This window comes from Brassica oleracea, chromosome C3, assembly GCF_000695525.1.
Source record: "Brassica oleracea var. oleracea cultivar TO1000 chromosome C3, BOL, whole genome shotgun sequence".
NCBI lineage: Eukaryota > Viridiplantae > Streptophyta > Magnoliopsida > Brassicales > Brassicaceae > Brassica > Brassica oleracea.
In genome coordinates, this window is record NC_027750.1 from 16,605,381 (window position 1) to 16,664,380 (window position 59,000).

The 59,000-nt window shown below is 32.0% G+C and overlaps 8 protein-coding genes across 9 annotated transcripts; 5 read left to right on the plus strand and 3 right to left on the minus strand.

Moving 5' to 3' along the window:
* Positions 1-46: 46 nt before the first annotated feature.
* Positions 47-829, minus strand: LOC106329995 (glutathione S-transferase T3-like). The gene is made up of 2 exons (XM_013768572.1): positions 614-829; positions 47-520 (listed from the first exon to the last, which is right to left on the minus strand). The coding sequence occupies exons 1-2, from the start codon at positions 827-829 to the stop codon at positions 47-49; spliced, it is 690 nt and encodes a 229-aa protein (XP_013624026.1).
* Positions 830-16,474: 15,645 nt separating this feature from the next.
* Positions 16,475-17,480, plus strand: LOC106331622 (zinc finger A20 and AN1 domain-containing stress-associated protein 3). Its single transcript, XM_013770012.1, has 2 exons — positions 16,475-16,694; positions 16,815-17,480. The coding sequence occupies exon 2, from the start codon at positions 16,826-16,828 to the stop codon at positions 17,333-17,335; it is 510 nt and encodes a 169-aa protein (XP_013625466.1). The 5' UTR covers positions 16,475-16,694; positions 16,815-16,825; the 3' UTR covers positions 17,336-17,480.
* A 2,257-nt stretch (positions 17,481-19,737) lies between these two features.
* LOC106333365 (protein CENTRORADIALIS-like) lies at positions 19,738-23,812 on the minus strand. Its single transcript, XM_013771820.1, has 4 exons — positions 23,482-23,812; positions 20,629-20,690; positions 20,507-20,547; positions 19,738-20,182 (listed from the first exon to the last, which is right to left on the minus strand). The coding sequence occupies exons 1-4, from the start codon at positions 23,683-23,685 to the stop codon at positions 19,962-19,964; spliced, it is 528 nt and encodes a 175-aa protein (XP_013627274.1). The 5' UTR covers positions 23,686-23,812; the 3' UTR covers positions 19,738-19,961.
* Positions 23,813-33,030: 9,218 nt separating this feature from the next.
* LOC106329261 (ferredoxin, root R-B1-like) lies at positions 33,031-34,425 on the plus strand. Its single transcript, XM_013767888.1, has 2 exons — positions 33,031-33,164; positions 33,768-34,425. The coding sequence occupies exon 2, from the start codon at positions 33,790-33,792 to the stop codon at positions 34,252-34,254; it is 465 nt and encodes a 154-aa protein (XP_013623342.1). The 5' UTR covers positions 33,031-33,164; positions 33,768-33,789; the 3' UTR covers positions 34,255-34,425.
* Positions 34,426-43,901: 9,476 nt separating this feature from the next.
* Positions 43,902-46,410, plus strand: LOC106335816 (glucan endo-1,3-beta-glucosidase 14). The gene is made up of 3 exons (XM_013774434.1): positions 43,902-44,160; positions 44,255-45,285; positions 46,043-46,410. The coding sequence occupies exons 1-3, from the start codon at positions 44,103-44,105 to the stop codon at positions 46,124-46,126; spliced, it is 1,173 nt and encodes a 390-aa protein (XP_013629888.1). The 5' UTR covers positions 43,902-44,102; the 3' UTR covers positions 46,127-46,410.
* A 4,256-nt stretch (positions 46,411-50,666) lies between these two features.
* On the plus strand, positions 50,667-52,164 carry LOC106328532 (dephospho-CoA kinase). 2 transcript variants are annotated; one of them, XM_013766992.1, is made up of 4 exons: positions 50,667-50,900; positions 51,158-51,275; positions 51,379-51,524; positions 51,620-52,164. In XM_013766992.1, the coding sequence occupies exons 2-4, from the start codon at positions 51,168-51,170 to the stop codon at positions 52,053-52,055; spliced, it is 690 nt and encodes a 229-aa protein (XP_013622446.1). In that variant the 5' UTR covers positions 50,667-50,900; positions 51,158-51,167; the 3' UTR covers positions 52,056-52,164. The 2 variants fall into 2 exon arrangements, with proteins under 2 accessions (XP_013622446.1, XP_013622447.1); XM_013766993.1 differs by having other exon boundaries at positions 50,689-50,905.
* On the minus strand, positions 52,071-53,401 carry LOC106328533 (probable calcium-binding protein CML48). Its single transcript, XM_013766994.1, has 5 exons — positions 52,980-53,401; positions 52,816-52,862; positions 52,558-52,736; positions 52,456-52,474; positions 52,071-52,356 (listed from the first exon to the last, which is right to left on the minus strand). Exons 1-5 carry the CDS (start codon positions 53,293-53,295, stop codon positions 52,246-52,248), a joined length of 672 nt encoding a protein of 223 aa, XP_013622448.1. The 5' UTR covers positions 53,296-53,401; the 3' UTR covers positions 52,071-52,245.
* Positions 53,402-54,620: 1,219 nt separating this feature from the next.
* Positions 54,621-55,717, plus strand: LOC106332033 (DNA polymerase epsilon subunit 3-like). Its single transcript, XM_013770488.1, has 3 exons — positions 54,621-54,809; positions 54,971-55,089; positions 55,296-55,717. The coding sequence occupies exons 1-3, from the start codon at positions 54,637-54,639 to the stop codon at positions 55,586-55,588; spliced, it is 585 nt and encodes a 194-aa protein (XP_013625942.1). The 5' UTR covers positions 54,621-54,636; the 3' UTR covers positions 55,589-55,717.
* The last annotated feature ends 3,283 nt before the right edge of the window (positions 55,718-59,000 follow it).

The following is a 59,000-nucleotide window of genomic DNA, read 5'->3' on the forward strand; positions in this document are numbered from 1 at the left end:
TCAAGCTTTACTTAAAAATTTAGTCAAGTTAAACACACTTACCAAATCAAAGCATTTCACCAATTAGTTTAGTCTTAAGTTCCTTCTCTTGAGAAGAAAGTGTCTCCTCATTTTTGGCAAGGAGACGATCAAGAATCTTTTGTTTGGAATACATATTTTTCATAGCTAGCAAGCTCTCAACTCGATCAAAAGCAGCTTCATTCCTGTGCTTCCTGCGCTTCCCTACTTTGCTGGCCTTCACACCCGGAGGCCTAACATCTCCATCGTCAAGTACGACCTCCGGAGCTGGTTCCTTCCTCTTCTCCTTTGCACCATCTTTGACGTGTGACCTCCATTTCTGATCAAACCTCAGCTCCCTCCAGCAATGTTCAAGTGTGAATTTGACGTTGTAGTCATTGAAGAAGATGTCATGTGCTGCTTTCATGACATCATTCTCATTTTGCCCGCTCGACTGCTCCTTCAAAGCTGCTTCATGGCAACCAACGAACCTGCTCACCTCCGCATTCACCCTTCCCCACCTCTGCTTACATTGGCTCCATTCTCAAGGAACGGAGCCAATCATCTGAGGGCTTGCGTTGAAATACAGCTCTATTCTCTTCCAAAAGGCCACTACCTTCTGCTCATTAGCGACTATGGGATCCTTGCTCGTGTTCAACCAAGCGCTAATGAGCACAAGGTCTTCTTTCACACCCCACTTTCTCCTTTCCAAAGGTTTAACTAACCCGGGCGAGTTACCTAATGCCTCAGCAGAGTCAACGTCTATAGATGGACTGCTCTGCGAAGCTAAAAGGTTCACAAACCCGGGAGAGTGTGAGGGGAACGGTTCCATGTTTGGTTTCTCGTTTAGGTTTGGTTTGGTGATTAAATGTTTGAGAGTTTTTAGTTGTCGATTTGCTAGGTTTTATAAACTAGGTTTTGCTTTCAATTAACTACAGCAGAAGATGGAGTAAACGAAGTCTACCTAACACAACTTGTTCTCATATAGCAGTGAATACACATCAAATCACTAGAAGATATTAACTACGCTAAGTACCATTTAACACAGCAACCAACAACCAAAATTTATTATAGATTTTTATAAGTTGTAGTTAGAGTTCTAGGTTCTAGTTCTATTTATTGTTTAGTTCCACAAAAGCTAAACATTTTCGATATAAATGTATAACAATCAACAATTGCTAACAGTCATTATGGAACTACATCTAAAGTTTGGTTGACTCTTACCTTCTGTTTTCAGTCGAAGCAGACCTTCTCCAGCGTTGCAACCTGCACGGTGAGCACATCTACGTGCTCACAGAGGAGTTGATAACCTGCTCCTGGACATGTAAAAAAAAAAGTATTAGTCAAGCAAGAAACAAACGAGTAAATAACAGAAAATTTTTTTATAAACAAACCTCCAGTCTATCGAGCTGTCTACCGAGATTCGACGCCCCCAACATCACTTCTTCAGCCTCCTCCACCCGCTTAGTCAACCTTTCAATCTCCTCCTGCACACCTATCACCCAAGGCTGACGATAATGTAACCCGTCAGCCTTGGTTACAACATAATCAAATCATCACACAGTATTCAAATGATAAACCCATAAGTAAACTGTGTAACGGAACACTTACTTCGTAGTTCTTGCAGGTGAAGAACCGTTTCCCCGGAAGAGTGTCGTAGTCGTCCTTCCGGCGAACCTCATCGATGATTCTCCCACCACATGGACACCTTCTAGGAATCCCGTACTTCGAATCGCTCAAGTATGATTGCATGTTTATGTGGTCCTTCTGGCTCTTTGAATTCCTTCTCTCCTCTGCCGGATCCATCTGCGAATAATACAAGTATTAGATGATAATAAAGGAAAAATATGAGTTACGGAACCATCAATCAAACTCCCAAAACGATTTAAATCCCTAAATCAAAAAAGCCCCAAATCGATTTAAAACCCTAAAACAAAAATCCCCAAATCGATTAGAACCGTAAAAGATAAAACCCCCAAATCAATTTAAAACCGTAAAACTAAAAGCCCCAAATCGATTTGAAACCCTCAAACAAAAAATCCCCAAATCGATTTAAAACCGTAACACAAAAAGATGGAGAGGAGGTGGGGAATTCTACCGTCGATCAACTCAATACTCACCTAAGAGGTGGAGAAGAGAAACTGGAGTGGATTTGCTGGAGAATACCGCCGGAGATGGAGGTCGCACAGAGAATCGCCTCAGGGAGAAAAAACCCTAGCTTTTACGGAGATGAGAGAAATTAATCAATAGACGCCGAGACCCTTCTTTCTCTCTCGCCAACGCGGAAAGGAGAAGCCACTGAGAGGAGGACGCGTGGCTTGAACCCGCCCCTTACGAGTTCAACCGTAAGGCCCGGTTCGGCGAAACAAACCCATTGTTTATTACATTTTAATCAATTGGGCTTATGTACTCGAGCCCGTAAACCTCGCATGATACCTCAATGCGCATGCCCTAAGACCATGATTATTGCTGCACGGTTTCTTAGGCTCAATTTTTTTTTATCTGATTAAAAAATAATAATAATAATTAAAAAACGCATTAATCGCGGACCGCCACGTGTCAGTGGAACCCGCGAACAATGCAAAAAACAGACCGAAGTCGATCTTTATTTCATCTCTTCTATCACCGGTTTTTACTCAAAAGGTGGAACCCACCACTTAAAAACCCCTCTTATAACTCCCGATAATTGTGCTCTAAGGCCCTGAGGCTAGTTAATATTGTTCATTATTTTGGATTTTTATCACACTGAAAACAATCAAATATTTAAAAGAAATACAATTGAACATCAAGGCTTGCAGTAGCTGTCAAAATACTACACGTGCAAGATAATTACTAAGGCGAATTCATCAATGAACCGGTTAACCAAAACCGAAGAGCATCGCTGAAACCCCTTTTTGGGTTTCTAATTTTTTTTTTTTTTTTCGGCTGATTTAAAAAAAAAAAATTAAAAAATGAACAAATCGCGGGCCGCTACGTGTCGGTGGAGCCCGCAAACAGTTGACAAAACCCACCACGATCGTTTCTTCATTCACGCTTTTTGCAACCGGTTTTCAACTTTTGTGAGACCCAAAACCTTTAAAAACCCTTTTGGAACCTGCAGTAATGCTGCTCTGACAATAATTCTTGGCAAATTTATCCTACTATATATTAACCAAAAAATTATTATAATTTGATCGGTAGATTAGATGATTTTTAATTTTTATATTCAAAAAAGGAAACTATAAAGTAATTAATGTTAGTTACCAATAGCCCAATAATATACATATTAATTTATATTAACTAATTAAAAGGTTGATAAGAAATCATGATAATCAATTATTGCCTTAAAAAATTATTATAATTTGATTGGTTGATCATCAAATTAATATAAAATAAGGAATAAAATTTATATTCTGAAATTTATTATTAAACACATCCAACAATATGATACAATTTTGGTAATAAAAAGGTAAATCTGAAAAAAAATATTTAAAACAGAAGAAATTTAAAGAAAAGTAATTAAACATTTTACATCTTTCAACATTAAAAAAAAAATCATTTTATCATTTTTACGAAACAAAGTAAAAATTTGATATAATAAAAATAAAAGAATATTAATGTATTTTAAGAATTTACTCTTATAAAAATTCATATCAAAGATACAATATCAGTTATACAATTTTAGATTGTAAATATTACTATAATATATTAAAATTTGGTGGTAGGATTTCATGGCAATTATATAGGTGTTTTCCGTTAAAGTCTATTGATTTTGAAAATAAATTTATAATATTTTTTAAAAAAAATAATTGATCTTTGGATTATATAAAATTTAAACCCAAAATTATTTTTTATAAAATTTAACGTTACTCAAAAACTTCATAATATTTATACTTACAATAATGATACTTAAAGAGTTGATGTATACAATTAATGGAAAAACAAATTGATGGTTTGAAATTCATGGAAAAATCTATATAAAATATATACATCAACTATTAGTGTTGTATTTTTTTTTAATAAAAATTGATACACAAACAAGAAAGAATCGATACAAAGATGCTAAACAAATATTGTATACTTCCTATAAAAGTTGAGTTCTTACCATATCAACTTCCTACGGGATATATAGAAATAATACATATATCATCACTATGATGGTAAATTAAACTATATTTGTTTAGGATGCTTACAGTTTTTTTCTTTTATATGTGTAATATATGTTTTTGAGAAAATATGTATAATATATGTTTGATGTAAAAAATATGAGTTTTTAATCTTTGATCTATAACAAATAAATAAAATTTCAGTTTCTTGGTTATTTTAATGTTGATGATTTTTCTCATTTGCGAAGTGACTGGATTATTTAGATGGAACTCATTTATTAAGTCAAAATAATCTAAAACAATTAATTATTAGTATTATTAGATCTGAAAGGAGTTTGAGAAATATTGTGACTATAAAATAGTTGTTTTAAGAGTTGGTAAGGTTTATGATGGGAGATATATTTATTTGTAATGATAATCGTTTATATATTTTACATCTAAATGAAAATTATATAATGGATTTTTAAAATAAGTTTTTCTGCAGGTAAGGCTTTTATAATGACTGGATCTAAAATTAAAAAGTTTCTAAGTTATGTTGACCTCAAATATATTTATTGTATTACTAATTAAATTGGTGGTTATATTACCTGAAGGGTCTCTGACTTTTTAATAAGATTGTTGTGATGCATGACCGTTGTGTCAGGGAAATACTAAACTAATCAAAACTTATTTATGCATCCTTCATTTACAAATATCCACCACCTTAAAAAGTAATGCAATATTGAATTTAAAATTTTAAAATTTTAAACGAATCTAAATGTTGAAAACATATTTAATCTTTTAAATTTAGACACAAAATATAAGTTCACATCTAAATTTTTTAAAATGTATTTATACTCGCGAATTTGCGGACATCTACCTAGTTTGAATTTAAATGTAAATTCAATCATATGCAAAAGTAATTTAAAAAGGTAGTAAAATACAATTATCATTTTATTTGGTCATAAAATGATAATTTCTTTACTATCCTTTTTAATTACTTTTGCATATCATTTTTTATTACTTTTGCATATGATTGAATTTACATTTAAATTCAAAATTTCATATTTTCCTCTTAAAAATATAGATCTATAAATTTTAGATCGTGTTTTTGTTTGTGTTTATGTGTTAGATTCAAATAAAACTATAGATTCAAACTAAAGTGACTGTTTTAAAAAATATATTTAAGTATAAAAAATTATGTTTTTGAGTTTTTTTTTTAATTTTGAAGTCATTTTAATATTTTTTGGATATGCATGTTTTTCAGATCCGAAGAAAATATATAGGACCTAAGACTTCGTTAGAAGATTTCATTAGCAGACTACTTGATGTAATCCTTACCAGCATCAAACACATGTATGATTATATGGTTTGGATCAATAGCTGTTGTACGGCCTATTAGAATTTTTTATTAATTTTATTGGTCACATACACGAAGTTCTAGACTGAGAAAAATATATGGGCATGTCTATGGATTAATTTGTTTTATCCCCTATATATTATTTGAAAAACATTACAACTTCTTTTTGTACTCACATGTCATCACTAGGATGATTCTTAGAATCATTAGAGAAATATGTTGGTCCATCTAATTATATAATAAGCTTTTTATTAAACTAATAATAAATTCATCATTAATGTACTTTATTATTTCCTTAAATAAAATTTACGGAATTGCCTAATGTGGCTAAAGTATATATGTCAATTAATGATTTTGAATAATAAAGATTAGATAAAAAAATAGTGTATCTTCTATCATATTTGTTTAATTTTAAACTATTAAATAAATTAAACAACCACAACAACCATATAATAAAAATTTAGATTTTTATATATATGTTATATTTTGAATTTTTACAAGCGGCTATAAATTACTAAAACTGTTAAGAGTCTCACATTCAAATTTTATGATCCATGGTTTAAAAATTTTGCTATAACAAAATACAAATGATTAAAAAAATTATATAAGTAAAAAATCTAATTTAATTAATTATTAAGATTAATATAGATATATATATCGTTTTATATTAAACTATAAACCATATAAAATACAATATTTTAGTTTCAAAATTTACTTTGAACAATTTTTTTGATAAAAGTTTTGAACGATCATTGACAACTTATTTTTTTCTAAATTATAAATTACTAAAACTATTAATCCCACAATGAAAATTTTGTTATCAGTAATTTAGATTTTTTTCTATAAAAGATATAAATGATCGAAAAAACTATATGAGTATAAATCATCATTTAATAGACATTAATATTAAAAATATACTAAAATATATTATCTATGTTAGTATCATTTAAATTTAATTACATATCCTATCAAATATAAAAAAATATTTTTTGGATTAATAAAATTAATTTATATGTTCGCACCAATTTAATTATATATTTAATAGTTACTGAACTTTAATTATTTAATATATATTAATTATTTCATAATATGTAAAAATATTTAATACATAAAATAATTTTTATATATAATGTTGATTCTGCGCAAAGCGCGGATTTTAACCTAGTGCTTTGGTATTTGGGTGAGTTTGGATCAAGAAAAAGGTCCAGGAAGTTAGATATCAAAACCAGTCCATTTTTGTAAAGCTACAAGTCCAAAAAGAATTTAATACAAATGATTTATTTCCTTGCCAAAAGATTGACAAAAATCAGAAACGAAATTGCAATGAATGCTTCCCTCTCTTGCATGCAAGGAGTCATTTATGTATTTTATTTTTTCTAAATTATTTCAACAATTTTCTATGTTGTTCATGCAAGTGCTGTTGTTTTTCTATTTAAATTCTTTGTTTGTTTTATTTTAATTCAAACAACTTTTAAATCAGAAACATTTTTCTTTACTTGTTGACTTCCTTGTGTTCTGATGAAAATTGCATTTGAATAGAACTGAGCTTTCTATTTGATGGGCCGTATTGTCTTAGGCCGAGTTGTTACTGATTTACCTATTCGAATAGAACTGAGCTTTGTATTTGATGAATTTTGTCGAGGGATGTAATTACTCTCCAACAATGTTGGTGCTCACATATGTTGGTGGCAGATTAGGCGTTTCTTCAACACCATTCCTCTTGTTTGGAGAGTGTTGTGTCGAAGATTCCATTGTATTTTATTATCTCGGTTTTTGGAATTGTCTACTTTTTAGTTTTCAAATCCAAATTGTTGTTACAAAGCCCACCAGAGATGAAACAAAGGAAATTAAAATATTAAAACCCAATTTTGTGGCGGTGGTTGATGTTTCAAGCAGGGTCAAGATGGTTTGCTTATGACACGTGTATTACGTGTGATCTTCGTGCGAGCACAATCCTCTCCGGTCACCGAGAAAACTTCACCACCGTAGATTCTTTCGCCTCATGTCCCTTTCTTTTCTGTCGTTAACATCTGAGCCCTAACTTGTACTTACTCTTCCGTCGTCGCATGTGACTTAGTATCAGACCTCTCTAGATATTAACTCAAGGATTGCTCGATCAAATCCAAAAAAAGACCCTTTTATTGGAACGCTCGATGAACGCCAATCTCTACTGAATCTCCGTTGAATCGATCAGACTTATTCCATCTTCTTTTCATCTTTTCCTTAAAGAAAGCTTCATCCATAAGCCAATCTATGGCAAAGCTTTTAGGCAGACGAAATATGATTTATGCAGAAAAGAAATCAAAGCTTTCCTTTAATGAAGATAATCCATTACAAGCAAACATAATTAGGGTTCGATTGCGAAATATTAGAAAACGAAACCAGAAACAAGATTCAGATTTTTTTTTTCAAACGGTTATTATTTTATTTTTTTGTCGTCTACCCATCTAAGCTAAGATCAAGTGGAAGACAGATGAACCGATTCTCCTAAGAGCATCTCCATCTGTCTAGGTCAGATCTATATGGGGAAAAAAATAGCTTCTGGTCCTTGCATCCTTTGCTAAAGTGTTTGCCCATTCGGCTCCGTGAATATGAGGTATACTCACATCTTTGAAGTCCTCTTGTAATCTCTGTAAAGCCTCGATCTCTGTCGCGAACGCTGGCCAATCCATCGGGTTTGTAGTCATTTCCACTAAGTCCGAACAATCCGTCTCAAACCGTACCGAAGTTATCCTTGTATCTCTCATACAAGAGGTTGCCCAAAGTAAACATTGCATCTCAGCATGCAAAGCTGAAAGGCTCTTGTGACACACCCTTAATCCAAAGTATTTTGAGCCCATTTAATCCTTGAGACTCCACCCTAAGCTGCTGACGCTGCCATTATTGATCCATGATGCATCAATTTGACAGGTAGGAATTCGGAGCATTCAAGGGGACACTGTTTCAATCTCTGTAGTGGGGGATCGTCATGATCCTCCTTTGCGTCCTCCTTCTCGTTAGCTTTTCTCCAATATTCTGCCTCAAGAGAGACGTGTTAAAGAGTGTCGATTGGGGATACATCTTTCCCATTAAAGAGTTTGTCGTTCCTCGCCTTCCAAATGTACCAACAAATCCATGGAAAGGTATCGAATTGTGGTTTCAAAGGGGCCACCTCTTTTCTCTTCCAAAACAGAAAGTTCATGTTTTGATAAATGGATGTACTCGGAAAATAACCCGAAAGGGACATATAGTCCGATAAATCCCAAACCTGAAGGGCTGGGGGCATTCAAAAAGAAGATGATTAATCGATTCCACTGGGCCAGCACATCTAGGACAACTCCTATCGGTGCCCAGGTGTCTATACATGAGTCTCTCTGCCGTCGCCACACAGCCCGAGATAGCCTGCCACAAAAAATGCTTCATCTTGCTTGGAACCTTTATCTTCCATTTTAATCGGCTTAGACAATAAGCTTTTAGTTTACTTAGAATCGATTGAAATCATAACACCAAAATATTACCATTGCGAAGGAAGATTTCACTAACCTGAAAAACTAGAATCGATCATAAGATCTAACACAAACGCAAAACTTTGATCTCATCCCATGTAAAAGATATGAGTCGGTGAACATGGGTTTGAAAAAAAAAATTCTCTCTCTAGAGTAAGAGAGAGATCTTCGTATGTGGTCGGGGTTCAGTCATGAAAAAAGCTGTTTAATAGTTATAAAATTAATTTTCCAATAGAATAAGCTTTTAAAGGAAAAGAACCAAATTAAAAGGAAATGATCGGACAAACTAATGACACTTGAATTTTTAAAAGTTATTACTAAAAAATATCCTACTATATTTAATCGATAAGTCACTTTAGTGATTTTTACTTACTTGTCGATGTGAACTTTTACAAAATTGTTATAATTTAATTGGTCGATTATTTGTAATTTTTATTTATTTTAATTAGATCTAAAAAAAAAAAGTAAGTCTATAACCAATTAATATCACTTGCCTAATAATTTACATAATAATATTACAAATAATGATTTATAGTAACTAATTGTTGCAATTATAGAAAAAGAATTAAATTGATCATTTTTTATATTTTAAAATACATAAAATAATAAATGACAAGCCGTTTATATATATAATGATTTTATATTCTTATTTAAAAGCAATATATTTTATATAAATTATCATAATAACTATTAAGATCTCCTAAAGTTCATATTATATACTTTATAAATCATCTATAAAAACATTTATCAAATTATTTATCTTGGCTTATTGTATATTTTAATTATTATAAGATTTTGTAAGTCATCTATAAAAACTTAAAATCAAAGCTATATATCATACTATATATTAATTGAGAAGTCATTTAAAAGATTTTTGGTTATGTGTTGATCATTTATGAAATATTAAAAAATTGTCATAAATTCATTGTCGATAATTTATAATTTTTATTTATTTTAATTAGATTTAAAATAAAAAAAGAAGTCTATAAACAGTTAATATCACTTGCTAAACGATCTACATAATATTACAAATAATTATTTATGGTAACTAACTGTTGAAACTATTGAAAGAGTAATAATGTTTGGTCAATTTTTATATATTTATAAACTATATAAGATAGTAAACAAAATTTTTTATTATAATCGATATAATGATTTTGTATTCTTATAATATGGCCTTATATTTGTGTATAAAGTATTATAAGAACTATTAATATCTAATAAAATTCGTACATGCTTTATAAATCATTTATAAAAATTATATTAAATGATAAATCACTCAATTGAATTTTTCTTAGGTGTCGATCATATAGAGAGTTTGAGAAAAAAATATTATAATTTGATTTTTAATGAATTTTCAATTTTTATTTATTTTATGAGTATGAAAATTAGTTCTAGAAAAAGTTTTATCAGTATCCAAACGACCTAAATACATTGCAAAAAATAATTTATGGTAATTAAATATGTGATTTATATAATATATATAATGCTTCATAAAATCATTTTTAGCAATCAAGTAAGTCTAAACTATATAAAATATTTCAAGAGTTTCAGTATTATATACCTTCAAAAATTAAGTAATTTTATTAAAAACTAAATCATGAATATTATACGTAACTAATTTTAGTACAATTATCAATTCAAAATATCAAAAAAATATTTAAAATAGTTATATTTATCCCTTTTTAAACATTTTTTCTTGTTCTAAATAGTTAGAAAAAACACATAATGATAAAAACATATTTTATTTTGAAAAATTATAATAAATCTTATATATTAAAATAGAAGTCACAACCTCAATTTATGTGTGATTTTTTTTAAGAATTGGACATATTCTGGAAAGTCATGTTACATTTATTCTCTAACTATATCTTCGTTATAACTTACTAAATACTCCCTATATTGGTAACTATAATGACACATAAGCCTAAAAATCCGGTTTGGTTAACCAGCATACATTTTCTTCATCGTTAACACATTACAATGTCAATCTCATTAGAACTATCGAACCTAACATTATAAAAATATTCAGCCGGTTTGTTCAAAACATTTGATAAAAAAATATATCATATTTTCACAATTCTGACCATGAATTTTACATACATTATAAATTCATTCATCTATCTAAAACTAGATTAATCATAAACCGGTTCTGACCAACATTTTATATATATATATGATAAATTTATATGTTTATAATACATTTGTAGTGGGAATATACTTCCGGTTAACAAGTTTTGACCAACATTATACATATAAATTATAAAACCATACATACATATATCTAAAACCTTACTAATCATTCTTAGTGTGCTCTGTTTCAAAACCGGCTGTTTTTTTTTGCAAAGCAAGTATAATCAAAATTAAAAATATGTTTCAACAGAAGTATCTTACTTTCCGAATATTCACTTTTTATTCCCTAAGAAGTTCTCATATGTTTAAACTGACCACTCAAAATATTACAAAAGATACGATTATTTTCCAAACAATTTTGGCGTAAGGGTTACGACTTAGAATATCCTAAGGAGAAGATACTTTTAGCTGCTGTCCCGACGCAATGGTTACAGAACAGAGCCCTTATCTTCTCAGCTTAACAGCACAAGTTACCATGACGTATTGATCATTCACCATTTGTTCATCCATGTCAGCTCTGCTTCTGATGGTAGAGTAGCCATTACCTGATAAAGAGTCAAGAAAGTTAGTTTAACTCATGTGTGAGTTAATGATAACTCGTAGCTAAAGAACATGTCTAAAGATTATTAAAAAAATTGTACAGAATAGATTAGATTATCTATTTCAGAGCCCATGTATTGACAATTGTATTACATCTGTTAAGAAAATGCTTTGTACCAAAGGTATTATTACTGCGTTGATTGACTAATCTTAGTCTCTTATCTTCCACAAACTTTGACGTACACAAACGAATCAGTAACACACATATGGTTAAGTTCCTTTGTCAACTTCTTCATTCTCCATGTAAAACCTGTGTATTCATAGCTCGACCAGCTTTAAAGCCAACAGTATAATGGTAACAATGTTTAAGACTTTTAAAAACAAAAAAGATAATTAAACAAAAATTCAACACAAAGGCATTAGCTGTTGTTAACACTAGAGTTCAAATCTGTCTTGTATATTAAGGATCACCATCTATCCTATGCAGTGTCACTGAATATGAAACCTTAATTCAAGAACATGGTTAAAATTCAGAGACCCAAGTTTCACGTAATGTTCAAGGTATATGATTTTTTTCTCAACGCATCGGATCACAGACATCTTGCATATTACTGAGATTTCTAAATCTAAAAGATAAAGTCTTTAAAGGATCTTAATTTTCAAAAATTATATGTAAATATTTTCACTAATTTCGTAATTAATTTTGAAATATTATTATACATTAATATATTTAGTTATCATTTATAAAATAAAAATAAAAAGTATATCCTATTTATTATCTATTATATAATCATAATCAATTGTATTAAAATAAAATTATTATATTGAACTAAATATGGTAAAATTATTTTAAATTAATAAATTTAAATAATTTTTTTCATAATTATAAATATCTATCTTCAAAAATATAATACGTTTGTAAGATGGGTTAACATTAGCAAACTATATAATACACGTATAAAAATTAACATGTATTTCATTAAAGCTATTAATATAAAATATTTGTGACTACTTTAATCATGATATCTTTTCATTTTAAATATATATATATATATAAAGTTTATTCTAACACATCTGTTGATAAATATTTTAACAATAATTTAATTTTCAAAAAGTTTATATAAATATTTTCACTAATTTTGTAATTCGATATTTTTTTATCTATTTTATAATCATAATCAGTCATATTAAAATAAAATTATTATGATGAGCTAAAAGATAAATTTATATTAAATTGATAAATTTTACTTTCATAAATATAAAATATTCGTTTTAAAAATATAATACGATGACAAAAACATTAGCAAACTATATATACTACATGTGTAAAGTTAATATTTTTCTTTATACAATAATATATTATCTAAAATGAATAAAAGAAAAAAAAATATTTCTAAAAGGAAATCCAGCTTTGAAAAGTGGGTCATAATTTAGCATAAATTAAATACAAAATAATTATCAAATATGTTATTTTATGCATATATAAAGTTTTTTAATAACTAAATGCAAATGCATTAAGATAAATATATAATAAGAACCAACAAATACATATGACATTTTTAAACAATTGATTAACTACAACATATAAAGTATAAAATTTTAAAATTATTGTATCTGAAATAGTTATATAAACATTTAAATATATTATTAACTTTTTAAAAATATATACTACTAATGATCTAAAATAAATATCTATATATACAAAATTGTAAACAAATATTCGCGTAGTTACGCGGATCGAGATTTAGTATATTGTTACAAAACATTCAAACCGAATCCACCTAGTTTAAACATTATACTAGATATTGACCCGCCCTCGAGAGGGCGGGTATATTTTTTGTTTTTAAATTTTTTACCTAATATAATTTATATGTTTGTGTGTTTGTATAATCATATTTTTGTATGATATGAATTTAATAGAACATATAAATTTTGTAAATATATTAGATAAATCAAGTTTCATAAGTATATAATTGTGTATTTTTGGTACCATATATGTATTTTTTGTAATCATATTTGTGTTTTTATCTGTGATCATATTTTGCGTTTTTTTTTAAATAATTAGTAAAGTATTTTGATAATTTTATTAAATTCGCTGACAAAAAAAAGAGTTGTATTAAATTTATTATATTGTTAAACTATCCACCATAGCCTTTTAACACATTAATATGGTCCTTAATTTTCAAACAGTATTTTTTTAAACGTAACAAACCCTTTATATAGTTTTGTTTAGTAATCTATACTATTATTTGAGAAGTGATTTTGCTTAGTTATCTTCTTCTTCATAATTTTAGGTAATTTTGATTATTTGTCACTGTTTATTGTTTATTTGTCTTATTTTTCATAATTTTAGAAACTTTACTTATTCTTTATGTTTTAATAATTTTAATTTTTTCTTATTTGTCATGCTCTTCACCGTTTAAATTATATATATATATATATATTTCATATTCTTAGTAATTTTAATTCATAATTTTATTTATTTATAATAAATAATTCTATGTGAGATTTTGCTTACTTGTCATATTTTCCATAATTTTAGGTAATTTTGATTATTTGTCATTTTTCACTGCTTATGTATCTTATTTACCATAATTTTAGGTAATTTACTTATTTGTTCTGTTTTGATAATTTTAACTTTGCTTCTTTATTATGCTTTTCATATTTAAATTAACTCATTTATTTGTCACATTTTTAATAATTATATTTGATACATTTATTTATTTGTCATATATAATTTTAGGTGATAATTTTTGTTTTTTTTTAATTTATCATGTTCTCTATGATTTTAAGATATTTTGATTATTTTTTATGTTTTATTATTTTGAAAAATTTAAATGTCATATTTCATGATTTAAGTTGATTAATTATATATACCATTATTTGAGAAGTGAGTTTGCTTAGTTGTCATCTTCTCCATAATTTTAGGTAATTTTTATTATTTGTCATTGTTTATTGTTTATTTGTATTATTTTTCAAAATTTTAAGAAATTTACTTATTCTTTATGTTTAAATATTTTTTTATTTGTCATGCTCTCCAGTCTCCACAGTTTAAATTATATATATATATATACAAATATATATATTTCATATTCTTAGTAATTTTAATTCATAATTTTATATATTTATAATAAATAATTCTTAGTGAGATTTTTCCATATTTTGCCATAATTATAATTCATAATTTAATTGTTTTGAAAAACTTATTTGTCATATTTCATGATTTAGGCTGAGTCATTATTTTTAATAAATAATTTTTAAATTTTTAGTTTTAAAACATTTTTAGTGATTATTTAATAAATATTTACATTATATTCAGGGATAATTATGATTAACGAATATTATCAAATTTTAGCAATAATTTTATAGTTTTCATCTTATGTTTATTTTAGTTATATAAAATCAGTTGATGTTTGTATTAATTGTTTTTAAATGACGTTTTTTTCTAATTTATATCATCGAATTATCTTACCAATCAAAAATATGAGTCTAAAGAATGCAATCTTTTGCCGTTATTTTTTTTTACAAAACAGCTTCTATTAGACATATATAATTATTATTTTTAATTTATAAAATTTTAGTTAAATAGAAATATGTTTTTAATCATTGTAGATTTTGTTAATATGTGTCACTACAAACTCCGATAAAAGGAAATTCATATAAAATGCGAATAAATTTTTAATGAAGAGGGGATAGGTTTTATAGATTTATCTTTTATGTTAGTTTACAGTATTAATAAAATTTTACTATATTATTATGATGATGATATTTTTATATGTGTGGTTTGGTGATAGAATAAATGAAATTTTTTGTAAGTATCAAAACATTTTATCTATGTTGTGTTGGAGTAAATAAAGTAAATTATATCTTCTACTTAATTTAATTTTTGAAATTAATTAAAAAATCAAATCAAAATTAAAAATTATGTTAAAATCTGTTTTATTTGGATATATATTAGTCCGCACAAGTGTGTGGGTCATCATCTGGTAAATCAGTAATTAAACAGACAGATTAAATAACTGTAATTTTTTTTCATAAATTGGAATTACTTAATTTTGTATATAATTATAATTACATCATTATTACACATTATATTACACATAATAATTTGTATAGAAATTATAAATGGGTTATGTAAATCAAAATCCGTGGCCCAATTTTAATGGGTTTTGTAACTGTTTCCCTGTTCTTTCAATATTTATAAGAGGATGGCGATAGAAACGATTGTGAGGAAGGAAAAAGTTTTTAGTTAAAAAAATTGTTGGAAAATATGAGGGCATATTTTACGGGATTAAGGAGTTAGATGACCAAATTTCGAAATTGATTTTAGAATAATTGATTTGATTCCTGGAATGTTCTTGTTTTATTGGATAAATAATTAAAAAAATAGATATACTCCATATTATTAAGATACAATCGATTATTAACTATGGTATTAAGGTTACATATTATTAGCTATCGATAATATGGTGTTAAAGTCCAGAAAAATATATTAGTTGCTAATTTAACTGATAGTAAATAATGGTCCCGATTAGTAGGAAAAAAAATTGTAAAAAAAAGATATTAGATATAAATAGAGGTTCCCTATATTATTGTTGTGATTATGATGTGGGGGTTAATTTAGTTCGTTAGCCGTGTGAAGGATAAACTAAAGCTATTAAGGAATAATGGTTATGTTGGAAAATTATATAAATGGGTGGTTATGTACGAAAATGATGGATGCATGTATTGTTGCCATTAATTGTTGGATCCAACTTTTATCAATCGGTCACACGGGTGTTTTAATAGAATAGATAATATGAGCGCTTCTAGAACCTTCTTTGACAGAAAACTTCCACATATTTTCACAAATTTCCATTTTACGGCAAAAAGGAAATAAATATTTATTTCCGATTACTTCGTCATTAACTATTCCTTTTCTCATACCCCTTCTTTCATCATCTTCTTCCCTTTCTCTCTCAACATTCCCATTCCTTCCCTATTCCATCGATCTTCTCTACGCTTTTATATACATAACTCATTATCCATCCACCCTTATTCCCTCATCTCTCAACGTTCTATTTTCTTCTCGAATATCACAGAACCCGATTAGATCTATAGATCTTGTTTCTCCAGGTATTGAGTTCTTGACTTTGATTTTTATTAATCACATCACGGATCTCTATGATTATGTTTATAATTCATTACTTTCGGTCTTGGATCTGAAATTTTCTTAACCGGAATTTGATTATTCAGATTAGGACATCATGTCGGAAGAACACAGGCTTCAGGAGCCACGGTTATGCGCTAACGATTGCGGTTTCTTCGGAAACACCGCCACGCAGAATCTCTGCTCTAAATGTTTTAGAGATCTAAAGCACGAACAGGAGAACTCCTCCACCGCCAAAAACGCCCTTAAGCAGACTCTCGCCGCCTGTGTTGCGTCCTCCTCCGTATCCTCACCGCCTCCTCCTCCTCCTCCAGCCGATCTGACTTCAGATCTGAAAGAAGTCAACACAGAGAATCCGGGGAAACGGGCAGCGAGCGAGCCCGAGGAGGAGGAGGAGCAGAAGCCGCCGCAAGATCCTAAACGCTGTTTGACTTGCCGGCGGCGCGTGGGGATCACAGGCTTCAGGTGCAGGTGTGGGTTCGTGTTTTGTGGAACCCATAGGTACGCCGAGCAGCACGAGTGCACTTTCGATTTCAAGCGGGTCGGGAAGGAGAAGATCGCTAAGGCGAATCCGATTGTGAAAGCGGAGAAGCTCGAGAAGATCTGAAAGAATTGTGTTTGGTGTAAATTTATCATCATCAATTTTAAGCTTTAATTTGATTTCTTCTCGGTTTGGTTATAAAATGATGTGTTCTCTTATTAGTTTTCGATAATTGTTTTTACAACCATTGTTTGATTGTTCAGTTTAGTTATCAGCTATGATATTAGGGAACAATCAAAGCCATTCTCTCAACGTAGCTGTGAATTTTTTGCTAGATCTGTCACCATCAAGGTTTAAATCCACTTTTGTTGACAAAGACGTGAGTTTCAAACGGCTAGGAATGGCTCGGTACATCATGGAGGATCAGGACCCACCTACGTGCTAGCCGCATGTTTTTTACACTCGTGCTAGTCTTGTGGTCAGAGAATAATCTGAGCTGATTTAAAAACCAATCCAAAATACTAATGTAAACTATCAGTTTGGCCCTAATTGTTTACCATTTATCCTAGAATGTGGTTGTTTGCACATGACCTTGCGTTAGCCGCGTCTCTCCGTCCTGACCATCACCAATCAGCTACCATAAACGCATAAGCAATAAGTGTCCCTTCCTACAACTCAATCGAGTAGGAAAACTTGAATCCGAAGCTGGACTGCCAACCTTATATCCATCCAAGAACCGTCAAAGCTTTTCTGATATTTTTGAAACCCCTCTCGCTCTTACATCTAATTGTTGCTAAAAAAACATATAATTATATTTTTAAAATACTTTTCTGATAAAACAATTGTCATTTGTGATATAAGTTTGGCTTATTTTATATTTTATGGAAATCTATTATTTGAAAAATCGTGTAATAAAGTAGATAACCTTAATGAATTTAAATTATTATGTAATTTCTATTATCAAAATTAATATTTTAGTTTTTTATTAATAATTTATTTTGTTTTCCTAAAACTAACAAAAAGAAAAACGTGTATATATCTTTCGAAAGAAATTTGAGGTGTTTTTCTTATCAACCACTGTTACCTTAGTTTTTTCAAAATTCAGTAGTGTAAATATATACTAGATTAGTAAGACAAGTTATAACAAATAATGACTTTTTAAGATTATTAAATATTGTTTTAATATATTTATATATATAATCAATTAAACCTAAAATATATTATTTATTAACCATATCGTGGTGGTCGAGTGGTCCACTAGAAGAGGAGTTGTCCTGTTGGTCCCAAAAAATAAATGTTACTTGCAGGATACTCTGATTGTGAGGATATGTGTATGTTTGTTCTATACGTATGTGCTGAAGAATCTAAATTCTATCATAGAGTGATGAACAAAAAGAAAGTCAATGAAATGAATCTTTTAGTTAAGAAATGACTTTACTGGATAGAAACCAATTTGGAAACTTGTGAAAATGTCTAAAATAAACGTAAAGTGATTAGTTGAAATGGATAGTTTAAACTTAAGCTTGGTATTACTAGTGTTGAGAATCCCAAAGTCAAAGATAGCTTAGCTGCAAAGGAATACTCTCAAAGAAAAGACATTGATTATCAAGATGTATTTTCATCCGTCATGAGCACACATATCTATAAGATTTCATTTGTCAACTATAGTGAACCGTGACTTAGAGCTTGAGCAACTAGATAAAAATGGTGTTTTTCATGAAACACTTGAAGAAGATATTTATTTGGAGCAACCATAAGGGTTTCAAGTTAAAAGGAAAGAGGATCACGTTTGTCTAATTCGGAAGGTTTTCATGGACTAAAGCAAGCATCATGACAACGGATTTTGATCAGTTTGTAGTTAGTCATGAATTTTTTAAGAGTGAATATGATCACTTATATGTTGTTATATATAGATGATATGTTGGTTGCTTCAAATTTACGTCAGAGATCATGAAACTAAAGCAACTAATCAACAATAGATTTGAAATGAAGAACTTGGGTCCAACAAAACAAATTTTGAAAATAGATATTCAGAGAGATCGCGAAAATGATATTTGACATATCTCAATCTGGGTTATATCACGAAGGTCTTCAACATGAATGAGTTAAAGAGTGTATCAACGCCTGATGGTGCACATTTCAAATTGTTTGTCGTAGATTATGATGAAGTAGAGTCGAGTATGGAGAATATTCCATATATGTGAATGATATCAGAAGCATATTTTATGTCATGATAGGTACCAGGCGTAATATCGCATATCTAACGTCGAACTTTGAACTTTGTGTATGGTAAATCCAGTATGAACTATTGGTGTTCAAAGTTGCTTTAGGATCGATCACACACTCACACAAAAAAGATGTCAAAATTAGCTAGACGTCAAATCAAAATATAGAACGCCAATTTTGTACTCCTTATGTTCCATAGAAAATGATATTGTAGAGCATTTCATGTATAAAATTAACCCCCAATTCACCTAAAATATCCATTTTATTCATTTATTATTTTTTTTGAAAACGTCAACCCCTAATACAACTATATATCAATAGCGGAAGTAGCAAGATATATCAAACATCTACAATCAAAAGACCAAAACAACGATCAAAATGAGTAACAAGAAAGGACAAGTTTATTCAGATCACAAACAGTACAATACACATATAAATATGATAATATAAAGCTGCTTCCCGTAACTAATATGTCGAATGCATGGAACAACATATATTGTCCGGGAACGGAGGCGGCGGAAGTCAGTCAGCGGCGTCTAGCAGCGGTTTCACGCTGGCAGTTGAAGAAAACAGCTGCAACGGGGAGGCCGAGATCGTTCGCATGTGCAAACATTCGAGTGTTGAATTGGTCTCTGTAAGACGGCACAGAAATCACACTTCCTCTACAGTTCTGCTTGAAAAGCAAATACACAAATCGGTGGATCCCTATGTTTGGCCGAGGCATCTCGTACGCTACTATTTCCTTTCCTGTTTTGTATTTTTTAATATCAAAATCAGTTGACATTTATATGAAATTAACTCTTTTGTCATCTGCAAAATACACACATACAGTTTATACAGACGATGACATATAAACCTAATTATAGTTATTTGTATATTTTGAGAAAGTAGTTACTTGTATTTTTTACACGAAAAATGGAACTTGGATGTAAAAGCGCATGGATTATAACTAGTCCGCGACATTAATACAAAGTATTAGGTTAGAAAACTGTATCGTATATGAAAGTAGTAACGAATGCATAGTTATATGCTACGACATTTGTTTGATTTGCTTTTGTATATATGATTTACCAAATGTCACGTCGGTTGTCCCTGGGATATCCGTAACAATCCTGCGGTTGGTATTGCAAAAACTTATATATATATATGCAATCACATGTCTTTTAACAAAAATTGAAAAGAACAAATTTTACCAGTGCAAGTGCTCCCTCAGATAAGGGTCACTAGGTCCAGGAACATCAGGATCAGTCATGACCTGTTTGAAATATTCGATAATCATGAATAATTAAACACCCAGTATATATGACATCACATGTATTTGCAACGCCTGTTTCTGGAACTAATACAAATGGTGAAAAAAAAAATTCAATGTGAGCAAATGCTAACTAAATAATAAAAACAAATTATGGAGTTTCATGAAATATAATTTTATGTACCATTTTAAATATATCATCGATGAAAAATCTATCATTAATATATATTATCTAAAAAATCTATCATTAATACTACTCAACCATAATATTCTTCAAAAAAAATCATTAAATTAATTTTAATTTTCAGATTTCTTAAGATAGATGAATAATTAATTTCTATTTAAATTTCTTTTTTTAATACTAGGATCCCCGTAATCTTTCTAGACCCAAACCACATTATGTAATATTAGTTTCGTCTCAGTGGTCATTATAACTGTGTACCTCTAAAACAATGGTTAGTGTCTTACTAAATTAGGCTAATGACCTCTGGGTTGAAAAGAAATAATAAACAAAAAAATTGTTTTAATCAAGCTAAGAATAGTTCTGGGAGTTTGTACTAGACCATGATTAACCCGGAGTTTTTAGAGTGCAGTTCTTAGCGGAAATTAAGAAACTATTTCTTAACTTTTAACTAAAAAAGCTAAGAACCGGTTCTTAAAATCCTTATTTAAGAACCGGTTCTTAGCTTTTTTAGTTAAAAATTAATAAACAGTTTCTTAACTTCCACTAAGAACCCCATCCTAAGAGCCCCGGGTTAATCATGCTATAACTAGTGATGTTTACCAACAAAAGGGAGTGGTGATACTGGTGATGATTGGTTCAACTGCGACTCTAAAACTTAGCTATAAAAGTTTTGTTGTAGGTAAATTGGTTGTAGCTGTAAAGTTGTTACTGTAGACTTTTTCGTAGAGACTTTTGCTGTAGTTAAATTTGTTGTAACTGTAAATTATATGATGTAGATATTTTAAAATAAAATATGTAAAATCTGTGATGTATATATAAAATAATTATTTTTTTATCATTTAAATAATTTATATTAATATTTCTTATAAATTCTCAAAATTTATTGTTATTTAAAATGTGAATGTAAATAATATATATTTTATTTAAAATATTTCAATAATTTTTACAACACCCAAAATTGAATTAAATATTTATAGATGTTTTTATTATGATTATCTAATTTATTTGATATTATAGATAGTTTTTTATTCTACAGATTCTACAGTTTATAAAAGAAAGCTTTAGGTTTTTTACCTAAAATACATTAAAAAAAATTTTGCTAAGGTTTTTTGCTGTAGCTTTAAAAATAAAGGTAAAGCATGATTTGTAAAAGTTTATAGAAACTTGATTTAAGTTTTAACTATTAAAAATAAAGGTACAACATGATTGGTAAAGTTTAGTGATTTAAAAATAAATAAAGTTAAAGTAAGGAGATAAAGTCCAATCAATCACCCTCAGTCTATCACAAACTTTACCTAGCTTTTATGTATTTCTACAAATGCCCCCAAAATAAATATAACTTACTTAGGGGGTTTTGGTTAGGGAATTCTCATGAATTTTAGAAATTCCATTGTTATTGGTTCTTGGATTTCAAAACTTTTAATAGAATCCATTGTTATTGGTTTAAGAGTTTTCAAAATCCATTCAAATCCATTGTTATTCAAAAAGTTTAGTTATTATTGATTCTCTAAATTCTAACTAATTCTTGTGTTATTGGGAGATGAATTTTATTTATTTTTACTCATAAGACTTTCAAAATATCATATGTATCCATGAGATTTTCAAAATCCATGTGATAAAAAACTAGAAAACAAAATAGTTATTCTTACCAAATATCTTTTTCATTTTAAATCCAAATTATATGCCCAAAAATATAATTCATTACAATTTTATATATTTTTACATTTTAATACATAATTATATTTATATTATTTTATCATTTTCGAATATATAATTATAGTTATAAATATTAAAATATTAAAAATAAAATTTTAAAAATAGTTTCAAAATGCATTTTTGAATTTCAAAAATAATGGTTTTTCTAAAATCAGTTTTTTTTTAAAAAAAATTTGAATTTGAAAACATATAATTCTAAACTAACAAAAAAATAAAAAAAATTCGAAAAATTACTAAAAAATTATAAAAACTACGAATTTACAAACATATAATTTGAAATTAAAAAAAAACTTTTTATTATTTTTATTATTTATATATCTATAAAGGAAAAGGTAAAATAGTCTTTTGCCTTTTTAATGAAACATTTTTTATCATTTTCCTCTTTGATTGCTTTTTGTGACAAAAAGAAACTATTTAAGAGAATTTCCCAATTTTTTAGTTTTTTTTTTAATTTTAAAGAAAAAAATAAAGAATCATGCATATGACTTAGAAAAAATATATATATTTACTTGACAAAAAGAATGATAGAAACAAATGTAATACAAATTGATGAAAATCTATACTAATTTAAAAAAGTTATGATCAAATTTCATAAGTCAATCTGTATAAATTTTCACAATCCACATAACTTCTTAAATCAATCAATTTTTTAAATTCATAAACTTTATACAAATTCATCTCCCAACAACCCCCTCTTAGTCTCATATATTTTTATGTCTCTATACAAAAACCTAGAGAGGAGACAAAGATTTATGTATTCCATGACGAGCAAGAAACGGAGAAAGTTATATAAAGAAAACATATAATCAGCTAACAGTATTTGTGTGTGTGTATATATATGTGTGATACGATTAAATATGCGTAACAGTGAGCTGACACAAAAAATATGCGTACCAAAGTGAAGAATGATCTCATGTCACCCCCATGAACTTCAACCTTAGGTTTGTTTGTAACCACAGAAGGCAAAAGTTCATGGCCATTGTAGACTTGCTTGTCGGAGTTATAGGTCACTGTCATTTTCACTGCATGCAAACAATTGTCCACAACGTCTCCAATCACTCTCCCAACCATAAGCGGGTCTGAAGAAATTCGGGCCATCTCGATTGCTTCTTTAAGAATTCAGACGAAGAAACAAATAATAAGTTTGAAAGATTAAAAACGTTTCGATGGTTGATGAGATTGTGGGTATGTGTTGACAAGCTTGGGCTTGCTTTGGGGGATCGGATTTGTTAATGTTGATTTAATGAAGACATAAAGTCAGAACAACATGTATTTATAGGACGATATAAGAGAATAAGTGGCCATAGTGAATTTGATTTGACGTTTAGATCCAATGAACTTTGAGATGTATGAGTTGGCTTTTACAAAAACAACCACACCTTTTTTTAACCTATAGAGAAGATTCCACTAAAAATCTGAGTAAACATGTAGACTTTTCAGATTATTAACTTTTTGTTTTGGCCACAAGAAATTATATGTATATACATCAAAAATGTAGCTGATACTATCTTTTTTGTAAGGAGGTAAGTATTCACATGAAAATGCATACTCTCTATATTTGTACTCCAAATCTAAAAAGATATGTTACAAAATAAATAAAACTCGTATACAAGTGATTACGTACGTTTCCAATTTAGGTGATCATGTTAGTATGAGAGAATATGTAATACCGCCATTTTCTTCTCTAGCCATTATTTAAACAGAAGTCGAATGTATCAGGTGGTGGTGGCACTGGAAATTTAGCTTTTCTTTTCCCTTTTCCTTTTTCTTTTTTTTCTTTAATATCTTAAATTAATTTAAATTTGCAGGTTATTTATTTAAAGATTAAGGTTAAGAAAATAAAACTAACTAATGTTTTAAATTCATTTCATTTCAGTTTCAAAAAAAAAAAAGAAGAAATGATCGCCAAACGCAGTCGGAATATCTGCTATGGGAAAATGGACTCTTGATTTCAACAGATGTTTAACAAAATAAGTATTTTTCATTTTGAAGAATATTTGTAGAAAATATCATTTTAAACGTGTTATTTATACTAGTACTATATTAATGTATTAATACTAGAAAACCTTTTAGAAAATATAGAGACGGGCTTATATTACTAAAATACGTATATTGCATGCCACTTTTATTTAAATTTAAAATAACCTATGGTATTTCTGTTTGATTTTAAACTAACCGTTTGTAGGTAAAAAGAACAAAAGAAATTACCATCTTTTCCAATTTTCTCTTTCGGTTATATTATATTAGTTATTAATTATTATTATATTATGATCACATGTTTTGATGATATGTTTGTAAAAGTAATTACCACATCATATATATATATATATATATATATATATATATATATAATATGTATATATAAGAGAAAACATATATAATTTTCACATTATAATTCAAAATATCGAAAATAAATATTCATAAAATATTTAAATAACTATTAAATGAAAATAGTCATAAACATATTATTAAAAGAACTAGTACTGAATTGAGAGTCGGAATTGGTTTGTATTAAAATGACAAATTATTGTTATCTAAAATAAGAGAAAACATATATAATTTTCACATTATAATTCAAAATATCGAAAATAAATATTCATAAAATATTTAAATAACTATTAAATGAAAATAGTCATAAACATATTATTAAAAGAACTAGTACTGAATTGAGAGTCGGAATTGGTTTGTATTAAAATGACAAATTATTGTTATCTAAACATGATTTTTTTCTAAGAAAAAAAAATCACATTTATTGAATCTAAACTATTTTAAAATCTACTGTTACTAAAATTATTTTAAATTATGAAATTCAGATTTTTTTTTTCTAATCATTTTGAGGGTTTTAGTAGAGTTTATTAGCTAAAAATAAAATAATAATCTAATCTCATAGTTGTATAGGATAATAGTTTTTATAGGATACTAGATTTTTAAAAGCTAAAACTATAGTAAGTTTTTAATTTACCTAAATTTGACTTACCAATCATCAAAAAGTCAATAAGAATCAAATCACTTCAAGTTGTATATTGAATACACCCCTAAATGATCACATAAAACCATAACAATAGAAAGTTGTATTCTACTTAATATGATTTTCAATTAAATCTTATTTTGCCGCAACTAAAACATTTACAAATATTAAAATTTAAAACTAAAATTATATAAATTTAATTTTACAAATAATTTATAATAATTTTTTTATTTTATAAATGTATTACAAGTTTCAAGATAGATTAATAGATTTTGGATCCCATATAATGTTTTACCAATAAATACTATAATTTCATGATTAAAACTAAATTAAATTTATTTAAGAATTAAGTCAGTTTGCCTATATGCGCAGATCTTACCTAAGAAAATAATATGTAACAAAATAGGGGGTTTAATTATTTAATGAAAGATCTGTAGAACATTAGTTGTTTTATCACTATTGATTTGAAATAAAATGAATGCATAAAAGTTATTTTTAACCAAGTATAACGTAACATGGAATCTTGGCAGCAGAGGAGCTTTCTGATGCTCTCAAGATGCGCTTCTGCGGGTTTGGTCCGTCAAAGCGTGTTTCATCAGTTCTCCTTCAGGCGTATGTCTGGAGGCTCGCCTGACCGCGTGTATATCTCACTTTTGGTGGTCGGAGCGTGAAGTTGTTTATGCTAAGGTGTTGGTTCCTCAAGCAAGCTACTCCCTTCTTTGGCCTCTTCAGTTCATGGCTGGTCTGTCTAGTGACACCTTATCTGAAATCGCACTCTACCATTTTGGGTTCTTGGGCATGGTTTCATTTGTTGTTATTCTTACTTTGTTACAGATTTTTTACGTTTGCAATCATCAAAAATCTTCCTCTTTTTTGGAGTTAATCTTCCTCTTTTTTGGAGTTAACATGCGAGTGGGTTGTTGCGGTTTTGTTTATCATCGGAGCTTTGATTTCCCACGGTGGCAACTCGTGAAGAAATCACCCTTCCCTGTGTTAAAGCGATCCCTTGATTATTTTGGATAGGTTGAGTTTTTTTCTCCAAAGTGTAGGTATCCTTCTCTCCTACAACTTAGCAGCTACAAAACCATCTCGAATTTTCATTTCATCCGGTAGTATGGGTTGCGCAGTGTCAAATTCTCTTTTTTCTTCTGTGCATTTCCAAATTGTATCGTGCAGCAGACTCAATAGTGAAAGAGACAGAGAAAATATTTCCCTACTGGATTAACCGCAACTGAGAGTTGAAGCTAAGACCTGATCCGGAACTGTTGCCTAACAATTTTAACGTCTGCTTTTGGAGTCCGAGATTCTTTTAGTTGTTGATTGTATCTTTTTTAATATAATTCATCGTTGTTGTTCTACTATTTATCTGTTTTTCTTTTTTTGACAATGAAATGCTATTCTATTACTTAATCTTGAGTTGGTCTGGATAACAAAGACGGAATAAAATAATCAATAAGATAAAGTTCTCTACGAAAAGATCTTGCAGTCTTAGCTAAAAAATCAGAAATTCCATTATGCGTTCTCGGGATGTAAGATATCTTGAAGTCTGGATAACACATCTGAAGAGTCTTTATTACCTCCGGTTCTGTTGTGAAGCTTGTCCATGCATGACGATCATTTATTATTACAATCAGGTTCTTGCAATCCGTTCCAAAGTTCTAACATGTTGAATGTTGGAGCACGCTTTCCACAGCCCATCGTAGTGCTTCCAATTCTGAATGCAAAACAGCTTTTCGCCGTCTTAGGTTCCTCGTCTCCATAAGTTGAATCTTTCTTAAGATGTCCATCCAAACCCATCTGCATCCACTGTACAAAGCTCTAGAGGTTCATGAACTATTCACCATACAAAATTTTTTTTGAATGAATGTTAAATTATATTCACAAAAAACCGTCTACATCAAGTGCTTCTTTGCTAATGAAAACATCTATCTACTACCTTCTATCTCATCTCTCGACTACCAAACCAGTATGATAGCCCACAAACTTCCCTCCCAAGGCACTTAACAAACTCAGCTTGTTTCAAACACTTTTTTCTATAAATTTTCTCAAGACCTTTGGTAGTGTTGGCTTTTTCCCATGCCTCCTCTTGTTTCGTTCTCTCCATATAATATTATCCAAGCGTAAGACCTATGTTTCCTCAATCAAATTTTCTTGTGGCGATGAAGGTATCGTCTCATTTTCATTGAACCACGTTTGACAGTTGTTTTCTGCATATCAAACTTATTCTAAAGGATTCCTATCTATCTCTTTGAATAGATTGTAAGGACTTATTAACCTCGTGTAAAGGATTTGAAATTATTATATATAAATAGAATTTTAATTATAAAAATAATAAGTTGTTTATTAAGTCCCTTAATTCTTAGCACTAAAAGAGAATTTGTTCGTTGTATTTTTAAAACATTCGAACATTTGAGTGGATGGGAAGTGGCTGATTTACCAATATGGTCCTTAAAATTCCTCAGTTCTTTTTCGAATACATGTATCTAATTTCTTCAATAAACTAAGTATCCTAACCATCAGATAGATGTTCGAAAAAAGAACCCTTTTATTCCAAGTGTCAGTGTCCACCATGTATCACAGCTTTCGTTGATCAGTGTTTTGTTATGAAAGATTAAAGAAAGACAGAAACTTCAAGTGTCATTATTCTGTTTATAAATCTAAACGTCACTTTTGCAATAAGGGTAATAACAAAGTTCAATATAAGAAAGTTCATTTGTCAAAAAACAATATATATATATATATATATAAGAAAGTTCAATATATTCTAGTAAAGTATGAGTAAAAGAAATATATTCTCTGTCAGGTGTGTGGATGTATTGCGAAGAATAAATCTCAAAACAACTCATATTATTCTTTCGACTTACCATATTTGGAAAATTAATGTTGGCGACCCACAACCACAATGCGTTTCCCACACACATATATTATTAATTAGGTTCACAAAAGGACAGAACGTTCACACCCTACACCCTAGGATATGAACCTTTAAATTCACCACACCATTTATGACTAATCAAAATGACATATATATTATTAATTAAAAAATATTAAATTAAATAAAAAATAGCTACAAAAAATAAAAACGCTAATTTTAACGACGATAACGTTTCCAGCTAAAACCTAAACCCTAAATCTTAAATTCTAAACCCTAAATCTTAAATTCTAAACCCTATACCCTAAATTCTAAACCCAAATCCAAACCCCTAAACCCTAATCCTAGACCTTAAACCCAAATTATATACCATAAACCCAAAAACTAGACTATAAACCTAAACTCTATACCCTAAACCTAAGTCCTACACCCTAAACCCAAACCGTAAACCTTAAACTCTAATCCTAGACCCTAAACCCTAATCCTAGACCCTAAACCCAAATTATATACCTTAAACCCAAAAAATAGACTATAAACCTAAACCCTATACCCTAAACCCAAGTCTTAGACTCTAAACCCAAACCGTAAACCTTAACCCAAATCCTATAGCATCTAAGTTTGGGGTTTGAGTTTAGGGTTTACCATTTGGGTTTTAGGTTTAGGATTTGGGTTTAGGGTATAGGTTTTGGGTTTAGGATTTATGGTTTGGGTTTAGGATTTACCGTTTGGACTTATAGTTAATGTTTTGGGTTTAGGATATATAATTTGGGTTTAAGGTTTACGGTTTGGGTTTATGGTCTAGGACTTGGGTTTAGGATATAGAGTTTAGGTTTATAGTCTAATTTTTTGGTTCAAGGTATATAATTTGGGTTTAGGGTCTAGGATTAGGGTTTAGGGTATAGAGTTTGGGTTTAGGGGTTTGAATTTGGGTTTAGAATTTAGGGCATAGGGTTTAGAATTTAAGATTTAGGGTTTAGGATCTAGCTGGAAGCGTTAGCGTCGTTAAAATTAACGTTTTTTTATTTTTTGTAGCTATTTTTTATTTAATTTAATATTTTTTAATTAATATTTTATGTGTCTTTTGATTGGTTACAAAGTCTGTGGTTAATTTAAAGGTTCATTTCTGTCCCTGACAAAATGTGAAAGGTCACTTTAGTTTCAGAACATACATATTCATTTCCTCTGTCACTCTTTTTCTCTCGCTCTCTATATAATTTCTTTCCTTTTCCATAAAAAACTATGAAATAGACTAATAATAAGATCTGCGTTTCCTCTTATAGAAACCCTGAACATCTAACTGTCTTCAGATTACACGTTTCTAGTGTACTTTGCATGTATTCTAAATTTTTAATAACCTTAAACGAGTTCTTTTTGTTATGCTAGAGCATATGCACCTGCAACAATCTGTGACACAGCAAGACATAGAGCGGTGTAGAAAAACTTTACTCCCAGGTAGAGAAAACCCACACTTCACTTTTACGATAAAATATAATAGGATCTTCAGCCAATAGAAAACTCGTCGATAACATCACAGAGAGCCGTTTGGTGACTTGAATTGGCTATAATTTATTGGAAACTTTGTACAATATAAGAATTTTAGATGATTGTTTAGAATTTATGTTATAATTTTGTAAAAGGCAATTGTTCTAAAAACAAAAAAAAAAGCTTTTTTTTTTTTGAACGACAAAAAAAAAACTTTTTTCTTTATTTCAAAACAGTGCATAAAAGAAAATAATCAAAAGAGCTTTCATTCAAGTAAACAAACTAAGATACATTTAGTATAAATAAATATTTATTTTAAATTTTCTTATTTTAAATTTTATACCCTAAATTCTAAATCATATATAGACCCTAAACTCTTATCTCTACAAGGTTTTCTTTTTATTATTTTTCCTTAAATTCATTATGTAATGCAGTTCCTTTTCAATATACGTGTATAGTTGGTTATGGTACATTGTTTACATGCATATTTTCTTTATTAACTGTATCTTCATCATTTATCTCTCCAGAAGATTTTTGGATAGAGGAGTTGAAATTCTTGAAGAAAACCCACCAGGCATATTAACTTTCACATTATTTTCTTGTCTTCCATCATCGAAATTCAAAGAGTAGCTAGACGGATCATATCGAAACATGCTTCCGTCACGTGCCGAGTGTTTGCTAGTGTTATTTCTATCTTCCAGCTTTCCACACATGTTTCCCATTATTGTTAAAGTCTTTGTATAGATTTTGGGTTGTTTTACGAATGGTGCAATTCGCTTGAGAATTGTTCTAATTGTTGAAACTTTGTCTGCTTTCTACACGTTAGATAATGTAAGAATTGGTAAATTATTTGTGTTGGTGCTTTCATATATATAGAGAGAAAACGATCTAGTTATTGATTTTGCATGCCTCATTAATTAATCTATATATCATTTGGTTTTTGTTGATAAAGACCTTAATTAACCTCATAAATAAAAATCGCACGCATTAGAATATTATGACACATAGTGTTAAACTTATCATGATCTTATCATATTCAACAGTTTACTAGATTTTTTTTGCATGTACCGATATAATATAATTCACAAGAGAAACTGGTATTAGAAAAGAAGTTCAACAGAAAAAAGCAAAATATACTAAAAATATTATTTTGCTTACTACCAATATATTGTATTAATTTTTAGTAGATTTTCTTTTAAATTTAAGATAAGAAAAATTGTATTATGTGTAGCTTTCCAAAAAATAAATTCTATAGATATGTTGTTTTAAATAAGCTTCACATATAAACATAATAGAAAATATAATCAAAATTAAAAATTATATAAAATCAAATAAAGAAATTTAAAATGACGACAAGAAAATTTTGAGAGTAAAATTTATTGGAAATGTGTATAATTAAAATCAAATAGTGACACACCAGATGATCAGTTTTCACATGTATTCGTTAATTTATCAGATTTTGATATGTATACTAGAATTTTCGTAAAGAAACATACTATAATTGAAAAGATAAAAATGACTATCATATATAGATAAATGTAATGTATGTTTGTTTGTTTTTTTTTACCACAAAAAGACTGTTATATTATTTAAGTTTGAGGTGGTTTAGATAACTAGACCAAAACAGAATAACCAATAAAACAAAGACTTCTATGAAATGATTGAGCGGTCTCTAGGTGATCTGCAGTTCCATTATGTCCTCGTGGGATGTAGCTTAACTTAAAATCTTGGAATATGTTTTTCAGTTTTAAAATCTCTTTCAACTCCGTCGAGAAGTCCAGCCATGTCTGAGGGTTTTGCATCATTGATAATAGATCGTTACAATCCATCCCAAAGTGTTAATATGTCGAAAGATAACATATTGTTCATTACCCATAGTAGCGCTTCCAACTTTATATGAAGTGATGGTTCCGGTCTTCTTAAGTTTCTTGTTCCAAAAGTTGTGTTCTTCCATTACCATCTAACCACTTCCATCCACATGCACTTAACTTTGTAGTAAAGGTCCAAGAAAGTTAAAATGTATTGTCTGTTTGTAAAAGAAAGTTAAAAGCAACCAAACTGTCTCAAAATCCACTCAAAAATAAGGTACATAATGTATGATTACGTGTATACAAAATCTAAAAAGCATATAAATTGACAAAATATATATAAGAAATGTATGTTTTATTGATCTTCTGTGTAGAATACATACAAAGGATATCTAAGAATAAATGCGTATAGAAATATTGAGAGTAGTTCTCAAAAAAATTGGAATACTTCTCTCTTCCTTGTACTCTTCTTTTATAGGTGTTCTCAAGGTGGATCGTAACGGTGGAGTGATATGTGGCGAGTATCCAGCGCTTTTATGAATGTCTTCAATGCTTTGGCCACTTTTATGTTTTCATTTGAATGTGTCAGCTTCACGTGGGATCTCTCTATAGCTTGGCATGGACCATGAATCTTAGTGGGCCTTTTGTTTTCTTCTATTCTTTGAGGGTACTGAACCGAGTCCAAATGATGTTAGACCAGGTTTTCAGACCGAATGTAGAATGAAGTGAAATCCACCTCCAACAATAGTCATTTTCTAGAAGAAAAGATTTTAGTATAGCTGCAAGAAGTTACCATTCAATACATAAAACGTAGCTGACTCAATTGAGAGTGCATCAAGAAGACACAGTCTGATGGCATAAACAGCGGCTGCTATCTAGCTGCAGCAACATCACTGGCCAATATCTGTATGGATTATCAACAAGAAATGGAGGAACATAAGGAAAAATAGTGCATATTTAGTCAATTTCTGTGGACGCAATAAGTTTTAAAAAAAAAAACACAAAGGATTAAAACATTTTAAAAAGGTAACTCTTTTGGGCCTAAAGCGTTTGCACGGCCGATGGCATGAGTGAAGGGACACTAGTTTGTAAGATGGAAATGCCAACTTTCTCCACTTTGACCTTTGATCTAACTCATCCACCAACAGAAGACCACTACGGAACGCAAGTATTTTTCATTATAATAATACCCAACTATTGTTTCCACAGTTGTAAATCCGTATACATATTATCATTATTAAGTATCAACATAACTAAAATATTTTATATATTTTCAGGATATAATTAATATATTTTGAGGATGAGTAAAATATTTAACATAACAAATAATAGCAGACGAAGGTTGGGCCGTAACGGCCTTCCAAAAGCCACGCTGCCCTTATAAATCATTCTCCTCTCCTTCAACCCTTGTATAGCAGTCTCCGCCTCCTTTGTTCTCGCTCTGTCTGTAAGTTTTAGATTCTGAGTTTTAATTCAACTTGTTTGCTCTTTCTCTTCTATTATTTCGAAGTTTCACCTGATGAGCGGTGTAAGATTTTGTTGTTTTCGTTCGTGACTTTGTGGGGACATATCCAAAATCTTCAGATTCGATTCAATCTGATAGTGACTGATGTTCTGTCATATTGCGATGGAGATGCTAAATCCAACTTATTAACTGCAAAAGTAATTCCAAATCGGTTAAATGAAACATTCAAATGATTTTGGTTCACATTTAGTCCTTACTTATGTTTTCTTGGAGCATCGAGTGAAGAGCTAATAAAGCTTTCAAGCTTGCATCTTCTCATTACGCTCCATATAGTAGACTTAACATCAGTATTGCAATTGAAACAGATTACTCTTTTGGTTCAGTCGCTACTTGTGATGCACATTAGCCCAACAATATGTTTGTTTTAAATCTTATTTGTTTGAAACAATTTGATTTGTTAATCACATAAGTACTAGAAGCTAAGCATGTCCACAACCTATGATGACATCAGTGTGGGAAAAGATTACTTACGTTTCTGATTAATGTTAAATAAAAAAACTAAACCTGAAACTCGTGGAATCGCAGGTGAATAAAAAAAAAACCTAAAATGGCTACAGTGCGAGTCTCTTCTACTAGCATGACTAAGGCGGTTCTTAGAAGCCAACCAACCAACAAGCTCATCACTAACAAGAGCCAGCATGTCTCCGTTGGATCAGTCAATAAAGTCTCCAGATCCTTTGGCTTGAAATGCTCAGCTTATTCTGGTGCAACAATGTCAGCAGTATACAAAGTCAAGCTCATTGGACCCGACGGACAAGAAAACGAGTTTGATGTTCAAGACGACCAGTACATATTGGATGCGGCTGAAGAAGCAGGAGTTGACTTGCCTTACTCTTGCAGAGCTGGTGCGTGTTCCACCTGTGCCGGTAAGATCGAGAAAGGCCAAGTAGACCAGTCTGATGGTTCCTTTCTTGAGGATGATCACATGGACAAAGGTTATGTCTTGACTTGTGTGGCTTACCCGCAGTCTGACTGTGTGATCCATACCCACAAGGAAACTGAACTCTTCTAAGTCTTTTGTAATCATGCAAATTGTTTATTTTGAGTTATTATTATCAGTCTTTATGTGTGATTTTATGTTGTGGCATTTGTATGATATAATGGCTCAGGATATGCCTTTTAGTGTTACCGGGTTGCAACTGGTTAATAAAACGGTGTCAACCAATCAATATGGTTTTTAATTCGTTTGTGTTCATAACCGTTCAGGACTACCTTTCCAAAATTGATTCAACTATGTTTTCTCGTACACGCTATGCGTGTAAGTGCCGATGCAAGCTCACTTCCATTTTCTATTGGTCGACCACTTAACAAACACCTTTGTTCTGACAGATGCCTAAATTCTCCTGGTACCTCTTTTGGCACGAAATGCTTATAAGGTCGACCAGTGAAGTTACCTTTGAAGTTCCAAAGGCAGTTTCAATTTACACCAGGAGTCAACACTCTGCTTAACGAATGTCTACGAGGTTTTTGTGAAGTATGTGGGCACATTACGTGATTCAGGATGATGCTTAATCCAAAATGGGGGACCGGAGGAAGGTCGGGATGATGGGGATTATAGCAATATAAATCTACAAGATGATGACCCTATACTTAACCAAGGAATTCTCATTGGAGAGATTAATGAAGAAGATGGGGACCAACAGATGAATCACAATGCACAAGATGAAGAATTGGTCGAAATGCCGGTGATCCATATCGGTTTCAGACGGTGAAAGAGATCAAAGTATTCAGAGTGTAACTTTGGAGTGGGATCACGAAACCAATCATGTTTTGATATCAACATGGAAGAAATGTATAATCCAATACAACCATTCGCTGACAGAGTTGAGGGTCATGAATTAATAAAGAGAAAGACCTGGATGAATGATGCTGATGGAAACAAATTCAGGTTAATAAAAGGAGGTAGATCTAGGTGAAGCTAGTGGTCCGGAAGTGGAAAGCGCATGAAAGATGAATCTGCAACAAAAATGCCGGATCAAGATGCAGTGACAAGTGAAGATACTGCGACGGGAAACATGTTGAGAAGCGTTGTGGGCCCTGAACCACCGCTCCCACCATTAGACAAGATGCTGGAACTGTAACATTCCCGAACCGTCCTAGAGATATGGTCGATCAACCGGCCAACAATCAAACAAGAACATGACCGATCGACCGTCCAACACTCAGGGTTGGAGATGAATGAGCCAACCGGCCAACCAACAATCAAACAAGAACATGACTGACCGTACAACCCAACACCATGGTCCGGAAGCGCTACTTGACGGGATAGGGACGATCCGGCCAGAGTCACAAAATTTACTCCACGACCTAGACCAGTTCATCCACTAACTCGTCCCACTGCGTCAAGGAACAAGGCTTTACAACCCGTACCTAGAGTTAGCGTTTCCGTTAGATCGAGGCCTAAGGCTTTTCAACCCGTACCACGACCTAGCGTTGTGTTAGACCGGACTAGTCAAATATCAGAGTACTCATGAAGCGCATATAAAACAATTACTTTTATTGATTTAAGAAATATTTATACATTGAATAATTCAAGACTGGGCCCGGCCTAATGTCAAATCGAGTCAACATAACACAATTCACAATACCGTTTACAAAAGGCATGAAAATCTACACCGGCGGTCCTAACGTCCAACACCAAGCTATCCGATCATCCTTACCTAAAGCGACCTGCAAAAAGGACAACGGAGTTGGATGAGTAATCTAGTATTACTCAGTGAGCTGGCGGCCTCTACCCGCAACCTAGACTCTAACCCAAACAACCCAAAATAACAATCAATCTAGCCCTAGCATGCAATATAAGCTAAGGCTAAGCAAACCGTTACTAAGTTAGACTTGGCCTCCTGCCATGATCTAGCTTCAAGTAACGGGAACCTGCATTAAAACAAGTCAACAACCAATCCCTGGTTAACCATATATACGCTTGAGTTCAGTACTCATGTAGTGTTAGACACTTAGACTATAAAAGTATCATTAACCGGTCGACCAACAATCAGACAAGAACATGATCGACCAACCAATGATACCGCATAGCTTTAATATCCACCACCCTTCACAAGCAATCACTCAAATACATACAGGCCAACGTCAGGCCTACACTAACAAAATACACACCAAGCCTAATCTGGTACATGAGCCAGAATTAGGACTTAATGTCAGAAACCTGCAAGCAAATCAATCAACCACAATCACAATAATAAGACTATGAGTATCTACGACTCGATCCCCGATCCAGCGAATAAGGAGTTTCCTTGAATCCGCTGGATACGAGGCCGAGGAAACACTAATCACCCCTAAAAAAACCTAGTATGGGCGGGTTACGCACATACTGTCGGCACACTCGCACAACACAAACTCAATCTAGAACCTAACCTAAAGATAAAGTTCCAGATCCTAACTAGACTCTTGACTCAACAAGACTAACCAATAGTACCAGTAGTCCGGCCTATATAGCCTAAGACCTTAGTACTAACTACTAAACAACAATATCAATACTAAACAACTCAATCAAACCGTTACCCAGATAGTTCAGCCTCCTGCTATAAAATTATCTTTAAAGATAACGGGAACCTGCACTCAACCAAATCAACACGCAAGAATAGAAAACATGATGCATCCTAGCCCTAGTCCTAGTCAGGTTATTAACCCAGTCTTAATTCCTTTCATCTCAGCTTAGCCCGTGCTAAACTGAGTCCGGTTCCAAAAATAAAAATAACCCTAAGGACTCTACCATTCAATGGCGTGATCAGTCTAATCTATATGCGACTCGATCTACCCTAAATTCCAAGTGGAATTCAAACAAACCAACTCACAGTGTTTTAGGCGAGAAGCAGCTGGTTGATCGGAGAGGACTTATCCAAAACCTAAGGGACGTCTTGACTTGATTGGACTGAACTGATCTCGACTTCGACAGACCTTGGCTTCACCATGAAGAAACTGACAGGCCTCGACAGACTGATTTGGACTCGGACAGAACCTCCTTTAGCTTCTGGACAGTTCTTCGGACTTCCCGGCGGAGTATCGAGCAGAACTTCGACTGATCTGACCCCGTGGAACTGAACTAAATCTGGACATCACCTCCACTTGATCATCAAAGGAACTGAGTTGCCTGGACGGACTCAAATGGACAGAGCTTCCGCGTCACAATCGTAGAGGATCGTCGATTGGACGGAACTGGCCTTCTCAGTGAGAATCGACTACACTCTAAGTCGACCACTTTGTTTCTCTCTCTCTTTCTCTCTGGCCACGTTGACTTGATTCCCATCTGAACGGATCTTCATTTGATTGAACTTCATTTGGACAGAACCTTCCCTAAGCGCTGACTCGAATTCAGTAGAGTACTGACCTCAAAAACTCTTTAAAACTCTCGAAATAGCTCGGAATCACTTGCTTTCTTTTTCTAATTTTCTATCACGTTTTTAAGTTGTTTTGGACAGGTCTGGATCTGAAGAAATGAGCTGGGTTGTGGGATATTTATAAGAGATAGCAACCAATCAGCTTCAGGTTGGTGGCAGCCCGTGTGTCGCTTCGCATGGCTCCGGACGCATGTGCGGCGGCACCTCGTGCTCCACATGTCAGGCTGCATGTCTACGACACATGCAGGACGCCACAACTCCTCCCAAATGTCTGGCTGCATGACTATAATTCATGCAAGGCGCCACAGCAGCACACACATGTCGATCAACATGCTTCGGTTGCATGCGCGAAGACACTTCGTGCTTCTACATGTCAGGCTGCATGTACTGCTTCCATGCACGTTCCATGCACGGCGACAACTCGAGCTTCTGGAGACACTCAGCTTTTTAGATGGTTGACACCACGTTCTGAACCCATGCAACGAGCCACTCGAGCTTCTCGGTCCATTGGCCTGATTTCGGTCCTTCCGGTAAATTTCTGGCCCGCGATTAATCCCGAATATTTTTATGCTCCCGTTCTGATGTTCTGAATATTTTTGATAAACTCCAGACTGCATTATAACCTTGACGGTAATATTTCCCGAGCCTCTGGCTTCTCCGAAAAATATTACAGAATACCGAAATTAGGGTTTCGTCCAATTTTGGGTTTTCCCGTCGTGCTTCGATCCCGTCGTGCTTGATTCCCGTCGTGCTTGATTCCCGTCCTGCTTAATTCCCATGCTGCTTCCAATGTCTTCGAAATAATATTTCGCTGACACGAAGTTCCGCAGAAAACTTCGTACTGAAGAAACGTCGTTCTTCTAAAACGTCGAGTTTCTAAACCGTCGTGCTTCCAAAATTGTTATGCTTCCAAAACATCTATCTCATCAATCTAGGACATCTTCTAACTATGGTCGAACAACTTATTTGACTCATAGTTCACTCACGATCACTTCTTCGCCCACCTCGTACTTTAAAACTTCTCGATCGATCCTTATTGCCCGCGACTCGACCACCACAAAGATTCTCGATCATTCTCTCTTTTTTTTTAACGGGTTTCTACAGGAACTGTCGAGGTTTAGGCAATGACTTGCCAGTTCGACGCCTAAAGGAGATAAATAGAAAATATCTCTCCGACATCATTCGTCTTTCAGAAACCAAGTAGCACAATGACTTTATTCGAGATGTGGGGGAGGGCGGGGGCACAGTTGGGGTTTCTACATTATGTATTGGACTTATTGGTTTCTTAGTTATCTACTGGAAGCACGATGTACAGATTTCCCTTTTAAGGGGGCACAATTGGGGTTTCTACATTATGTATCGGTTCCTCCTATTGTACTTATTGGTTTCTTAGTTATCTACTGGAAGCACGATGTACAGATTTCCCTTTTAAGCCAGTCTAGTAATCTCATCGATTTTAATGTCCTAAGTAATGAATGTTCTTTCTATTTGTCTTTTGTCTATGATATATCATCCAAATCCAGCCATTAGACATCACAAATAGAAAAGGATACAAAGAATAGGGACAAGAAGAAGAAAGCAACCGTGGTTCATTCTTGGAGATTTTAGTGATATCCACGGTAACCAAGAGAAAATTGGAAGGAGAACTCGGCCACAAATCTATTTCCATAATTTCAGAGACTTGGTCCGAAATAGTGACTTCACCGGCTAAAATCTATTGAGAATAGATTTTCCTCGGTTGGTCAAAGAGGTCATCATCATGTGCAGTTCTGCCTTGACAGAACTATGGTAAATAGTAAGCTGTTTGAAGAATTTCATATTTCTGAAACATAGTATTTAGCATTGGTGAGTCTGATCACAGACCTAGGGTGACTTACATCTCCTACGAAAGAGATGAACCAAAATGGATATTCAGATATGACAGTCGTATGAATGGAAAGAAGGGGTTTACAAAATCGAAAACACGGTTGGAAAGGCACTGGACAAGCTCAATTACTAGATATGACTCTGTCTCAACGTCTCTGGAGATGTCGTAGTCAAATCTCTCAGTTGAAAAAGACTAACCGCATTCATCGGGAGAAGGTGTAAATATTCTCAAAAGTCGCTTGGACAATGCTATTGGCTCCAGTCCAGCTTCAATTGAGGAGGAAGTCTTTTGGGAACAAAAAAGTAGGATAACATGGTTGAGATATGGAGACAAAATTACTCAGCACTTTCACGAGATTACTAAAGCAAAGAGAAACAGAAACAACATCACAGCTATTCAAAATCCTGATGGTGTAATACAGAGAGGTAAACAAAACATAGCTAAGGTTGCCTAAGAGTACTTTCAGAAGCTTAACTCATCTGATACTGTGACACCAAATCAGTTTGAAGAAATATTTAGCAGTTTGAAGAAACGAGTTACTGATGATATGACTAAAGATTTAATACGTTTAGTAACACCAGAGAATATCCAGACGGCTATCTTTGATATTATGTGCTCGATGTTTTTTTTGGCTATCTTCTACCACCAATATTGGAATGAATTAAAACCGGAGATCAATGATGAAGTTATAGAGCTTGTTGAGGAAGGTACACTAGATTAATCCCTCAACCCCACTCATCTTTGTCTCATCCCAAAAATTGATCTTCCGACTGGAATGACGGGTTCATGCCCATTGCAGTGCCATATGTTTTTTCCGCAAAAATCGTAAAATTTTGTTTTTCTGTCGAAACCAAAAATCACATTTTCCTGCCAAGCGAAAAATTGCATTTTATTAAGTATTAATGGTAAATTGTAAACTTAAAAATATTGTGTGTATACTAAATTTGTATTGTCTAAATGTTGCGAGAAATAGTTAATCACAAAAATAATATATTGATTAATAAAATTAAATATGTTTTTAATATTTGTAAAAATGGATACTAAACCCAAACCGTAGAAACGTGTAAATGTGTTCTTTCAGGTCTAACTAATAATTATCTTACTTGCATTGAGTTAAAACATGAATATACCGTTTTCCCCGCATAAACATAAAAGAGACATGTTGAATATATTCGATTATTGAGCAAAGGAAAGCACGTGAGCCCGTGAGTGCATGGGATCAGGCGTCGAAGGCGGTAAATAGAGGAAGAGCAGGTGACAGTAACATAGAAAGACGGTGATCGAGAAGTGGCCGTCCCTGAGATCCACGCCTCCTTCGCCATATTGAAAAAATCATTAACAAAGTACTTGAAATTTTGAAGAACTAGCCGACAATGTTTTCAGTAGATGGATCCAGCATGCAAAGACACCATACACGTAAAAAAAATCCGCCAGAGGGTCCACACGTTTGAGTGACGACGCTTCTAGTTTCAAAGAGCCGTGCGTGTGTTATAAACTTAATAGTCTTATAATTAAATTTCAGACGAAATAAAGAATCCTAATAATTTCACATATATGGCTTACGATTTAAAAACAGTTCTTATTGTTTTGTTCGTTTAAATAACTAGTTCTTCACTCGAATCAATTGAGAAACATCGCCCAAATACGCGCCTTTTTTTATTGTTTAACAACCCCTAATCACCAACTTTTTCGTTTATTTTATTTCGATCTTTGACGCAAGTACAACTTGATCAATATATAAAACTGGAAGATATGGTTTGAACGTACGAAACGTGAAAGTTGCTTTTAATTCAAGCCGCCAGTGGTTTTGGAGTATTGACATTAAGACTCGTGGAGGAGAGTTTTAAGTTGACAATCTTTTTTTCCTTTGACAACGATTCTTTTTTCGTCCCTCGCGTGCGTAAAAACCTAAGTTTCCATGTCGGTTTACATCTCCTGATACTTCAGAAACATAAAAATATCTAATGGCACCTAGAATTTGGATTATAAAACAACCACATGGATATTATAACTGCAAAACTGATATATTAATATTAGTGATAAAAGGGGATATATATACTTGTTTGTAATATAAAATATTAGAAAAATATCAACGACGGCGAAACAACAGATATATTACATCCCGTATCTGTGTTTCCAAAATAGAAGTCAAATTATAACGTAATTTGACCCAATTGAAACAATCATTACAAGTGACATTTCGTTGTAGTAATTTAATAATATACATCAATTAAAATATTCAATAAATGGAAGGTAGAACAGCTTGGATTACATTATTTGTATCGACATCAAACCTAAACCTTCCTTGATATACATGTACGAGGTAGAATGGAAGCTAGTAGAATTCGTTATAAGTTGGCTGTAAAGGCCATAAAGTAATGACAACGAGTGGTCGGTAAGATTATACACATGTAGATAATAAATAAACATTTTTTTTGCAGGATAATACATCGATCGAGGTTAGAAATAGTAAATTGGCTACTACATGCCGTTTATATTTGACGATTCCCATTTATGGAAAATTTCTTCAACCTTCATGGTTTTAAAAGAAAACTCTTTTAGTGTTAACAATCGTTTACTTAATAATATGAAACTAGATTTGACCCACGATTTGAAATTGCAAGATTATTTTCTAACAAAATTTATTTTTAATATATTTTTTGTTGAGTTAAGATTTGTTTCCTTATTTAATAAACTAAATTAATTAAAAAATTACTTTAAAATTAAATAAGCAATGTCATGATATTATAAATAAATTAAACACTAATGACATAATCTAATAGAAATTCTAATTTATGAGTATAGATATCAAAGCTGGTCGGAAAAAGGGCGCAATGGAGGCGGAAGGAAAGGGGAGAGAGAAGAACATATATATAGACTATGTTTACTAATGAACAAAATAAAATCAATTTTCTTAAATCTTTTGCAAACATTTAAGATGGCAGATTGTAATAAACATATAGTGGTAATAATCGTCATATGATAATTATTATTTTCGATTTGGGGAAACACTATCTTCAAATATTTTCTTCCAATTTTATAAAGATAGACATTATTATTATCGTCTACCCCTTCATACCTATTAGTTTTATCCATTTTTAATGTTTATACCAATTTGGATTATTTGTTCCGAAAAAATGATATTAAAATCGGCAGTAAGGTAGAAATCCTTGTTTATTACTCCCTCCGTTTTTTATTGTAAGTAGTTTTACTTAAAAACACGAATATTTAGAAAATTGTTATTTAATAGAATATATCATTTAACCAATTAATTCAACCAATTATTAAAAATTTATCATTATTTCATTTGTCACATAATATCCAATAAATGAAAAAAATACATTGAAATATGTAAACTACTTATATTGTGAAACAAACTTTTTTTGTTAAAAATACTTACATTTAGAAACGGAGGAAGTAATAATCTAGCATTTCTTGAAAACTCACAATAATAAATTATTTAGTGGATACAAGAGATGTTCAAAAGCTAGTAAGATGCAAAAGATAAATGTCAACCATGGTTTGAAGAGAATGCAACAACATCGAGGAAATATAATCACTACATACTCCGATGACACCTCAAGCCTTAACTTTGCAGAGCATATATTTAGTCGATGGTTCGTGGACTTCTAAGACACATTTTAGTTGATGTGTGTGTTGAAAGACTTTTCAAAGCGTGAACAACTTTTGGGATTAGAAAATAAAAAGAGACGTGACTCATCTCTGCACATGGAGCTGTAAACAGTAACATGAACTATGCAAAATATGTTTCAATATTCAATATGTCAACATTTTAGAGCATACTGCGATGATATAATTTTATCGATTAAAGACCCAACAACATGACCAATTTTTAACTAATTGAAGGAGTTCGCCGTTCTAAAGAAAAATTTCAAGATTTTAAAATTGTCTACCATCCTTGAACGTTAGACTGCTAATTTATTGGAACCCTTTGGTTGTTGGAACTCTTTTTTTTGGAGTTGTTTTGTGTAACAAACTTTATCAATCAAATTTTAGATGGAAAAAGACTGCTAATTTATTAACTAAGACTACATGCGTTTTTCATATTAGTTTGTTTTTTTGTGGTTGTTTATTCTCATATTACTTTTCAGACCATCTCTTGTTTGATCAGTAGAATAGTTTTTGATGTACAAAAACATTTCAGATATATTGGTAAGAATATATAATTTTGTACTCCATTTTTCTTGATTTAGGAGTTTTTCATTTCACAAATTAAAAACGACTATAATGTTTTACGACATCAATTTTATAGAATAAATATATTAAGGGTCAAAACAATCATATATATTCAGTTTAACAAATATATATATATATATATATATATATATGTATTCATTACAAGAGAAGAAAATATTGAAGGTAATTTATATCAATTTGTTTTTGAAAGGAACACGCATTGATGAGAGAGACGCACAGTGCGAGTTTTTTTTTTTTACGAACGCGGACAACGAGTAAGAAGAACAGTTGGCTCTCTCCCAAGACCACCGTGTTGTACTTGTATTAATACACACGAAAACTATCTCAAAGCAAAAACGCGGAAGAGCTCTTAAACGACATCGTTAAGAGGGAGATTCTTGCTTGGCCTATAGAGAGTTCTTCTTCTCTTTTGCATTAGTCATGGCCACACGCAGTCTCTCTTTCTTCAGAGTTCTTCTCCTCTTTCTCACACTCTCAGGTTATTTCTCCTTCACTTTATTAATCTTTTATAACCTTTTTATCCAAAATATTTTGAATTCGGATTTTATTTTTCAATTTTTCTTACAAATCAGTGAGAAGTAACGGCCAAGGAGTAGGAATCAACTACGGCCAAATCGCAAACAACCTCCCATCTCCGGCGAGAGTTGCAGTTCTCCTTCGATCACTAAACATCACAAGAGTCAAACTCTACGACGCAGATCCAAACGTCCTCTTCTCCTTCTCTAACTCCCAAGTCGATTTCATGATCGGACTAGGCAACGAGTTTCTCCAAAACATGTCGACCGACCCAACCAAAGCTCAGAGTTGGATCCAGCAACGACTCCAACCACACATCTCAAAAACACGTATAACTTCAATCGTTGTCGGAAACGAAATCTTCAAAACCAACGATCATGTCCTAATCTCAAGTCTCTTACCGGCAATGAAAGCGGTTTACTCTGCTCTAGTCAATCTCGGTTTAGAGAAACAAGTAACAGTAACGTCAGCTCATTCACTAGACATGCTTCAGACGTCGTACCCTCCTTCGTCCGGATCATTCAAAGAAGAGTTCATTCCATATCTTCAACCTCTTCTTGATTTTCACTCTCAGATCAAATCTCCTTTCTTGATCAACGCTTACCCTTTCTTTGCTTACAAAGACAGTCCTAAAGAGATTTCTTTAGAGTACGCTCTGTTTCAGCCGAACCAAGGGATGGTTGATTCGAACACGAATCTTCATTACGACAACATGTTGTTCGCTCAAGTCGATGCGCTGTATTCGGCTATTAAAGCGTTGGGACATACAGATGTTGAGGCTCGGATCTCCGAGACGGGATGGCCTTCTAAAGGAGAGGAGAATGAGATCGGAGCTTCGCCGGAGAACGCGGCGCTTTATAATGGGAACTTGTTGCGGTTGGTTCAGGAGAGGAAAGGAACTCCGGCGAAGCCATCTGTTCCGATTGATGTTTACGTTTTTGCTCTGTTCAATGAGAATCTTAAACCGGGTCCGATTTCTGAGAGGAATTATGGATTGTTTTTTCCAGATGGTAAACCGGTTTATAATGTTGGGTTGCAGGGTTATCTCCCTGATATTATCTACAGTTCCAGCGCAACTACTATCAAGGTAAATCCATTTTTATTCAAAAGGTTTCAAATTTCTTTGTCCGGTTTTCAAATCTTGATCTTTTTTTTTTGTTTCTCACAACAACATTTTAAAAATCTTGATTTTTACATGTTCAACAAAAATGAAGCCCTGAATCTTAGAATTTCTTCACTTGTAAAAAAACTTAGTTTTTTCTTGAACTTAAACGTATTTTACGATTTCTGTTATTGCTTAAGAATTTACAATTTTACGTAAATTTGAATTTTATAAAACCAAACATTCAACAAAAAAAACTACATTTACTATGAGTTTATTTTGTGAAATCAGTTTCATATTGGCGGAAGGTTTGCTTTAGATGTATTCTCGAATTAGAAAATTTTAACCAGCAAAAGTACACTTCGTTTTGTAGTTTTGTTATTGTAAAAATTGTAAAGGTTTTAGCCTTTTTTTTCAAAAAAAAAAAAAATTGTAAAGGTTTTACTAAAAGTTTGAGAATGACTATTAAACTTCTATGGTTTTATAAATTATATATTTTATCCCAAAAACTCGTAATCAATTATTTATGACTAATTTTTGCCTTTTTTTAAAAGTGTTTTTTGGCTTATAAATTTTTGTTAGTGGTTTAGTAACTAAGCATAAGAAGTTGTAGAGTCATGATTTTCTTATATGTTATGATTAAAGTCTACGAATATATCTCTTTTTCTTTCTTTTTGACATTAAGAATACATCTACGTGAAAACACAATTGATAATAATGTGGATGTTGAATGATTGTGCAGATCTTGAATGTGTGGAGAGCCGTGATGGGTTTGGCTGTAGCGGGGATGATACTCGATATGGGCGTCAAAATGAAGATGAGATAAGCTTAGCTTGTGTCCTTGTCTGTCCTTATAGGTTTTTATTTACAAGAAAATTATTGTTGTAGTTGTAGGTGCGGTATACAATTCTTTGACATGTGCTGTTACACAATAAAAACAAAATTTCAATCCGTAATTAGAAAATTGTTAAAATAGACAATTTTGTTAATTATGGTAAACAAATTATATGTCAATAAATATACCTCCTGTTAACGCGTACTTAAATAATAGAATAATGAACTGCTAAATTTATCCATTTAGTGATCCAATATAACCAATCAACTTCTATATTCAAATTTACTTTCTAACTTATTTTTTTTTTAACTTTTGAAAAACCAGTTTACGTAAATATACTCTCTCTTTTTTTTAACACCACGTAAATATGCTAAATGTGTTGCAAGGTTACAAGTATTTTTTTTTGGGGTCATACAACTTGCCAACTTGGGTTATCTCCAAAAAAAAAAAAAAAATTCATATGCTAAATGTGTTACAAGGTTATGTGGGTCATACAACTTGGGTTATCTCAAAAAAAAAAAAAAAAAAAAAATTGGGTTAATTCATATGCTAAATGTGTTACAAGGTTATGTGGGTCATACAACTTGGGTTATCTAAAAAAAAAAAAAAAAAAAAACTTGGGTTATCTCCAACTTTCAATCGTGCATGTGAATCTGTTCTTGTAATATAAAAAATGTTCCACACAACTTCATCTATACAAAAGTCCATTGTACCATCAATCATATATTAAGAAAATTGTCAAAAAGTCGGTTTGTTTCTTTCCACAATTCTGTTCATTCCCTCTCCGGCATTTCTACGCAATAGGGGGTCGCAACAGCGTTTTTTGTTCTCAAATATCTAAGTGTCTAAATGTAATTTCCAAGTAAGAGGGTTTTTTGACAAAAAGAATTTCTGTATATATATCTATAATAATAAATGCGACTTTTCTTCCTCTTTATGAAGCCACATCAGCAATGTGCATAAGGCAAATTCAATCACGTGGCATCCCATAGAAAATCAGTTGAAGATTCAAAGACAAAATTTTGTTTTAAAACAGATGAAGGAAAAATAAAATTATTTTGTGACGTAAATTTCATAGAAGATCCAAATGTTCGTGAATATTTTCAAGTAAAGAAAGCACATATTTTACAAAAACGCGGTCACCAGCAACAAAATCAGCAAACTCCTCCTCCATCCACGTCGTTTGGACAATATTTTAACAATTTTTGTGGATCCGGAATTAATTTACCGGAGTATTAAGTTGTTTCAACATGTTTTATTCATTAATATTTAAGTATTAAGTTGTTTCAATATTTAAGTTTAATTTTAATATGTTATCAATATGTAAAATTATGTTAAACTTTTAATAATTAAATTTTAATTAATAGTTTTAATTATCAATATAAAATTTTAGATATCATTCATTAAATAAAAAGTCTGACTTTAAAATAAAATAATTAGTATGTAAACATAAAATAATTAGATATTTTTTTATTTATTTTATTTATAATTATAAAAATTAAAAATTAGTATGTAAACAAAAATCTGTGCATTTATATGTAAAAATTATATTTCTTCATAAACATGTATTTTAGTTATAATAAAAAAAAGTTAAAAGATTATTTTGTAAATAAAAAAATACATCTCTATTATAGATAAATGCTATTTTTTCTCCTAAATATAAAGGAAAAAATAGCAATCTCTATTATAGGGGAAGAAATAGAGGTAGATTGGAATAGATTTTCCTCTATTATAGCATATAGAGACAAATATAAGGATGAGTTGGAGATGCTCTGTATCCTTTTTTTCTCTTCGAGGACAAGGTAGATCTTTTATGGGAGGTATTGATAAACTGAGAGTTTTTATGGCTTTTACAAATAGGAAACTGAGATCAGGTGGTCGCAGAGCAAATGAAATAGAGGTTAGGAAAAGTGGCTAAGAGGATTGAGAAGGATGAAAATACTCTAGCCGAGACAAAGTTTAATATTTAAAAAAAAATGATTGTTGACTATATGAAATATTTGCCATCACATGCCTAACCATACAAACTAAACTAATGTATATCTAGCAACACGAAGTATATATTATGCATGACAACATCTCTCAACTTAATGATGTTATGTAGTTAAGATCACGAGTTTAATTTAATTTATCTAAAAATTAATGTGGATGTCAGAGACTGTTTAATTCTCCCGTTTTTATCAATTAAAATATGATGTACCTGACGTTAATTGAACTAAATATGAAAATTATATAAGATATTATTGAATTTTGAAGTAAATATGAAATTATATAAGATATTATTTAATTTTGTTTTTAAATTATTTTAATCTGTTTTCTTATTAACTCTTTATAAAATTTATGTAATTCGTTTGATTAATTGTGTGAAATATACTTATTTGATCAAATTTTTATTATAAAACTTGTTTCATGTCAATTAACTGACTCTAACATTTATTTGTTTGATATAAAATTAATTAAATTAATGAATTATTTTATTTATATTTTCATAAACAAAAACTTCATTCATTTAAAAATGTATCAAATAAATGTATCAAATAAGTATATATCACACAATTAATCAAACGAATTACTAGAATAATTTCATAAGAAAACATATTAAAATAATTAAAAAAATAAATTACATAATATCACAAAAAACTTTCATATTTAATATAAATAAATAAAATAATTATATATTTTTCAAATACACTAAAATAAAAATGTTAAAACACTAATTATCAAAAAATGTTAAAACATATTGATTTGGTAAATTAGATTTTGATAAAAATATTCTTGCGCTTTTAAAATGTGGATCAAATCTTATTTAGTTAAATTACGGCCTGACATATTTTAATTGATGAAATGAAATATTTAAACAGTCTTTGATATCTACATCAATTTTCTGGATGAACGAAATTAAACTCGTGATGTTAACTACGTAACATCATCAAGTTGAGGGTTGTTATCATGCATAACATATACTTTGCGTAGCTAGATATACATTACTTTAGTTTGTATGGTTAACCATACGATGACCAATACTTTTTGTAGTTATTTTTACTATTTTAAATTATCTCAGTTATGCTAAGTGATGGCGTGTTGATATTTACTATTGGTCACTGTGGCATTTATTTTTTATTTTTAGTGTTCAGACCCGAACATACATACGAGAGGCCTTATCACTTTTCTTTACTTTTAGTGACGTAGAGACTGCTGTTCGTTTCTCCGTCCAGATGAGTCTGGAAATAAGAGTTTTGTTCGTTTAAGTATTAAAAGTACAAATTATGTGGATGGCTCATATGGATGAGTTTTAAAAATTTAGCCTTAATTTTGAAAACCAGCTAGTTAATCCTAATTGAACCATTTAGATGGAAATAATTATGTCAAATTTAGATGGAAATAGTTATGTCAAAATGGTACAAGTTCTGTTATATCCCTAATTAATTGACAAATTACAAACACAACCCTAATATCATTTTATTACTCACGGAAAATGACAAAACTGCAAAAAACGATTTTTTCACCAAAACCACAAAAAACATTTTTCCCCGCCAAAGCTAAAATAGTGTTTTTCTTGCCAAAACTGAAAATTTCATTTTTTTCTACGAAAACCAAAACATCTCGTTTTCCCGCAAAAACCGAAAATCTTGTTTTTCCACAAAAAAACAAAAATCTTGTTTCCCGTCAAAACTAAAAAGTATCGTTTTCATGTTAAAATCAAAAATTGTATTTTCCCACCAAAACCGAAATTTCGCTTTCCACCGCAACAAAAAAAAAATGTTTCCCCACAACCAGAAAATGTTGTTTTCCCGCAAAAACCGAAAAATTTAATTTTCCCACCAAAAAAGAAAATAGCATTTTCCCGTCAAAACTGAAAAATCGCATTTTCCCGCCAAAATCGAAAATCGCGTTTTTCTGTCAAAACCAAAAATCGTATTTCCCCGCAGAAAACAAAAATCGTGTTTTCCCTTAAATACCAAAAATAGTGTTTTCCCGCCAAAACTGAAAATCTTGTTTTCTCGCAAAAACTGGAAAATCTTATTTTCCCGCTAAAACCTGAAAATTCATTTTTCTTGCCAAGACTGGAAAATCTTATTTTCCCGCCAAAATTTGAAAATTCAATTTTCCGACCAACATCAAAAATTGTGTTTTCTACTAAAACCAAAAATATAATTTTCTCGCAAAAAGCAGAAAATCTAATATTAAAATAATTTTATTGTAAATATATTTTAGACTAAATAATTAAAGTTAATATAGTCAAAATTAATATCAAACATATGATTAAATCAAAATATGAGTATATTAGTAATTTGTTTACTGAACTCATGCAGATAAAAATAAAAATTAAAAAACGAACATAAATCCATCTAGATGATCTATCTGTATGATCCAAGATGGATCAGTTGGATGGAGATGATAGATGGTGCAATGAACAGCCGCGTAATGGCTCATTTTTCTTGGGAGATATTGGTGGAGAATTCTATTCTAGTAAAGTTTTGCTACTCTTTTGCCATAAATCACCATAAAATCCCTTAAAATTTTTTTCAAGAAACCTAGCTTTTGTTAAAATTATTGGGCTTGGTTTGAATTGGGGCAGGATAGTTTGTAAACCGGTTAATATCACTTTAGCTTTGCCAATTCAAAATCAATCAAATAACCAATTCTTCAATCATTATCGAAGAGCTTCTCATCACCTTTAGCTTTGTCTATTGATCATCGAAGAGCTTCTAGATCGGGATGATCCTATCACGTCCGAATTACTAAATCTTCGTTCCAATTTGAGGTCAGGTCTACTCTCTGTCTCACTTGTATTGGTTGCGTAACTGGTCGATTGTTGATTTTCGATGCATTGTAGATTAGGTTTTTTGAAACTTCAAATCATGTGTCAGATATTTAACTTTGTAGATAATTTATTGAGCCCTTGGCTTGATGCGAAAATGAGACTCAAATATAAACTGCTCGATTTTGGTACTCTCTAAATATGCTTCGAGTTTTCTATGTATATATCTCATATGCCAGATCAATTTGGTGGTTTCTCAGTGTGGGGAGAATGAGAATAGTGGGTCTAACGGGAGGCATAGCGTCTGGGAAGAGTACAGTCTCCAACCTCTTCAAGGCTAATGGCATTCCTGTTGTTGATGCTGATGTCATTGCTCGAGTAATCTCTCTCTCTCTTGCATTTCTATCTTTTAGTCTTTTAACTTTCTTGGAACTACTGTACGACCATTTAGAGAGCGTGTGTAATTGTGTTGTTTTTGTAGAATGTACTGAAGAAAGGAAGCGGTGGATGGAAGAGAGTAGTTGCAGCTTTTGGGGAGGATATTCTTCTTCCTAGTAGAGAAGTGGATCGGCCAAAGCTTGGTCAGATGGTCTTCTCTTCCGATTCCAAGCGCCAACTTCTAAACAAGTAAGAAACTGAGCGTTTCCCCCTTTCTTTTTTTTATTTGTTTTATTAGGATGGGGTTTTGAAATCCAGTGTTGTGTCTTTCTTCTCTCTGTTAGGTTGATGGCTCCGTACATATCCTCTGGTATCTTTTGGGAGATCCTGAAAGAATGGGCAAAAGGAGCTAAAGTGGTAGTTGTCGATATCCCATTGCTGTTCGAAGCTAAGATGGATAAATGGACTAAACCCATTGTTGTTGTGTGGGTTAGTCAAGATACACAGCTCAATAGACTGATGGAAAGAGATGGACTGAGTGAGGAAGATGCAAGAAACAGAGTGATGGCTCAGATGTCTTTGGATTTGAAAAGAGGCAAAGCTGATATTGTGATTGATAATAATGGCGGTCTCGACGAGCTCCACCAACAGTTTGACAAGGTTTTGTCTGAGATCAGAAGACCATTGACATGGATTGAGTTTTGGCGTTCAAGGCAAGGCGCCTTCTCGATCCTTGGCTTGGTGACTTCTGGACTATTTGTTTGCAAACAACTCAATTAGCTCTTTATCATTTTGTTTTTTTTTTCCTTTCTCTATGGCGCAAAGTTAAACCACTTTTGTTTCTTACTTATAATCATTACAACTTTGATTTATTTCTCTTCCACCACAACTAACAACACTAGCTTACCTAATCACCAGTTTTATTTCAATCTCCTATTCAAGCTGAGATTGTTTAAAGAAACAAAGACGATTAGTCATATGAGGCAATGAACGGAATGACCATCGACATGAAAGCATCGTAAGAGAGAGTTGCGTATCCTGTGTAACCGGGGTCCTTCTCTTTGAACTTCTCAGTCAAACTCTGATAAAATTTACAAAAAAAAAAAAACATGTGTCAAACGATTACAAGCGGCTAGATTAACGGAAATACTTGGGAGCTTTAATAGATCATAGTTCCTACCTTCACAATCATCCCACATCTGCAAATCCAGCAGACAATGATTGTTAATAATCCCAATAAAGAAGCACAGAATCGATGAAAGACATAGAGAAAGAAACTTACTCGAGGAATCTGTCAAAACAGAGGTCGACAGTGTTGCCAGTCCCATCATCAAGCTGAGACAAGATAATAAGCTGGAGAACAGAGGATGGAAGCATGTAACCGAGATGATAGAAAGCGTCTCTGAGCTCTAAAGGATTCATCTTTCCACTCCTATCACTATCGTACCTGTCAAACATGGCCTACAAAACCCCACAATAACAGAGTATCACAACATCTTGAGGCATAGAAATGAGCCTACAAGAGTCTTAATTCACTTACACGCCATTGAGCAAGGCAATTCCACAACTCAGCATACTCCTTAGGACCTGCACAAAGGTAGAAGAAACATGAGATTGATCAGACAACAATCTAAGCTCGGTTCTTGTTTTAAAACCAGTTTCTTCCAAATCAGACAAGAATCAAGAGAACAAAATCAGTTTTACCAAGCCGTAGCAGAGATTCTGCAGGGCTCTTGTAGATGAACAAGAGGAACCTTATCGTTCTGTTACTGATTCCTTCGTATCCAGAAAACGACAACGCATGCCGGAGCTCCGACTCATCGAGGAATCCGCTCCGGTTTCCGCCTGCAGACTCGAAGCTCCTCACGATGTCCGGATGCGTTTCCGGTGAAAACATTCCGGAAGATCCGAGTTGGTTCGTTGGTCGACCGTATGGATACGCGTAAGTGTATCTAGCTTCCTCGTCAAGCTGCTGGCCGAACGATTCTGGAAGCTCCGGTGCTGACGGTGCGTACGCCATTGATGATACGATAAAGATTCTTGGATTCAGAAAAGTTTTGGTTATTGCTTTTGTTTCAAATGTTTAGAGGTTACAGAGGACTGATTCTGATAAGATTATGATTCCACCTCCGATTTCCATTGATTTTTAAAGTGTTCGCATGTTCGATAGAATTTATTATTATTCGATTGGACGGTGAGGATTTATTCAATTAATTCAACGGTAAGATTGAGGGCATGCTCATAAGTCATTAAATCTCTTCTTTTTTTTCCTGGTCAATCCATTTTGGAGTACGTGTAAGAAAACGTACAAAGAGGACAGAACCAGGGATATATTGTACAATTTTTCTAATCAACTCCAAGTGATTACATATCCCTGACTTTGTTCCCGAGCTACCCTGGGTAAAGTTATCACTTACCAGCATAAGCTACATTGTATTGGAAGTTAGAACATATCTAAAAGATAATTTATAAGCTAATGCAAGGATATTATTATTATAGAAAACATATCTTTGATAATAGATTAATAATAGTAGCGCAACTTCAGTACTCCATTCATCATTTTGTAGAAAACATTTACCGTTAAATGGTACGACGCTGAGCCATACAGTTTTGACATATATTATTATAAAGTTTAAATACATAAAATGTATTCGATACAGCTAATGCCATACAGTTCTCTCTATTTCTATTATAATAAATTCACACTTATATAGTATAATTTAGTTACTAGGTCTAAGACATTTTACTTGATATCCAAAGAACTGAACATAATTGAAAAACTGAAACTGGAACTGAATCAAAACTTCAAATACCCAAAAGGTTTTTAAGTTTCTATATCCAAAATATCAGAATCAAATATATATAAATAATAATTATATACATATAAAATAATTAAATATATAAAACTTATTTAAAATATTTACTTAAAATATGTGTAAATATTTTAAAAACGTTTTATATAGAATTATCCAAATTATCTGAATGAATTATGTAGATATTTTTATCCGGATTTCTAAAATAGTCTGTATTAATCAAGATTTTTATCCAAATCATCCGAATCACACAATATTTTATCCGAATCACGTGATATTTTTATCCAAAACCAAATATGAAATCATCTGAACTGATTTTTTTTTTTGAGCAACCATCTGAACTGATTCAAACCCAAAAGATTTGGCGGTTCTTAAATGAATACTAAAATGGTCTAATCAAAATATCTGATACTCAAAATTACCCACAAAATGGACACACCTAATTTTGACGCTCAGATTACATATATGGGCTTTTAGTATTAATGGGCCGAGAAGCTTATTTTATTGGGGTTCTGTTTTGCTATATCAAACGACGGCGAGCTAGGGAGATGACGGAGTCGGAGAAAGTGCTGGTGGACGAGCTGCCGCTAGCTATCGTACGCCGGGTGGTGAAAAATAAGCTTTCAGAATGTTCGCCGGAATATGACGTCAGTATACACAAGGAAGCGATCCTCGCATTCTCCGAGGGTGCCTGGATCTTCATCCACTACCTCTCCGCTACGTACGCCTCAAAACCCTATAATTCTCAGGCTATAGTTAATCTGGGTTATGCAAAATTGTTATAATCTGATTTAATTGATGAGTTTGATCTGACAAATCTTTCGAATTAACAATTAATGTCTGAAATTTTTTAATTTTTTTTAATTTGTGGTGAATCCATAGGGCAAATGATAACTGTAAAGATTCAAGAAGACAAACTATGAAAGCAGAGGATGTGTTTAAGGCAATAGAAGACATGGGTTTTGAGGATTTTTCGGAGCCGCTCAAAGCTTCTCTTGAAGGTCAGTTCTTCTCATGTTTTTTTATTTTGGAAATATGCTTAGGTTTTGATTTAATGTCTAGTGGAGACAAACTGTCATAGAATAGATAGCAGATGGATGCAGTTACATTGTTTTGTCTCCGCCTGAGGTTGTTTGGTAAGGTAGTTAACTTTGATGGACGCTTTTGAGCTTATGCCTCTCTTATATGTAACATTACTGCTTCTCAGATTTTAAGAAGAAGAACGCTGGGAAAAAGGCAGGTGGTGGTGAAGGAGCGGCATCATCGTCGAAGCCCAAAGAGACGGGAAAGAGGAAACAGGAAGGAGCATCAATGCAAAAGGGTGTGAGGAAAAGCAAAAGTGATGAAGGAGATAAGAAGAATGATGAGAGCGACAACACAGAAGAGAATGTGAATGATGAGGATGATGGTACTGAAGAGAATGGGAATGGAGAGGAGGATGATGAAGAGGGGAATGAGGAAAACATGGAAGAAGAATTTGGGAGTGGTGAACATGATTAGAAGGAGAGTGGCGAAGAGAAAGAGGCTGATAATAAGGAAGAAGATGAGTGAACCCGCTCCTTTCATATATTTTTGCAAAGAATATCTTTTCAGATTTATATTCTCATTATAATGATACTAGATTAGCTCGAGGAGCAGAGCAGTGGTTGTGGACATGAGCATATCGTAGGCACATGTAGAATTGTTTTGCCCTTTGACTCTGCTGTCAATAGATATGTTAGTGAAAGCTCAGAGAATGGAAGATTTGTACAAGATGACCAGAACTAGAGTAACAAATGATTGCCTAATGCAGATATTCAACAACAACAAAACAGAAAAAGCTAAAGGGGTAATCCATTCGTTGCTCTTTGCTTCATGTATTCAGCGACGCTCAGTGAAAAGTCGTCAAGGAAAGATACAAAACCCATGGCGCTAGCAAAACCAATACCGTCCACGTCTTGTTTTTCAATAAGATAGTTCTCAAAGGCAGTAGCATCGTTTTTTCCTCTGATAAACATTAGTTATGCTATGATTCTTCTTTCTTGCTTCTTCCTCAATAAACGTGTTCAGACAAAAAAAGGTTTTTCATATAAATATGAACCTGTTTTCAATGCCTCAAAAGTGACGGGTCAGTTGTTGATGAGTAGAAGCCTATCAAAGTGGTTATGCATCAAGCCAAAGTAGCGGCCTACCACTTATATCTCAGTAACCTAGGTTCGAACCATAAACTTAACATTTTTTCACACTTTTTTAAAGTGGAACCCACAAAACGCTGATGTGGTGCTGAGGAGTGAGCAAAAACTCATCTATTATAATACATATTTATATTTTATATAAGATATAAAATTTTAAATATATAATAAAATTGAATTAAAATTTGTTCCTCAATTAATTTCAAGTATTTTTGATGTCTACCCAATCTTATCAACTATCAAGGTTCGTTTCGTTGTAAGATGAGCTTGTCAAACCAATGTGTCTGCAATTACATGAGTGAGGTATATGATAACGGTTACCATATGAATATAAAATTGGTTCACTTGACTAAGCTATCAAAACGGTTTTGGGCTTAGAGACATAGGTTGGATAAGACATAAGATGTCATCTGACAACCAAGAATTATATTGGATATGATTAGCAAAGTGTTGCTTACCTAAATAGCTAAACATTCGGGCGATGAGCCAAAACTCACTCGGGTTCTAGTGAAATATGGATCTTGGATTATTATATTCATTTGAGGAAAACGTTTTGAATATAATATGAGTTTTCTTAATTGTTGAGATTTCTCTAATTTTTAAACATCATATTAATATTTGTTATTCTTCTATTCTAGCAATGTTAACTTCTCACAACCCATTTTCATTCCAATATGCCCTTAAGAAGGACAAATTGAATGGATCAAATTTCCTCCAATGGTATCGAAACCCGAGAATTGTTCTCAAACAAGAGTGTAAAACTTTAAAGGAAAGGATAAGCCAAGCTGGATTGCGAATCCTAGCCAGCTTGATCCTTCTCCTAAGCTTAAACCCTACTTGGAAGATCTGAAAAAGAAAAAGACTTTTGAAACATCGTCTAGAGGTATTTATGTTATAGAAGTAAATGCTACTACTTCTGGCTCTACTTCTTGGGTACTGGATACCGGTTGTGGTGCTCATATTTGTACGAATATGAATGGCCTAAGCAACCGTAGAATTTTGGAGAAAGGACAAATGGACCTACGTGTGGGAAATGGAGCAAGAGTTGTTGCATTAGCCGTGGGAACATTTCATTTGTCCTTACTACCTTCAGACTTGGTTTTAGAATTTAAGAATTGCTACTATGTACCTGCTATATGTAGGAATATTATTTCCATTCCTTGTTTGGATTTGGAAGGATTTCATTTTTCGATCAAAAACAAGTGTTGTTCCCTTGATCGTAATGATATATTTTATGGTAGTGGTCCATTAGAGAATGGACTTTATATTCTAGACCAAAGCATGCATGTCTATAATATCAGTACCAAAAGATTCAAGTCTAACGACATGAATCAAACTTTTCTTTGGTATTGTCGTTTGGGCCACATAAATAAGAAACACATTCAAAAGCTTAATAGTGATGGACTTTTGAGCTCATTTGATTATGAATCATATGAAAAATGTGAATCTTATTTACTGGGTAAAATGGCTAAGGCTCCTTTTACTGGACACGGTGAAAGAGTCAAAGACTTATTGGAACTTATACATACTGATGTATGCAGACCAATGAGTATAAATGCTAGAGGAAATTATCAGTACATCATTACATTTACTGACGACTTCAGTAGATACGGTTATGTTTATTTAATGAAACATAAGTTTGAATCTTTTGAAAAGTTCAAAGAATATCAGAATGAAGTACAAAATCAGTTTGACAAGAAAATAAAAGTTCTTCGATCTGATCGAGGTGCAGAATATTTGAGTCAAGCGTTTAATGATCATCTAAGAGAATATGGAATTGTTTCACAAGTCACTCCTCCAAAAACACCACAATGGAATGGTGTGTCCGAAAGGAGAAATCGAACTTTATTAGATATGGTTCGGTCTATGATGAGTCATACAGATCTTCCACCATCCTTTTGGAGATACGCTCTAGAAACGTCTGCGTTTACGCTAAATAGATGTCCATAAAAATTAGTTGAGAAGACACCATATGAGATGTGGACTCGAAAGGTTTCAAATCTGTCTTTTCTGAAAACTTGAGGTTCTAATGCTTATGTCAAACGTATGTTTACTGATATGCTTGGACCTAAATCTGATGAATGCTACTTCATTGGTTGTCCTAACGAAACCAAAGGTTATTACTTTTACTACCCCACCGAGAACAAAGTGTTTGTTGCTCATAGTGGTGTTTTTCTTGAGAGAAATTTTCTTTCTGAGAAGAACAGTGGGAGTAAAGTACAACTCGAAGAAGTTCGAGAAACACAGAAGATGGTTTGATCATCTTAGGAAGATGATCAATTAGATTTACGAAGAGTCGTAGAATCTACACATGTGGAACCTGAAGTGCGTAGGTCCGAAAGGACGCGTCACGAACCTGATAGATCTGAGGTTTGGGTGACATATCATCATGATCTATTGATAATAGAGAGTGATGAACCTACGTCCTTTGAGGAAGCTATGATGGGCCCTGACTCCAATATATTGCTTGAAGCAAGCATCTCGGAGTTGGAATCTTTGTTTTAATGAGACAATCAAAGAGTTTGATTTCATTAGAAATAAAGAAGAACCTTGCATTTACAAGAAAACTAGTGGGAGCGCAGTTTTCCTTGGTGTTGTATGTAGATGACATACTTTGAGGTTGTTTCTTAATGAAAGACATGGAAAAAGCTACTATATCCTTGGAATAAGAATCTATAGAGATAGATTAAATAAGACTATTGGATTATGTCAAGATACTTATATCGATAAGGTCTTACATA

Bases quoted from the DNA above. Each gene is read 5' to 3' on its own strand.
- LOC106333365 (XM_013771820.1), bottom strand. From the start codon at position 23,685: ATGGCCCGAATTTCTTCAGACCCGCTTATGGTTGGGAGAGTGATTGGA. The intron at 20,548-20,628 runs GTAAAATTTGTT...TACCAACCGCAG, and splicing joins CTGAGGGAGCACTTGCACTG to GATTGTTACGGATATCCCAG. The intron at 20,183-20,506 runs GTAAATCATATA...AATACAAAACAG, and splicing joins GACAACCGACGTGACATTTG to GAAAGGAAATAGTAGCGTAC.
- LOC106328532 (XM_013766992.1), top strand. From the start codon at position 51,168: ATGAGAATAGTGGGTCTAACGGGAGGCATAGCGTCTGGGAAGAGTACA. The intron at 51,276-51,378 runs GTAATCTCTCTC...TTGTTTTTGTAG, and splicing joins ATGCTGATGTCATTGCTCGA to AATGTACTGAAGAAAGGAAG. The intron at 51,525-51,619 runs GTAAGAAACTGA...TCTCTCTGTTAG, and splicing joins AAGCGCCAACTTCTAAACAA to GTTGATGGCTCCGTACATAT.
- LOC106328533 (XM_013766994.1), bottom strand. From the start codon at position 53,295: ATGGCGTACGCACCGTCAGCACCGGAGCTTCCAGAATCGTTCGGCCAG. The intron at 52,863-52,979 runs GTAAAACTGATT...ACCTTTGTGCAG, and splicing joins AGAATCTCTGCTACGGCTTG to GTCCTAAGGAGTATGCTGAG. The intron at 52,737-52,815 runs GTAAGTGAATTA...GGGGTTTTGTAG, and splicing joins ATTGCCTTGCTCAATGGCGT to GCCATGTTTGACAGGTACGA.
- LOC106335816 (XM_013774434.1), top strand. From the start codon at position 44,103: ATGGCCACACGCAGTCTCTCTTTCTTCAGAGTTCTTCTCCTCTTTCTC. The intron at 44,161-44,254 runs GTTATTTCTCCT...CTTACAAATCAG, and splicing joins CCTCTTTCTCACACTCTCAG to TGAGAAGTAACGGCCAAGGA. The intron at 45,286-46,042 runs GTAAATCCATTT...ATGATTGTGCAG, and splicing joins CCAGCGCAACTACTATCAAG to ATCTTGAATGTGTGGAGAGC.
- LOC106332033 (XM_013770488.1), top strand. From the start codon at position 54,637: ATGACGGAGTCGGAGAAAGTGCTGGTGGACGAGCTGCCGCTAGCTATC. The intron at 54,810-54,970 runs GTACGCCTCAAA...GTGAATCCATAG, and splicing joins ATCCACTACCTCTCCGCTAC to GGCAAATGATAACTGTAAAG. The intron at 55,090-55,295 runs GTCAGTTCTTCT...ACTGCTTCTCAG, and splicing joins GCTCAAAGCTTCTCTTGAAG to ATTTTAAGAAGAAGAACGCT.
- LOC106331622 (XM_013770012.1), top strand. From the start codon at position 16,826: ATGTCGGAAGAACACAGGCTTCAGGAGCCACGGTTATGCGCTAACGAT.
- LOC106329261 (XM_013767888.1), top strand. From the start codon at position 33,790: ATGGCTACAGTGCGAGTCTCTTCTACTAGCATGACTAAGGCGGTTCTT.
- LOC106329995 (XM_013768572.1), bottom strand. From the start codon at position 829: ATGGAACCGTTCCCCTCACACTCTCCCGGGTTTGTGAACCTTTTAGCT. The intron at 521-613 runs GTAGTGGCCTTT...CAATGTAAGCAG, and splicing joins TAGTCGCTAATGAGCAGAAG to AGGTGGGGAAGGGTGAATGC.